A 72,089-nucleotide genomic window follows, 5' to 3' on the forward strand; every position below is an offset into this window, starting at 1 on the left:
CTGTCGTAGCAACGACGCTGAGGAGGTATTACTTTACTTTTACTGCTTTTGGCTTTATTTTCGTTGCATCTGCTAACCTTGATTTACTTTTGCAGGGGCAGCCTATTCCTTCTCCACGCACTCGATCGAGGCCCGAGCCTAGGAGGGAGACTACTAGGTCCGACTCGAGGCGTCGCCGGACTACTTCTGGTGGTCGAGGTGGTCGTTCTGAGGTCGCCGCTGTAGAGGATTCGGCGTCATCACCTGAGGACATTCCGACCGGGCCGACCGTTCGAGGTGGGATGGGTGGTGGGACATACGAGTTCGGCTCGTCGTCGCAGCAGCCTTTGCAGCCCCAGCCTCTTTCTGTCGGGTTTCAGGGTGAGGTTAGATGGCCTGGTCCTGAGCTGCAGTTCGCGCCGCCTAGTGGTTCAGGGGGCGATGATGGACATACTCCACGGAGTAGGACATTTTTCGATACATTCGGCATCCCTCGCGACTTGCGACCTCCAGCGCCATAGTTGTACCTGTGTTTGTTTTATGTTTGACTTTTGTAGGACTTTGTCTATTGTATTTATATGACTTATGTACCAGACACTTGTATATATATATGCATTTTATTATTTATTAACATTTTATTTGCCTGATTTATTATTGTATGACAAATGTGTCGTGCATGTGAGTATGTGAGAAAGTGTAATTTTTGCGCAAAATTTTTCCGTCATTTTTAATATTAATGGAGGGTACCGACTCTCTCCCCCAAAAAAAGAAAGAAGAAAATGAAGGAAAGTGTAAAAATAAATTTTAATATGATAATAATAATAATAATAATAATAATAATAATAATAATAATAATAATAATAATAAGAGTAAAAATAATAATAAAAATAAAAAATAAAAATAATAAAAAACATAATATTGAGGGTATGATAAGAGGAATAGAACAATAAACCAAGTCAAAGTCGAAATCAAATACGTAAAAACACGGTTTCCTACGCGCAATAGGTGACGCTGCAAAGGAAACAACTGGCGCCGCGTAATCCATCCTGTCGCCACGCGACAGGCTCTGTCGCCACGCGACAATTTTGTCGCCTGGCGACAAACGCGCTTTCCTGTTTCCTACAGGAATTGAAGTCTGTCGTGCAGAAAAAGTTATAAATAGCCCCCGAATCATCCGTTTACTGCATAATTTAACCAGCTTATTAAATAGTTAATTAACTAGTAATCATGCCTTTAGCTAAAAGAACCTTTTGTGGGTACATGGATGAATGGTGTCGTCACTTGACTGCTAAAGATAAAAAAGCATTAGATCTTTCTCATATGGGGGGTATGTTTGGAGTCAAGGGGGTGAACCTTGATATTAACTTTATTTATTCTGCCGTAGACTATTGGAATATTGATACTCATTGTTTTAGATTTTTCCATGATGAAATATGTCCTTTACTGGAAGAGTTTGGGGCCATCATAGGTTATTATTCCACCGACCTTGCGGTAATGCCTAGAATCAATGAATATTACTATAAAGATTTCGAACACTTTTTTGATTTGAGAGGGACGGCTTTGAAACACATAGTGCATGGTAACATAGTTAATTTGACGGAATTTGCACATTATTTTTATGATAATCCCAATCCCGATTTCCGTGTCTATAAAAGAAGGGCTTTCCTTTATTGTTTATTTAACCAATTGCTCTTAGTGAGTGGCAAAGATAATGAAGGGCAATCGATAATTATATCTGTTATAGAACAAGTTGAATCTGGGAGAAATCCAATGCCATTAATTGTTGGAGAGACTATGCTGTGGTTAGATGCACTAAGAAAGGATTCAAGGGCACCTTTAAGAGGTTCTCCAATTTTATTACAGGTATAAAATAATATTATTATTAATTTATCAAGAACTAAAGAATATCATTTTTACACTGTAATGTTAATTTAAATACATATTTGCAGATATGGCTCATGGAGAGGTTGAAGCTTATTAATCCTCCCGATAATATCCACACATATGTTCCAAATTGCATTGTCCGCCGAAAGAAACGATTTTTGAAAATCGGTCGCCATGAGTGGAGCAAGGTGTTCGCTGCCGGTGGCTTTACCATAAACTGGATTGTTCCTTGGTGGAGGATTGAGGCGATGATTGGATGTAGTAACCAAGCATATTGTCGTCTCCCGAGCTTGTCGAGACTAACCTTTTACTTTCCTTGTAGAGTCATGAGACAATATGGTCTCGCACAAACCATCCCTACAGGAGATCTTCGCCGTCCTTATGAATTTCCTGTGTCACAAGAGATTGAGCGCTTTGATGGATACTGGAGTGGTAGGCCCTTATGGGAGGTGATTACCCATAAGGAACCACCTTGCTTGTCAAATAAAGTGAAGCAATGGCTTGATGGAAGATTCCAAAAACCTGAAGTTGCAATTGAAAAGACCAATGTGAAGTATCGTCTAGGTGACAAGAAGATCCCTGCTAAGGAACGCCTAGGGGAAAGAATTGAGTTCAAGACTCCTATTATGCCTAGAAAGAAGAGTGCCAAAAAGAATCAAGGAAAAAGAAAAGTCGAATCTACTAAGAAGGAAGCTTGGGTAGAGAAGAAACATGGAGTCCTAGCGGAAGGAGAAACTATCTATACTAAAATAGATGTAGATCTTCTAACGGTTGTCTCCTAGCGAAGGTTATGGATCAAGAGGAAGAGAATGAAGACACAAATTGGAAAAGAATGAAGAAGGAGAAGAAAGATTAAAACATTGCTTTTCTTTTGATTTATTAGACAAAGTTAGTTTGTTTTAGTTAATTTTTCAGCTTTTATTTTATCAATAATGTCCTTTCTTTATTAATCAATAAAATTTCAGCTTTTATTTTAATTAACTTTTAATTAGAGCAATGAAAACAATTTTAACATTTATTTTTCGGAGATTTAAATTCGAGTACGAAAGTCGAATAAATTTCCAGAACATGCGAAACTGGTCTAGACACTCGCAGAAGACTGGCGCTGCTATCTGATGCACTGTCGCTGACGATTGGGCTCAGTCGCCTGGCGACAAAATTGTCGTCTGGCGGCAGAGACTATCGTCTGGCGCTAGTTTTGAAATTTTGCGGACGTGCATTTTTTACTTCGGAGATACAGAATCTGAAGAGATTAAAGCGGCCGCACCCTGTCTGGGTTGCCTACGTATCCTTTGCTTAAGGAATCAGGCCAAACGTAGCTCTCTTGAGTATTTTACTCAAGTACTTATGGGTAGTATTTCTTAAGTTGGTCAAGGTTTGTCATGTTTGAAAATTCATTGCCATCCATATCAGTTAATTTAGCCGCGCCTCCTGACAGGATTGTTTTGACAATATATGGTCCATACCAATTAGGCCGAAATTTGCCTCTCGGATCTAAAACATTTTTCCTTAATGCTTTTAATACCAAGTCCCCAACCTTGATATTTCTGGTTTTGACCTTTTTGTTGAAATGTCTAGCCATGCGGGTTTGATAACATTGAGTATGATGTAGAGCTTCTAATCGTTTTTCATCGAGTAGGATTATTTCTTCATATCGTGCTCTAGTCCACTCAACTTCATCGAGTTTACTTTCTAACGCAATGCGTAAAGAAGGTATTTCTAACTCTACAGGTTGTACGACATCCATTCCATATACCAAGTTGAATGGCGTGTTTCCTGTTGATGTTCGGATTGACGTGCGATAACCCCACAATGCGAAGTGAAGTTTGTCAGGCCAATCTTTATAATTTTCCGTCATTTTCTCAATGATCGTTTTCAAATTCTTATTAGCGGCCTCAACTGCTCCATTTGCTTGAGGTCTATACGGGGAAGAATGGTGATGTTGAATACCATACTTTTGTAGCAATTCTTCACATTCTGCTTGAAAGTGAGTTCCATTATCACTTATCATTTCATGTGGGACTCCGTATCGACAAATTATGTTTCTTTCGATAAAGAGTGCTACATGCTTGGCGGTGAGTTTAGCATATGATTGTGCTTCCACCCACTTTGTGAAGTAATCTATTGCAACCAAGATGTATTCATGGCCTCCTGTTCCGGGAGGTGTAATCTTTCCAATTATATCTATTCCCCATGTAGAGAAAGGCCATGGTGAAGTGTAGGTGTAGAGAAGAGATGGTGGGATATGTTGCAAATTTGCATAAATTTGACATTTTGGGCATCTTTTTACATATTGATGACAATCTTTATTCATGGTAGTCCAGTAATATCCTTCTCGCATTATCTTTTGGACTAGCATTTTGCCGTTAACATGTGTTCCGCATATACCTTCATGGATTATTCTCATAGCCCTTTGAGCATCTTTTTTGTCTACACATAATAGAGCTCGTCCCTTAGGTACCCTTTTGTGTAGTTCATTTCCTATGAGTACAAACTGGGAAGCTAAGAGTCTTAATGCTCTTTTCGCTCTTTTGTCAGCATGAGGAGGATATTCTCTTTTGGTGACATAATTCAGTATATCTACGAACCATGGTTCCTCCTTTGGTTCTTCTTCTTGAATTACTTCGTCGTCTACTATGGCCTGAATGTATGCTGGTTTATGCCTTTTTTCTATGGTTAAAGGCATTTGCTCAATTTCTTTAGGTATTCTAACCATTGAGGCTAGTTTCGCCAAGGCGTCGGCGAATTGGTTTTCCTCTCTAGATAGGTAAGTGTATTCCACTTTTTCCAATTGATCGGTGAGAGTTTCCAGATATGTTTTGTAAGGAGCTAAACTTTCACTCCTAACCTTCCATCTTTTGGAGATTTGATTAATAATTAGGGATGAATCTCTGAATATCCGGAGTTTCTTTACACCTAAGGCTAAAGCAGTTTCGAGGCCTACCACGCATGCTTCATATTCATCTGCGTTGTTGGTGACGTCGAAATCTAATTTGATGGATATAGGGACATGTTCTTCCTTAGGTGATACTAATAAGACTCCTACGCCGCACCCCTTTTGGTTTGAGGCTCCATCAAAATATAGAGTCCATGTATCATCCTCTGTCATCATTAAATTTTCGTCCGGGAATTCATTCTCTTCTAAGGGTGTTGAATCTTCTATTGGGAAATCTGCTAGAAAATCCGAGACCACTGATCCTTTAATTGCTTTTTGAGGCATAAATCTTATGTCGAATTGGGCCAAGTTTACTATCCATCTTGAGATTCGTCCATTAAGTGTAGATCTTTCGAATAGGTATTTTAGGGGATCCATTCGTGAGACTACGTAAACGGTATGCACGAGCATGTAATGTCTCAATTTAGTTGTGGCCCACACCAACGCGAGGCACAGCTTTTCCAATGGGGTGTAGCGTGTTTCATATTCGAGCATTTTTTTACTTAAGTAGTAAATAGCATTTTCTTTGCTTTCTACCTCTTGTGCGAGCATAGCTCCCATTGTTTCTTTTGTGACGGTTAAGTATAGTCTTAAGGGTATTCCGGGGAGTGCTGGGGCTAATACGGGAGGATTCGCAAGATAGGCTTTGATCTTCTCAAAGGCTTTTTGACACTCATCGTCCCATATGATTGGTACATTTTTCTTAAGCTTTTTGAATATTGGTTCGCATATCGTGGTTAACTTGGATATGAACCTAGTTATGTATTGCAACCGGCCAATAAATCCTCGAATTTGCTTTTCGGTTTTGGGCGGTGGCATGGACATGATTGCTTTAATTTTGGTGGGATCTATCTCTATTCCTCTAGAGCTTATGACATAACCCAAGAGTTTCCCTGAGGTAACTCCAAAAGCACATTTAGAGGGGTTTAACCTCATGTTGTATTTTCTTAGTCTTTCAAAGAATTTCTTTAAGGCTGTTGGATGTCCTTGGCGGTCTTTTGACTTTACAATCATGTCATCCACATAGACCTCCACTTCTTTATGCATCATATCATGAAGTAAGGCAGTTGCTGCTCGTTGGTAAGTAGCACCCGCGTTTTTTAACCCGAATGGCATTACCGTATAGCAATAAGTACCCCACGGTGTTATAAACATTGTTTTCTCCATATCTTCTTCGGCCATGAGGATTTGATTGTATCTTGCGTATCCATCCATAAATGAGAGAAGTGCATGGTTTGCTGTGTTATCTACCAAAATATCGATGTGTGGCAAAGGGAAGTCGTCCTTTGGACTTGCCTTATTTAAATCTCGATAGTCGACACACATTCGAACTCTACCATCTTTTTTCGGAACCGGGACAACATTGGCGACCCATTCAGGGTATTTGGATACCCGGATGAAACCTGCAGTTATTTGTTTTTGTACTTCTTCTTTTATTTTAAGGGCCACGTCGGGTTTCATTCGACGTAACTTTTGTTTTACAGGTTTCATTCCTGGAATTAATGGTATAGTGTGTTGAGCTATTTCTCTATTAATGCCGGGCATATCTTCGTATGACCAAGCAAATACATCGATAAATTCTTTAAGTAGATTAATTAAATCGGTTCTTTCTTCTTTGTTTAGCGTCAGTCCGATTTTAACTTCTCTTTTAATGGTTGAATCTTTTGAGATATCAACTGTTTCTGTATTCTCAATTATTGGTGTCTTATTTTCAAGTGTTTCCATTGCTTTAATTATTTCTTTGTCATTTTCATCATTAGTTAAGCAATGCTCGTCATCTTTAGATAAAGAAAAACAAGAGGAATAAGGGGAAGAAGACATATTATTAAACTCAGAAATCATTACATCAAATAAAGAGATGTCCGTGGGGACTTGATTGCTAACTATCCTAGGAGTAGAAAGAGAAGGTGAGGATGCTACAACTAAAGACTTAGAAGACTCGACGAGGGAAGACTCTAACTCAGACTCTGACTCAGACGACTCTTCGAATATTGGTCCTTGCCCTGTAGTTATTGAAATCTTCTTTCCATTTATAGTAACTATCTTCACTGTCTTACGCCATCCACGCTCTTGATCTTCTATTGGAGTGATAAGTTCGGAGGGATCGAAATTTTCGCTTTGGAGAACTGCTTGGATGAGTGAAGAATCATCTTCCGCATATCTTGATTCGTTCTTTTCCCTTCCAAAGAGGAGTCCCATGACATTAAAGTCGAAACAAGGGGGTGCTTTGTCCTTATGTGTTGGGGCTGGGATCTCGTCTAGGAAACAACAATCCAAAAAGATTTCGAATCCAGGCTGCCTTATACCATTTACAACAAAAGGTTCAGGAAATTCGTGACAAGGGTAATCCTCTCCTTCTCTTATAAATTGCCCGTTTAAAGTGAGAGGATATTGATCCATGGGTATTTCCTTTTTTTGTATACGAGCATTTCTTCGTGCTTTTGATTTTTCCTGGGCTCGTTTAAGGTCTTCGAGGGTTGGTTCAAAACCAAGTCCGAAAGTATCCAATTTAGGGAGGCCAGGTAAGCCCATGTGTTTAGCTACTTCTTTCTTCTTTCCTAGAGTCATTCCAGGAAAGTGTCCTTGTTTTCTTAGGATAGCATTTGTTATCATGTTTGAGTGGAGGTCATAATGAAGAGGGGTCCTTTCATCTTCCTCTATTAAGGAGACCTCTTCGCTAAAGCCCCACAAATCTTCATCGTTTTCGTCGTGTTCCACATTAATTAGTGGATTTTCTACTGTTTTAATCCTCATAGATGAAGCATCAATGGTTATTGGAACGCCTTCAACTATAGCCTTTACTTGTTGATGGAGAGACGAAGGGACGGCCTTTAAATCATGAAGCCAAGGGCGTCCTAATAGCAAGTTAAAAGATGCCTTGATATCTACTACTTGAAATGTAGTAGCATGTTCAATTGTGCCTGCAGTTACATTCATAGTGATCGTCCCTAATGCTTGACGACGGGAATTATCATAAGCTCTTATTCCTTGGGTTGACGGGGATAAATCCTCATCTCTTATTCCTAACATTCTTGCGGTTCTAAGTGGGCACACATTAATTGCTGAACCGTTATCCACAAGAGTCATAGGGACATTCATTCTTTTGCATATGACTGTGAGGTTTAGAGCTTTATTGTGTTTTTCACCTTCCGGTGGTAGATCTTTATCCGAAAAAGTGACCAAATTAATTGGACTTGGGAGATCGCTCGTGAGGAAGTTTGCAAGTCCCTCAGGAGTGGTGTCCGAATCTATGCCTACCTTGGCCAGTGCATCCATGACTGCGACTCTATGTTCTCGAGATGTGGCTAAAAGCTTCCATACGTTCATTTCTACTTTAGTCTTTTTTAGCTGTTTGACAATATCGTTGTCTTCTATAATAGGCACGGGAATTTGCTGAATAGAAGGTATGGGTTGTGTTGAAATGGGAGGTTGTATTCTTCCGGACCTAGTGAGGACATCTATGGGTGAATCCTCCTCGTCCCAAATGTCACTTACTGGGTATATTGTTGATAGAGGAGTTTCTTCAATGTCTTTGAGGTACACATCCTCATCGTCACTGTCCCATACTCCATTAATCATGGCATCCTGTGGAAGTCGAACTAACTTTTTCTCATCAATCAAATGTTGAACCAAGTCCTTAAACTTGAAGCATTGCTCTATTGTATGTCCTCCTGACTGATGATATGCACAATAATATTTATCTGTCCTTTTCAGTGATTCAAATGGTCTTGGTTCAAGAGGTTGAACTTTTCCGTTCTCGAAGAGCATTTTGAACATGTTTGTGTATGATGTCCCAATTGGAGTATATTTCCTACTGTTCTTTTTGGGAGTGTCAATTACTTGGAAAGGAAATGGTTTCTTTGGCTTAAGAGGAGGTTTATTTTTAAGCAACTCATTTTTCTCTTTTATGGCCTCGAAGGTTTGTGAGATTAATTCTTTTAATTCCGAAAGTATTAATGTCAATGCCAATACTTCTTGCTTAGTTGCGGGTTCCTGACCGGAGAATTCGAGAGCATCTTCAAAGATTTCTTCGTCAATGGTCTCGATAGGCTCTATGAGGCTAGATGGATCCTCTTGGTTTTCTTCGTCGGAAATAGCCAAAGAATCCGATAGCGGTGCAGTATTAATACTTGGCTTCTTACTTGCAGGAGGTAATGGGAGTTTGTTACTACCAATCAAATCTTGAATGGCTTCCTTTAATCTCCAACAGTTCTCTGTAGGATGACCCCTACCTTGGTGATATTTGCAATGTTCATTTGGGTTCCAGCTAGCCGTTCTCCTTTCGACAGGTGGGTCCCCAAATGGTCCAATAGGAGTTATAAGACCTTTTGCATGTAAACGATCAAATGCGGTGTCATAACTCATACCAATAGGAGTATAATTCTTCCTAAATGGTTTCTTTTGTCCTTGATTATTATTCATTGCCAATACTTCATTAAGAGGAAAAGTGCTAACATTATTTGAGTGGGTAGATTTGGATGAAGAAGGATTGTCGTTCTTCTTATTTTTCCAGCCACTACTTGAGTTGTTATTAGCAGTTTTCTGTTTAGCAAGGTCATCTTCAATGTTAATTCCAATGTCATATACCGCTTTGAAAGTATTTAAGTTGCTTTGATATTTGAGATGCTTAGAATATTTTTCTTGGAGGTTTTTAATGAACATCCTAACGGATTCCTTTTCACTAGGCACTTCAACCATTTTCGCAGTGGTTTCCCTCCATTTATTAAAGAAGGAGGTAAAACCCTCGTTTTCTTTTTGTTTTAGCATTTCTAATTCTCTATGATCGGTTTCAACTTGTATATTGCATTTATATCTTTCAATGAAAGCGCTCACAATAGATTCCCAACTAGAAGTCTTTTCTTTATCAAGTGAAAAATACCACTGTTGACATACAGCTTCTAAGGATAGTGAAAATACAGAATGAAATGCCTTTCTATCTATCCCCTTAATACTTATTACAGTTTCAAAAGCTCTTAAATGAAAATAGGGGTTATCCATGGCCTTGAACTTAGGGATGTCATTGGGATTGAACTTTTGTGGAAGAAGGTCCTTATCCACCGAGACCCCTTGGGAGCTAATCTCTTGAAATCTAAAGTCGCTGGACAATTTGCCCAAGCTTTCCTGGATTAGGTCCATTTGTTTTTGTTTTTCAGGATTACTTATTTGCAGTGATAGGTTTTGCAGCATTTCAGCCAAGTTGGCTACCTGTCCCTTGACTTCATTAAGTTCTTCTTGACTAGCCATTGCCTTCTTAGCTTTCCTTTTCCTACCGACTGGTTTGTCGAAAAGTAAAACTTGAACAAAAGTGTTGTCTTTGATTAAACGCCCTTCCTTTCTTGACCACGCGCTGTAATTGAAACCATATTTGTTTTAATATTTGACTCTAATTGACTTGACTTTATGTTTAAAAGACTTAAGAGAAAAAGTGAAAAAAAAGAAAAGTGGGGTATATATTTTAAGGGAATTTAAAAATGGGAGGATTAATATCCGACTTACCCCCCTAAAAAAAATGACGGAAAACACGCATTCAAGACTCTCTAGACATGGTCATAATGTGACAAACATGTTATGTGTGTGCTTTATGTGTATGTAAGTGACATGTTTTGACTACTAGTGTATGACCATGGGACTTTAAGTGCCTAAACTCAATTAAAGACTTAAACATGGTTTGAACCATTAACAAACTGATTAATCCGATTAGTAGACTGTTAATTAAACTCGTCGTGATGACTCGAGCAAAAGAACTGGACTGTCGCTAAAAACAACAGGACTGTCGCCACAGTTTAGAGTCTGTCGCCAGACGACAAAATTGTCGCCAGGCGACAGACACTAGACTGCAGCGCCACAGTCCAAATTCCTGCGCCATTGCTGGAACATTAATCTGGACTGTTTCCAGCAATTTTACTCTAAATGGACATGCCTAAAGTCGTACTAAGTCGAATTGATTAAATTATTAGCCTTTAATTAATTCAAAATTAATTAATTAATTAGACAAAGTCCTTTTAGTCATTAGTCAGTTTATTTGGTCTTTAACACAAGTCAAACAAACGGTTAGCACATATAATAAATACAAGCAAGGGTGCACAAGTAGTTCACATAGTCACAAGATGAGTTTGCAACCTAACCATGGCTCTAGTTCTCTAAAGTTCGAGGATATGGGTTAAGTCAAAAAGGTCCATGGTTAAGAATCCATATGCATTGCACACAAGCCTACCGGGAGGGTTGGAGCGAATGGACAGGATTCCGCGAGTGCGAGATGAGCTCGGACTCGACTCCTATGGTTTGGTGGATTCACAAACATTACACGTACCCAAATCTGAACTTTGCACATGATCGTGGGATATTCCATTGGGCAGGTGAAGCAGGAACCCCCAGAGGGTTATTTCCATATGTAGAACACATATGGGTTTAGAAAAGTGAGAAAATGACTCAATCAATAAGCAAAATCGAGCCAACAACACTAGAAATGGTCAAAGCAAGAAGACAGACCCCTGGCTCGGTATTGGAAGAACTTGGCGCCAGACTACAGGGACTGTCGCCGCAAAAAAGCTTATGTCGCCAGGCGACAGAACTGTCGCCAGGCGACAGAAACTTTTTACGGGCGACAAGCCCTGTTTTCTAGACGCTAGTTCCTACATGCCTTGGCAAGTTTCTGTGTCCTTCGAATTTTCCAGATTTCGCATCATCTTTTCGATTCTAGTCATGAAAGATATTTCCCAAATTTCCTACGTGTAAAATTCCTATGGATTGACTCATGGGGTACTCCCATGAGGACCTTTTAATGCATATGACAATAATGTTAATCAAATTACGCACATGAAATACTTAGAATTTTTCAAGTCTCATCTGCTCATTCTAAATAGTTGCTAAAATTTAAATAAATTTCAGGAATATAAATAGAAATCCTCCCCAGTGGAGTCGCCAAAAACTGTAGGGAATATTTCAAGCATTATGATAACCCCAAACTTGAACCCCACTGTGATCATACACTAATGTACGGTGGCGTTCCAAAGGGAAAGACAAAGAGCAAAAAAGAGTCGCCAACAAGTTTTAGGAACTTGTAAACCCAAAAGACAATCCAAAAGGACCATCAACTACTCCATAAGGTCTTGAACCAAACAGGGTCCGGGGATGAAGGTACGAATCCAATCTACAAAAGAAAGGACCCGCCCTATAAAATAGGCCTCTACTTTGTTCTACTCGTATTCATGTGCGCTTTTCGAATAACATACAAACATTATATTAAACCTACCCTGTTTATCTATGTTGGTTGAATATTAATGCACAAATAATACTATTATTGGCGATCACTTGAGTTAAAATCACATTAGCCTAAACCAAATTATTAATTATCTTATTAAGCGTGATTTCAAGTACAAATTCCCTTTAACAATCATAAAAGGTGTGATCAAGCAATAACAAAATATAAAATCAAGCAACATAAATAATAAAGCAATAACAACGATGATAATAACATGGTAAGGCATAATAAAGCTTAAATATAATAGCAAGATCCTAGGCATGATACTAACAAGATTAATAACAAATCCTAGCATGTCACTAAACAATAAAGATCAAATCTTTAAACCTAACATGGTACTAACATGATATTAGAAAAGATAAAGGCACCCTAAACATGATACTAGAAAGCATAAAATAACATCCTAACATGATACTAGGAATATAAAACAATAATAATCATGCTTTCTACATTGAAAGAGAGTAATAAGATTACATACTTTGAAGCCTCGTACCTCTTTCTAATAACAAAAATACACTAGTAAACTTCAATGAAAATAAATAAAGAAATCCTAAAGAATAAAATTAAAATCAAATTAAATAAAGTTTAGACTAGATTTGGACCAAACCCTCAGAAAATATCAACCTTTCACGTCTAGGGCGAAGGCAACTTCGAACTTGGCTAAGTGACTCTAAGTCTTGTGAATGCGGAATATTGTGTATTGAAAAAAGGAGAGAAAGAAAAGAATTAAGCAATATTGCTTAGGAAGAATAGAGAGAATTGAGAAAGAGAATAGATGAGAGATGATGAAAGTTGATTGTAGATGATTTCTGAAAACAGGGATTCGGACGCTATTTATAATGAAAATAATCCGGAAAAACATAGAATTCGATAAGGAATAAAACTCCACGCTGTCGCCAGGAATTAACTCTGTCGTGCGGCGACAGACTTGTCGTTTGGCGACAGCCTGTATTAGCGCGTTTTTCTTCACGCGGAATCCGATCTTTAATCAACTTGATCTACGGAATCCGTACAAAAGATAAAATATATTTTTAAGATAATAAAACCATATTTTATTCCAAATAAAAATCTTTTAAAAATAATTAATTAATTATTAAATCTAACAATATTAGAATTAAAAGGAACTTTCTAGAAACTTCTAGAAAACTATGATTAATCCTAATAATTTTAGGAATAATAATTAATATTGGGCCCTCCTCTAGATCATTGGGCCGTATTAAAATAAATAATCGGGCCCAGTTTAGTATTTTGGCCATAACTTCCTCAATATTCATCGGAATCGGGCTTATAATATATCGTTGGAAAGGTCTTTTCGAGCCCCATCCATCTACACCATTATCCTTATCATGGACCAAAATAAACTGAATTGGACGTTTTCAAATAAACAAAGTCATTTTCAAAAACAGAGAGAAAAGAATTTAATTAAAACTAAACCGCAACACTTGACTTTCAAACCACTTTCACCTCATTCGATAATAACACAACGTGCAAGGCATTCATCACTGGGTTTGGTTTTGGGGAGACACAAATGGGTGTCTACACTTAATATCTTATTGCTTTCTAGTATCATCTTAGGGTTAAAGCTTTGATTTTTATTGCTTAGTAACATGCTAGGATTTGTTATTAATCATGTTAATATCATGCCAAGGATCTTGCTAACATTACTATGCTTTGATGAGCTTGATATGATGATGATGATGATTTGTGGAGTTAATATTATCAATATTATTATGTTTCTTGATGTTATTATTATTGCTTGATCACGCCCTCTCTTGCAGGTTTAAAGGGAATTTGTATTTGGAATCACGCTTAATAAGATAATTAATAATTTTGTTTAGGCTAATATGATTTTAATTCAAGTGATCGGGGCCCATAATAGATTTATTTGTGCATTAATAATCAACCAACATAGATTAAACAGGTTTAGGATTATATATTGATTGTATGTTAATCTAAAAGCGCACATAAATATGATAAGAACAAAGTAAAGGCCTATTTAGGGCAATTTCAATCTCTTTTAGGTCATATTTGTACCATCATTCCGACGAAAAACAGGGTGTTTTCGACGGAAAAATCGCCAATTTTCTAGTAGTGATGGTGGCGTCCAATGGGAAGGAAGCTAGAGTAAAAAAGTCGCCAACAAGTTTTAGGAACTTGTAAACTGTTCACGAGGTGAAGGTTACACCCTTTCACTATCTCAGAGATCGCTAACTCCATAGTGGTCTTAAACCATGATTGGATATTCGAGGATGATGGTACGAATCAACCTAAAAGAGATTGAACCCGCCCTAAATAGGCCTTTGCTTTGTTCTCCTCATATTCATATGCGCTTTTCGATCAACATGAAATCATTATATTAAACCTAAGTATATTTAATCTATGTTGGTTGATCATTAATGCACAAATAAATCTATTATTGGCGATCACTTGAATTAAAATCATATTAGCCTAATTGAAATTATTATTTATCTTACTAAGCGTGATTTCAAGTACAAATTCCCTTTAAATATGCAAGAGAGGGCGCGATCAAGTAATTAATAACAATAATATATCAAGCAACATGATAATATTAATACCACAAATCATCATCATTATAACAATCTCATCAATGCATAATAATGTTAGCAAGACCCTAGGCATGATACTAACAAAATTAATAACAAATCCTAGCATGTCACTAAACAATAAAAATCAAAGCTTCATCCTAATATGATACTAGAAAGTAATAAAAGACATCCTAACATGATACTAGGAATTAATAAAATAATCTAAGCATGATTTCTATATCAAAAGAATAGTTAATTAATCAAATTACTTATTTTGATGCCTCGTACCTCTTGCTATTAAAACAAGACACACGTTAGTAATTTCAAGGAATATATTAAGCAATAAATATAATCAAAGAATTGAAATACAGATTTGGGACCAAACCCTCAGAACTATCAACCCTTCATGTCGAGGTTTAAGGCAACTTCGAGCTTGGTTAGGTGCTTCTAAGTCTCGTGAAGGATGTATGATGTGTTTTGTGAAAAGGTGTAGAAAAGGTTTAGAAAATCAAGAGAGAGAAAGAATAAGCTTTATCTTAAAGAGAGAAGAGATGATGATTCTGGGTGAATTGAAAACGGGGAAAATCGTCCCTATTTATAGAGAAAAACGACCAAAAAAGATCAGAAAAAGAGTCGGAATTTGACTCGGAGTAAAACTAATTCCATCGCAGCGTGGCAGGGTTATCGCAACGCGATGGCTCTATCACACAGCGATAGTCATTGTACGATAAAATTCATACAGAATCCGACTTCCAATCAAATTGGGTTAGCCGGAGTCCGTACTTATCTTTATTTAATCCTTTTAAAACACTTGTTTTATCCGACGTAGAATTCTTTATCTTTTCAAAATAGATAATAATTATAATTATCAATCCTAATCCCTTTAGAACTCAAAATAAACTTCTAGATAATTCTAGAAAATTAAGATAAATCCTAATGACTTTAGGAATACAATTATAATTAATGGACCCTCCACATGATCATTGGGTCCGTACATGAAACCGATTTAGGCCCAGTTTAGTATTTTGGATATTACTTCCTCGTTATAACTCGGAATTGGGCTTATAATATCTCGTTGGAAATCTCCTTTCAAGCCCATCCAACTATATAATTATTAGACCCATATCATGGACCAAACTAAACTGGATTGGACGTTTTTCATAAACAGGATACAAAATGAATGATCTTAGAAATAAGAAACGAACTACTTTTATAAAAACATTTTAGAAAACAAGAGAATTCACGAGACTCTTCAACATTTCACCTCGCTCGATATTCAATGACATGAAAAGTACTCATCATTGGGTTTGGTTTTAGGAGAGACATAATCAGGTTTCTATACCAATTTAAACTAAAATATGTATAAAAATACAGGGTATTACATTTATGTTTCAATCAACCTTGGATATCTTGGAACGTGCATTCCCTTATTTGTTTGGGAAGTTTTGCATCCATTTGTGCTTGAACATTTGCAAAAGTCCATTTCATTAGCATGTGTTTTCCCTTTTGTTTCTTTTTCACTTTTATTTTCAAGCTTTGTCTTGTTTTTGCTTTGAGAGTTATGGGTTAAGCTCTTTTAGAAACCCTTACGAGACCTCACTCGTCCTCATTGGTGACTTTGGGGTTTTAAAGGCTTGTTATAACTAAAAACAACTGTGATTCCTACGTTAGTGAGTTAGTGTACATTCCCATCCCCTTTTCTCTCTTTTCTTTGTTAAATAAGCCTTTCATCTTTCCTTACTTGCTTTTGTTTTGCTCGAGGATGAGCAAAAGTTTAGCTTGGGGAAATTTGAAGAGTGCCATTTTTGAGATTTTTTTTTATCTCTTTTATAGCTTTATTTCTATCTTTTCACTTAATTTTGGCCTTTTACTCTCTAGTTTATCTCTTTCTTGTTTATTTTACCTTTTCTTCAATTTCTCGTAGATTTCATCGTCTCTTCTCTTTTATTTGTTCGTCTTTCTTTGTTTGTAGGTATAAGGTGGAGTCTAAGACCCTTCATGATGATTTTTCAGGTTAGAGGATGCTCAAATTGCAAGGTGGAAGCTCTCACATAGCTCACAAGGCAAGGAATGGCTAGCTTCAAGAATTGATGATTGTGCTCGCGTGCAGCGCTCACATGAAAATATGGTGTTGAACCCACCGTAAACTCTATTTCAGGACTTTCATATTTAGTGACGATCAAGAGGAGCGCACCACCTACATCAAAGAGCGTATGGAGGATTTCCCATGTTCTAGTGGCGTGGTTGCGCAACTCTTTCACGCGGGCACGCCACCTGAGATCTCTGTTCCGTACCCAGATCGTCGCGGGCACGCCTGTACGGGTCTATTTTTGGACGTCTTCCTTATTTCTCCTTAGTTAGTTATATATAAATAGATATTCCTTCTATTTTTAATGAATAACTAGAATTAGACTTCAACTTCCATTTTTGTACTAGATTTTAGAAAGAGAAACTTGAGAGAGAAATTGGTAATTTCTACATTTGATCTTCTTCTACTTTGAATGCAAGCACTGTTTCTTTGATTTGATCAAAGTTCGTCAGATTCTTCTTCTTCTTAATTCAATCTCTTTGCATTTGATTTTTGATTAGTTGTTGCAAGTTCAAGTTTATTGATTGATTTTATCTTGATTAATTTGTTTTGCAATGATGATGATGAATTTGATGATTAGTTTAGTTTTACTTGCTCAATTCACCATGATTAATGAGTAGATTCTTTGCTAGGGTGATAGTGAAGCATGTATGAATGATGGATCATTGCTAATTGAATGATTTTGATAGATTGAATGTTGTGATTAAATTGTTTGATAGATTTATGCATGTGTTTAGATTAATAGGAGTAGCTAACCTTGATTTTTAAGCTAGATTGCACTGTAATTCCTAATGACATGACCTCTTGATTCAAGGATTGCATTTATTGATTGAATTTGATTTGTGATTCTTCTTGCTAATCATTCATAGAGGAAACCTAGCTTGACCTCTAGGAGATAACCTTTTGAGTTCTCTTGATTGCAATTACTAAGCTATTTTCCCATTTAGTTGATCGATCCTCCTCAATTAGCATTCCTATCTTGATTCCATGTGGATCCTAATCCCTAGTGCTTTTGATATTGAATTTCTTCATTGAATTAGTTGCTTGAGACCATAGTTTACACAATCAACACCTTCCCATTCTTTGAAGTAGTTTGACCCTAGGCTATAGTAACCTTTCTCTCATTCCTTGTGGTTCAACCCTTGACTTACCCCTATATTTTGTTTAGGATTGGTCGAGTGTTTAAAAATTTTGTTGATAAGGTTTTGAGCATATAACAACGTGTTTAGATCCTTTATCACGGATTCACGATTAATTCTGCTATTTGAATTATTCGAAGGAGTGAGGAAATCCCTCATGCATGATGAAAGTTAGGGATGGCATAATATTTGGTGAGCTAGGGTGCCGCAACGATTAAGGATGTTTCTTTGGCTAGCTGTGAGAGATAGGCTGATGTCTAACTCTAAAAGATTTATTCAAAAACTTACGAATGATCCTAGGTGTGGTGTGTGTGGTGTTGTAAAAGAGAATGTAGATCATATCCTTCAAAGATGTCCGGCTGCTATTGTGTGCCGCAAGTTGGGTTGGAGAGAATTTGAAATTTAGACTTCTCATACATGTACTGAGTGGAATCTTAATAGCATTGCTCCTAGTAAATCATTGGCTGAGGAGAGAAGACAAACCATATTTGCGGTGTGTTGTTGGTGAATATGGCGATGGAGAAATGGGAGAATTTTTTCGAGCAATGTGAATTTACCGTTTGATCAAGTGGGGTTTCTTATTGCTAGAGTCGAAGATATAAACAGGGCAATTGAAAAGTCTAGCAGTGTTTATGATGAGGTGGGGCGAAAAAGAAAGGAATTATATATACATACGATTGGAATTCCCAAGAGTAGGATGGGTTAAACTCAACACAGATGGAGCATCGAAGGGTAACCTGGGGCAAGCTGGGGTAGAGGACTTAATTAGAGGGAGTGGAGGAGAACTCTTCGAGATATTTGCAGCAAATTATGGTATTTGCTCGAACACGAAGGTCGAGCTGCTGGGAGTTCTTCGTGGACTTGCTATAGCCTGGAATTCTGGCCTTCAAAGGGTCCTAGTTTCTATTAATTCGGAGGTGGGTGTTTGTGTAACACCCGAGAAATTCCTTTCTTTAAAGATACATGTTTTGCTCTATTTAAAACTCGAAATAGGAAAATCTAAGACATTACCGCCACCGTAAAAACAGCTAAGGCAACTATCAAAGACACACAGCGGAAGACTCTCTTTAAAAATATTTAAAACGACTCAACTTAAAAAGTCAACCAACGAAAGTAAAGTCAAACCAAAGTAAAACAAAGTCAACCTACAACTTGGAACCATTGTAGGCACTTAACAAAACCGAACCAAATTAAAACCTTTGCGTTAGTCTCATAAACATAATATCATAAAATAATTAAAGCAATAAACATATCATATACTTATGGAAACTAGCATGATTCGCTCTTCACTCATGCCCATTATGAATATGCTTCATCACCTGAAAAGCTTCTCTCTACTTGTTTCCACTACTCTCCATTAAAAATGGATCATCATAGGGCTAGGAGAAGGCCAACAAACACACAAACACGCAATCAGCAAAGCTGAGTATATAAGCGTAGTTAAACACACTAACATGCTTTCACCTATTAACACACAACTTACCACGTTGCACCTGTTTACAAGCACACAATACACAACAAGACTTCTCAACTAAGTAACTAAATAATTTGTTTAGTATTAATTATGCATCGAACTGGTTTCCCCCTAACCTGCCCCAATAAAGGGGTACTAACAAGGGAGCTAACCGTGCTAGTATAAAAGAACCACTCGTAAGTGACGGAATTCCTGCGCATAATAATAAAAGGAAAATACAGCATCGTTTACTCCCACTTGAAGTTATGGTCAAATATAAAGTCGCATAACTCCCCCCCCCCCCCCCCCAACATGTTCATACTCAAGGTATATACGTTCCAAGAGTTTTGGTGCGTAATCTCTTTCACTTTACGTTATTTACATATTATTAGACTTGGTGATGACTTTCAAACCATGATCATTCAATCATAATAATTATTCAAACAATCAAATATACCAATTTAATTCTTGAATAATTATAGACCACACATATTTAATGTTGAACCCTTTTTAAATCTACCTCAGTGTCAAAGACACCTTAAACGCATAATGCGCCACAAAACCTATCCCTCGGTGTTGAAAACACCTTAAGTGCACTAAGGCACCAAAATATAATTTATTCTTCGTGTACATAGACACTTACATAGCTCCTTTTTCATGATTATAACATCAATAAAAATTATATGAACCATAATAAAATTCCCTTTTAATATTCCAAACAAAATTAAACATGTAGTTTAATTAAACATGCTTTCTATTATGCCATATATAAAAGTGTGGTTCATATATAACATGCCAAAATAATTATTTCCGTTCAATAATCCATCTCAAATAAATCATACTTCATAATTCAATCACCAATATCAACCAATTCTATTTCCAATAATAATCTAGCATGATACTCCTTGGGATTAAATAATCAAGCCTAGCATGTTACTACATCATCAAAAATATGCTTAGTACGCGAACGTACCTTGAATACGATCTTAAAATCGCCACGTGTAGGGAATATTTCAAGCATCCCACACTTGAGCCCCACTGTGATCATACACTTAAGTATGGTGGCGTCCAAAGGGAAGAAAGCTAGAACAAAAGAGTTGCTAACAAGTTTTAGGAACTTGTAAACCGTTCACAGGGTGAAGGTTACACCCCTTCACGATCCATGAGATCGTTAACTCCATAGTGGTCTGGAACCATGACTGGATATTCGGGGATGAAGATACAAATCCAACCTAAAAGAAATTGAACCTGCCCTAAAAATAGGCCTCTACTTTATTCTTCTCATATTCATGTGCGCTTTCTGACTAACATACAATCAATATATTAATCCTAAACCTGTTTAATCTATGTTGGTTGAATATTAATGCGCAAACAAAACTATTATTGGCGATCACTTGAATTAAAATCACATTAGCCTAAATAAAATTATTAATTATCTTATTAAGTGTGATTACAAGTACAAATTCCCTTTAAACCTGCAAGAGAGGGCATGATCAAGCAATAACAATAATATATCAAGCAACATAATATTGATACAACAAATCATCATCATCGTATTCTCAATCTCATGAAAGCATAATATTAGCAATATCCTGGGCATGATACTAACAAGATTAATAACAAATCCTAATATGTCACTAAACAATAAAGATCAAAGCTTTATCCCAAACATGATACTAACATGATAGGAGAAATAGAAAGCAACGTAAGCATGATACTAGAAAGCAATAAAAGCATCCTGACATGACACTATGAATTAATATAATCTAAGCATAATTTTTATATCAAAAGTTTAATTAAGCAATTAAATTACTTACTTCGATGCCTTGTACCTCTTTTTATCAAAACAATACACACGTTAGTAACTTTAAGGAAAATATTAAATCAAACAATTAATTTAAATAATTGAAATAGGGATTTGGGACCAAACCCTCAGAAATTATCAACCTTTCACATCTAGGGCGAAGGCAACTTCGAGCTTGGCTAGGTGTGTTTAGAAATTGTGAATGCGGTATTTTTATTTGAAAAGGGAAGGCTTAAAAAGAAGGAGAAAGAATAAGCTTCTAGCTTGAGAGAGAAGAGAAAGATGATTGTTGATGATTTAAAAATGGAGAATATCGACCCTATTTATGGAGAAAATATTCCGGAAACGATAGAAAAGAGTCAGAATTCAAATTGGAATAAAATTGGTTCTGTCGCAGAGCGACAGGGTCCAACACGGCGCAACAGAGCTGTCGCGACGCGTTGAGACAGGTTTTTTGCGGAATTTGTTTTTATCGTATCTTTTGATACAAAAGTTGAAATAAGTCATATAATATGTCGTTGGAAAGGTCTCGATGTCTACTTTTCAACCCAATTAGAATCATATTAAAATAATTTATAGATAAAAATATATGGCCGAAATAGTGGAAGGGTGTTAGTTTTGGATAGAGTTTCGTATTTCTTTCGTATCTTTTTCGTTATAGCTCGGAATTAATATTATAATATATTATTGGAAAGGTAATTTCAAGATCTATCCAACCATATAATATTTGGATAAAAATTATGAGGCACAAAAATAATATCTGATCATCTTTGAACGTCTTTCATTTCGAATAGAATTATGACTTAAAAAAGGAAAGTTTTATCCAATTTCAAACTCTTTGATCTTATCTGTTTAATTGGGCTGGGATTATGGACCAAAATAATCTGGTTTAGGCGTTTTTTTTATGATTTGGACACGAAATAAATGATTTCGGGTTTAAGGACACGAAATGAATGATTTTGAATTAAAACCTTTTTAGGATAGGTTTAAAATATGGCCAAGGTCTAAGGAAACTTTGCGAGACTCTTCAACTCTTTACCGAACTCGTAAATCAGAACGTGAAAGGTATTCATCACTGGGTTTGAATTTTGGAGAGACACAATTATATGTCTACAGTAGTAGTATAGTATGTGATTGTGAATTTGCAATGTTCTAAGTTTGTCACCGAAACTAGTCGTAAGTTAAAACTACATCTAAGACAGTCGTGTTTTAATAAGTATGGATGCATTAAATATTAATATAAATATTTTGATTAAGTTATCGAACTAGTGACTATAATTATACTCCTAGACTACTCCCCCAAGTTATAGCTCACAAGCACACTGCACATTTTTTAGTTGTAATACAATGATTATACTGATGTTTTAGAGAAAATCTCTATTCAAAGTGTCTTGTGCCTATTTCGACTTTAAGGGTCTGTTCTGATTTATTGAACTAAACTGAACTGAACTAATTGGAGCTGAACTTAACTAAACAGAACTGAATATTTTATGAGAGAAGAAAATTAGAAACCGAACTAATTGGAGCTGAACTAAATTGAAATTAAGCTAAAGAGAACATGTCATAAGTGACTTTTATTGATATCTTATAAAGCGCTGTTGTTAGTCTTGATTTCAATTGGGTATTGGCGTATTGACTGAGAACTATATCAACACCAACAAAACTTAAATAATTATTATTGACACAAAACTACATAAATAAGCATCGGATACAACTCTTAATTACTCCATACTAATAGTAATTACTAAGCAAAGTTAACTAACCTTAGATATTTTGTACTTTCAATAAACAAGACAATACTACTATCTTAAGGGTAAACTATAATAGCAACAAATTGAACCAAAAATCTTATTTCCAAAGTGATTTGGCCATTGGAGGAATGAGTGGATAGTAACATATGAACATCAATATCAATCTCAACCCATTAGATATTCCTATTTTCTCCACTCTCTAATTTAATCTTTACATACTCTCCAATTTTTCCAATTCTCAAAATCAAATTCATCTCACACAAAAAATGACAATCCTAAACTATGTGACAGTATATTCAAGCGCAACACCAATATCACAAGACTCACCAACACCATCACCACCCAACACAATACCATCTACTCCGCTAGCGCGGCCGCCTACCAAAATCTTACTCCCGAACAAGAAGCCGGTTAAATGGAGCACCGGCGTTGCGCCGGGTGAATACGGTGGCCCACCCACTACCACCAAGCTCCGGAAGTATTGGGGTGGAGAAAAGGAGGATCCAGTTACATCATCTGACTTAATTTGGAACAGAGATTTTATGCCTCAGATGGAAAAGCTTGTTCAAGATCAATCCGAAGTTGATGATTCTTCTTTATTTCCTTCTCCTCCTGTTGAGGTAATTTACTTGATTATTAGTATTACTTTTGTTGATTGATTTGATTAAATTTAAAGGGGTTTTGGATTAATAAAGGTATGATTCTGAATTGGTGGTAGTGATTTGTTGATCAGCAATAAGGTTTGAGTATTTAGCCATTTACATGTTGTTTGGCAAATGACAATGCTTTTGATTTATGGTTTACGGAGTACTACGGTTTAATTTCTGATATTTTAAAACTCAAAAGTTACAGTGATATCGAACGTGCCCTTAATTACAGTGATATCGAGCATGTCCTTAATTTCTGGTCGGGTTTTGGGGATTTGAGATAAGGTTAGGGAGGCTAGGACTCCGAGTGCTGGCTTTTGAACAAGGGTGATGTTCTTCTAAGCTTTACGAATCGTACTGAAATGGACCATAAGTGTGGTCATTGAGAGTTCGGTCCACAATTTCACGTCTTTTTAAGTCCAATTGGACATTTGGACCATGAATGAATTTACTAATGATAGGATTTCAGGGGGCAAAACCAAAAAACTCAAAAATAATACTTGTATTAGACTATTAGTCTTCTTAATTAACGACAGATAATTAAAAATAAACCCGGATACGTTATGATGAGCCACTTTAGGTTGCCACCCATCTATATTTTTTAAATTTGTGTGGGTAGCAATCGGACCTATTCACCGCCCTAGACATAACCTAGCTAGCACCTCCCTAAGGCTTGATTTAGTATGGTTTGACTAAAATATCACGTGAATGGTTAGACAAATCTATACTTTATACATTAAAAAGCGTTTTAAAAAACGTTTATGTGTCACATGTGCCACGTCACCACTAAATAATCAATGGCATCGTGCCACATCACAATTCAATATTTCATGGCAATGTTAACTAAAAAACGCATGGAAAGTGGTTTGAATCCATAACCTCATGGAATGAATACCACACGTCTTGCCATCTTAACTAGCAATAATTTATGGTCCATTCATCCACATAAATGTATATAAATGTAGAATACGAAAAAACACCCAAACTAAAAACAAATGAAACTCATATTACTCTTTCAATTCTTTTCAATATTTGAACATTATATTTCTAAATCTTAATATTACTAAAATAAAACATTACTGACATCATCAACCCTCAAATTATTGTACGTGTTATTGTCACATTAAAATTTTCCCTCCAATTCTATTTGTGATGTCATCAATTACTAAATATTTTTTTTTAACTTTTATTTTTAATCTAAACTTTTGGCTTTAATAGATATCTAAAAATATAATTAAACAATTTTCTCTTCTAAATTATAGTTTCACATACCTAATTTGTTTGATCGTGGTTTTAATTTATTTATTTTTTCTTTTCTTGAATGCAAGTATTTCTACATCTAATGTTAATCTTCATATACAAGGTAATGCAACTGAAAATAAATTACATGAAAGATTAATTTAACCGTTCATCGCACGGGGATAACCTAGTTATTAATACTAAAAAATCAAACACTTATTTATTTATTTTTAATATTAAAAATAAATTAAAAAAAAATTTAAAAAAAAAACTCTAAGCAACATCCCAAAGCAATGCCTAAGTCAATACACTAGTTTTGGATTTTTTTCACTCTTTATAGAGTGGTACCTTTAAATTTGGGTTTTTCAGCCTTATAAATTATCGTGCATTATCGTACTGCTTAATTAAGTTTTCAAACAACATTTCTCACATTATCGTACTTCATTTGTTAATTAAATTAAAAATAAAGTTCAAAATATTACTAGTTTTTTTTTTCTTTTTTTTTGGTGAACATTACTAGTGGTATTAATTAATGGTCAATTAAACTGACAATTAGAATTTAAGGAGCCATCATTTTCCAATCAAAAATCGGAGCGTCTGTATACGAGCCGTTTAACATCCAACGGCCCACATTCATATAGGAGCGGACTTATAACGTTTGAATCCCTTCTCCAACGGTCGAAAATATTATAAACCTCAACGCAATTTTCTATCTTCATCAAATTTCTCTGAATTCCCATTTCATCTTTTCAAGACTCCACATCAAATTCACATCTCTCTTTCTTTCTCTTACTTCAATTTCTTTGTAAATTTTCGAATTCGAACCCCCGAAAATGAGCGTTTTACAGCAATACCCAGAAACAATGAATTCACAAGATCTTCAAATATGGAACAATGCAGCATTTGATAACGGAGAATCAGAAAATTCTGCAAATGTCAAGTTTTCTTGGTCAGGTTTGAATCCATTATCATCAATCAATCTTTCTCAATCGATTGAATCCGATTTGACTAAAGAGAATAGGACCCCTTCAATGGCGGAATCCCCAGTTTCTTTGAAATCTTTATCTGAGGGTAAGCCTTTGCAAGATAACATAGTAATTAGAAATGCCCAGAACATCCCAATTTGTAAGATGGGTGTTTTAGAAAAGGGGAATCAACTCGAGGAAAAGGATATCGATATCGAGATTGAGGAGATTGAGAAGGAGATTAATCGATTGTCGTCGAGGTTAGAGTTGCTACGTGTCGAAAAAGCGAAACAAAATGCCAAGATGATGGAGAAGAAAGGAAGAATTGTTGCTGCTAAGTTCATGGATCCGCCAAAACAGAGTACTAGAAGCTCTAATGAACAGAGCAAGTTTGAAGATTCGATGAGTTTGAGTGCTAAAATGAAGACACCGAGAAGGGGGTTAAGTATGGGGCCGGCAGAGATTATGAGGAGTGTGAGAAGGGGCATTAGTCTCGGGCCGGCGGAGATTTACTCAGCTACGAAGTTGAAGCAATTTGGAAAGCAAGATGCTATCACTCCTGGTCAGCAGAGTGCAAACAGGAGGAAATCTTGTTATTGGAAGTTACATGATGTTGATGAGTTGAGGGTTACTAAGGAAAGAGGGAAAAGTATGAGTTTAAGTCCAAAATCGCGGTCGAAAACCGCTGTTAAAGCACAAGTGCCAAAGCCTGCTGCAACTACAATTGGTTCTAAGAAGACAGCAAAGAAAGAAGATGCTGTTATTTCTTCAATTCAACCAAAGAAGCTGTTTCCTAAAGATGGTGAGAAATCGGGTCCGGCCAAGAAGCCAATTAAGAGTGGTAGAGTGGTTCCTAGTAGGTATAATCAGGTCTCAAATGGGGGGAATTCGGCTGTGAAAGAACTTAGGAAGAGGTCATTGTCTGAAAATGAGGAGGATTATAAGAGGTCTGATAAGAAACGCGTTTCGTTAACAGAAAAAACTTCAGGAGGAGAGCAATTAGCAACAGAAACTAGAGTGAAAAGGCGGTGGGAAATTCCTAGTGAAGTGGTTATTCAAAAAAATGTTGATCACAAGACTCCTTCGTCTGTGTCGAAAATGGTTGATATGGTTCCGAAAATTAAGAATCTGCGTTACAAAAACGAGAGTCCTAGAGACTCCGGCCCAGCAAAAAGGGTAGCTGAGTTAGTTGGTAGGAAATCCTTCTTCAGTACTGAGGATGGGGTTGATGAGGAAGCTGAAGAATCTGTCTGTCAGGCTTTGAGTTTTGCTGAAGAGCAGGTCGTCCAAGAGTGTCCGAAAATTAGGATTATTCGACATGTTAATGAGAGTCCACGAGATTCAGGTGCTGCGAAAAGAGTGTCTCAATTAGTTGGAAGGAAGTCATTCTTCCACAATGATGAAGATGAGATGCCAGTGTTTAGTTTCGAGAAGGATGATAGTGATGAAAATTGAAACAATGGGGATGGAATAAACTTTTTATCTGATCATTTTGTTTGAATTTAGATGTCATTGTTGATATATATAAGCAGTAAGGAATGCAACTGGGGTACAGCAATCTTGTGCTTACCTTTAATCAGTTCTACTTGTCTACTTCTGTTGTAGTTTTGGCTTATCTTGGGTTATGAGAGTAGAATGATATTGGATTATGTGCTTGGAAGTTGGAAGTAAGCTTGCTTTTGCTGCTTGCAACTCAGTTGTAAAATGAATTGTGTGAATTTTTGGTCAAATAAATATTTTTTGTTGGTGAAGTGGGCATATAGATTGTTGGCTTATGGCACTTGGTTAATTGATTTGTCTAATTTTTCTACATTAGTAAAGTTCTTAAGCTTTTGTTACTTGAAATTATCTGTTTAATCTAGCATTGCTAATGAAAGCTATTATGTATCTATCAACTGGTGAAACTAGATGTCACCAGTCTCGGTACAATTAGGTACATACCTTTTGTTGCCCTGTAGTCACCTTATTTAGTCAGTTTTTCAAATACCGGACTCAAAATCGATCATTATTTGCACCTCTCCACTCCAATTTATTCTACAGCTATGCTAAAACTACGCAAAATGAGATGGATGCTTTATTTTTCATCTACATTTAGTACTGCTGCTGACTTGTATCATGAAAATAATTACATAACTGCTGATTCCTGAACAGGAGTCCTCTGGATTTCTAAGCCTGAATAGAGTCATGAGTCTTGACAGGTATGCTATGCCTCGTAGCAATTCTTCAATCTTTATCTGCTTAGCCAATGTTGATGGGTAAGGAACTAAGGATACTGACTTCTGGTGAATGTGATACAGTTTAGAAGTTGATCTAAGTGCGTCTCTTAAAGCAACTCCAAAACCAGCAGTAGAACAGCCAACTGCAACAGCCAAAGTATGCTTATTGACATTAAATATTACTGTTTACCTTCTTAAAATCACTGCTTATATAGATTGTCACATGACCCCATCACCAGAATATGCAAGTCCCTACTCAAAGATGGAAACTGGCACCCACTAAGCGAGAGCAGGAGAAATGGGATAAAGCAACTAAGGCTGCAACTGGAGGCAGTGTAAGTGTCACTTGTCTGACCTAATTGTTCTGCATAATTGTTCCAGATACCATTGTTTTCTTAATAATTCATAAAGACTTTTTTTAACGTGTGGAGTGCTTAACATCTGACTATGTTGTAGGATGTGATGCTTCGTGAAATAAGGCAGCCTCGGGGGGATCCAGAAGTTCTAGCTGCCCAATCAAGAGAGCAGTATTATAAGGTTGAGTTGTAACAGCTTAGTTTCACTTGCTGACTAGACCTGTCACATTATGGTGCCATATCAGTAAATCTTTTTTTGTTTCTTTGCTTTCATGCTTTTGGTTACATAATGAGTTCCTCACTGAAGCTATCACTTCTGCAGCTGAAGAACAAACTGCAACTGCTAACGGTGGGAATTGGTGGTGTTGGATTGGTTTCATCTTATGTTTCTTACACTCCAGAAATCGCTATAAGGTTAAGTATCATTAAGTTTAAAACTCCGATCTCTTTCCTCTACTGTAGTTACTTTTGTGGTGATAAATGCTGGGATCAGTGGAGCACATACACATTGAAGCCTTTAATAGTTTAATTATCCCCGGGGGTGGGGTGGGGGGGTACACATTAATGCTCAAACAGTATGGAAAGTTAACTGATTGTGACATGAACTTCCATGGTTTGATATGCTATGTGCTAGATTTTATCCTCTTGGTGATTATTTTAAAATCACATTATTCACAAATTCTTTTGCCATACATTGCAGCTGAAAATACTTTCTGTAGAATTGTAATGCTACATTCCTACATTTGCAATATTCTGCTATGTTTTGCAATAGAGGATGTTCCAGCCCTCCTGGGTCAAGTCCAATAGTGATGTATGTGATACTGGCTGCATGGGTTAACTGAAATTTAGATGTGAAGAACCACTGCTGAATATATTTTAATATTATTACTTTCAATTACCACTGCTGAGATTCGGCTCTTAGTTTTATAAGTGTCTTCTGGATTAAATTAGGGCTTCAAAATCCCCTTCAAAAACTCTTGAAGTCCTTTGATATAAGTAAGATGCCTAAAATTTTATTTGGCTAATGAATATCCCTTGATAACTTACAGTTTTGGTGCTGGATTTCTTGGTTCATTGGCCTACATACGGATGCTTGGCAACAGTGTAGACTCCATGGCCTCTTCAGGATCTAGGAGAATGATCAAGTATGTGCTGCTTTTCTTCTTCAATTTGCCAGCTTTTATTTTTCTTCTGTAGCCCTACATTGCTGTGACTTTTCATGCCTCTACATGATGATGTCTTCAGCCAATTTAAGTGCTTCACTTATGATTTTGGATCTCTGTACTTACTTTTGGTGTTCCATTTGAGAATTCAGTAACGGCTATACATCAGTTGTCTGCTTGAAGTAACTTTAGGCTGTAGGCATATTATAAGGGTGAACGAGTCCATTTTTTTTGTTTTTAAGTTTTATTGGGTGCAGAATGACATAATAATAAGAAGATTTGAACTATACCCAAAATTTTTGCCTGAGGGTGCCTGTCCCTCAAATATGGACAAAGAGAATTTCAAGCTACAAGAGTCTTTCTTACCAAAATTTAATAGTTTTGCATAGTTGGGCCTTGATAAGTTGATAACACACATTTCTAGTACATGATGTGTCCAATGTCTGATATTCAGATACCTGATAACTGCATCTCTCTTCAATTCATGCATCAAAGTTTTGAGCCCCTAAAATATCACTTTGCATTCCCTACTATTGGCTGTGATGGTTAGTCCAGTAAGAGGCAGCATTAGAAACTGATCAATTCACACATTTTGTATCATAAAACCATTCCTGTGATGCAAAAGTTGTCCTTTTATCAGTCTGTCAGTTTTATCTTCCTTCTGCTCTCATGTTAACGACTATGAATCTAAATTATCTGGTTTCCATTTGATCATTTGCTTGCAGGGCAGCAGTTGGGCAACCTAGGCTATTGGTTCCAGTTGTGTTAGTCATGATCTATAACCGTTGGAACGGGTAAATAATAGTCCGTACATGCTTGTGATGTGTGATTGTGAATTCAACAGGATTATAAGTTTCTCCAACAATTATTATCCCAATTGGTTGCAGGATTGCGGTTCCTCAATATGGACTTATGCACTTGGACTTGATACCAATGCTAGTAGGGTTCTTCACCTACAAAATTGCTACTTTTGTACAAGCCATTGAGGAAGCGCTGACTATTGTGGGGAAGAACTCAGAGTCAGAGACTTGAGCTATATTCAGTACACTAGATTTGCAATACTAATTTTTCAGGTTATTGATACTTCCACTCTTTTTGATATGCAAACTTTAGATTTGCCTTTTTATACTAGTTCAAAACCAAACACAATAATCTTATTTGATGCTTGATTATTGTTTTACCAAAACACTCCTGTGAATTTTTGTGGCAAATGCTGGTCCTAATTTAATGACTTGCATTTTCCTTGATGGCTTTCAGATTAAAAACAGGGGCTTGGAGGCATTCTCCATTAATCATGAAACATCCACAAGTACGCAACTACAGGCCTACAGCACAGAAAGTATGAGAAATCTAGTTATTACAATAATATTACAATTATTATATTATAATGTAAGGATGTTTGATGTAGTGCAGTAAACCTTGTGTGAAGAATGAATAGATTGGTGACAGAAGCTTACACTCAGAACAACTTCACACACATTCCAATCCCCCCCCCCCCCCCCCAGCGGTCGTGAACAATAGCTCAAGAAATCATCCCAACAATAAAAATTAGGATTATGTATTGAAAAACCCTTCCGGGGCGTTTGATATGAGGGATGAGATAAAGAGGGAGGATAAGGAGTAAACTACACAACTACTCCCTAAACTTTGCACAAAGTTGCAGATCACTCACTAAACTTTCAAAAGTTGCAAATCACTCACTCACTTGAGTTTTGACCTTCAATAACAGGTAAAATGCAAGAACTCCCTAAACTTTCTGACAACTCCCTAAACTTCCTCACATGATTTTTAATTAGCTAGTCATTACAAAAACAACAATAATAATAATAATAATAATAATAATAATAATAATAATTATTATTATTATTATTATTATTATTATTAAAAAAACGATTATTATGTAATAAAATTATACTCCATTCTAACAACAGCTATATATATACTCCAACAACTATAGTTCAATATTTTTGGTTTTTTTTTATATATATTTTTTTGGTTTTTTATTTTATTTTATTTTTGTTGTTTTAGTTAGAATATTTTATAGCCACATACTAATATAAGTAAACAACCGCGCGCTATTAAACAATCTTAATTTCAACATCACAAAAAAATTCTAAACTTTTTTCTAGATCATGTTCGTTTCACAAAATTTGGAACTTTAAGTTTTTTTTTTAATAAACGCACGCAACTGCAAATTCATACGACAATGAGAGTTTTTTTTTGTAAGGAGGCGATAAGGGATTTTTAGTACTAGGTTCTCTACTAAAGTCTGCTAATTATAAATTTTGTTGTGTTTAATGTGTATAATAATTCAAACATTTTTTTTTTGAAGAAAAGACAACCAAACTAATTAATATGTGATATATAATGGCACACAATGAATATGCTCATCTTGTTCGAAGAACAATGATTCCTAATTGTTTGATTTCGTAAATCATTCTTTCTACTCTGATGTTAATTGGATCATCTAATTTTATTTTTTAAAAAAAAAAACGAAAAAACGAACCAAACTAGTGCAAAGGAAAAAATGAAAAAATAATTTTTTTTTTCCAAGTTAAAAATTTAGTTAGTTCCCATTAGCTTACAAATGTATGATTAGATTGTTAAATTAAAAAAATACCAAAGTTTAGGGAGTTTACCTATTAGTATAATAGTTTAGGCAAAGTTTAGGGAGTTAACCTGCTATATCAGGTTACTACCTGAAAAATGACCTCCAACCACCTGAGTAGTGAGTAAATTGCAACTTTTAAGAGTTTAGTGAGTAAAGTGCAACATTTGGCTAAGTTTAGGGAGTAGTTGTATGCTTTACTTGGAGGATAAGATAGGGACTAAATAGATGAGATTACAATTATTTTATTTCTATCCCCTGTTTGGTTGATAGGATAAAGAAAGAGGATAATTGTAGGAAGTTAATATAGTAAAGCAACATATTTTACTATATTGCCCTTTTAGAATCATCATCAATTAAATAATTGTCTTCAACCCACACCGTTCTCTCTCTCTCCAAAGATTCCAAACCTCCATTTTTATAGCACTGTTCCTTCACTCCTCCCCACAATTTAATTGCATAAATTCGTAACAAATTAATATTCCATAATCAAAATTAACATCAATCATACTGAAACCCCATAATTTTCTCTGCCTTTTTTTTCTTCTATCCTTGCCGCTGAGTTGTTGCCGCAGTGCCGCTGTGAGTTTTGGGGGTCGTGAGTTGTTGCCGCTGTTAACCATAGTTGTGGTAGTTTTTGTTGCTGCTCTGAGTTGTTGTTTAAGGTTGATGATGATGGGTAGAATAGTAGTTATATATGGCAAGGATTAATCCCCAATCTTTAGACCTGCCCCCCAGTTACAAGATTCAAGGGATAAGAAGCCATTTAATCCCTATCCCATCCCACCGAAAAACTCAATTCCTTTAAACAAACATGGGACAAAGGTGAGGAGAGATTAGAAATCCTTATCCCTGCCTTCTATCCCTTCTACCAAACACACTCTTAAGATTTGTTCACCATACCAGAAGGTCGTGGGGCAACCCTCGCCCATGGCTGAAGGTCACCGTGATCACCGGAACTCATTCCTTTGGTCATGGCCCAATAGCATAGGAGATGTCCGGATAAGATTACTAGAAAATAGAGGTTGAAAAGAGAGAATGAGTGATGCACAAGTTTGACCCTTAATACCTTCAATTGTCTATTAGTGTAAATTATAAAAAGTTGTTATTATAAAATTATACATTAAGACTAATCTTGTACTCTCAGCGTTTTTTTTATTTGTGCATTTGGTATCATGCACGAGTATTATAAAATTTGCTTTTGCATACTTTATACCATCTTGCATAACTCTTTTATCTTAAAGCACCACATGCGCATAGAGAAAATACAACTTTATCTTTATGGTTAACAAATTGTGTTTATCATGAGGGTATAATTGTCAATTTATATACAAATCTAGGTAGCCTTGTAATTTCAACAATAACAGAAGTTAATAGTGTTAACTTTGTGAAGAGCGGCGTTAATGGAGGAAAAGCATCAATGGAAATTTCGGAAACTTCAATGGAAAAAGCTCAAAATTAGCTTCAATAGAGGAGGATAATACCCTTACCATTAGGGGTTTTTCATGTCCTTAATTTCACCCTTTTTCATAAGGGTTACGGTGGTGTTAGTGGAAGGGGTGGAGATCGTGGAAAGAAGAAGATAATGGAGGAAGAAGGAGAATTCAAATACACTGGAGGAAGAACCTGAATAACGTCCGTTAATTTTACAAATTGAAGAAATTAGACAGCTAGAAGCCACAAAGTCAAAGAAATTATTATTTTAATCAATTTATACAATTTTCAAGACTAGATAAGATGTTTATCATAATTAGGGCAGCCAACACACGCGATGCACGCGGAGTGGCTTGCCCTTTTTTTTTATATTGGGTTGTGTTTAAATTCTTTACGACATTTGGTTTAAACTTTTCGTTTCTCCTTACACAACTTTTTCAGTTGTTTTTAACTTTTCCTCGGGAAACATCTATGAAGTTATTCAACTGTGCAATATTGCAAAAACATCTACAAACTTAATTAAGAATATATTTAATCTAATTAAAAAATCATAGAGTACATATTATATACTCACAGAAGTAATTCAATATTGCATATGCATATAATAATGGAAAAGTTTTCTGTATTGATTATTTGCTAGTATATATTTTGACCTAACCTAGTAATTACTCCACATAAGTTATAAGGGACTAACTATATAAAACTAAAAAAGAGAAACGGTTACACCAAACATGCATAAACATTAACATTCAAGCAATCAGAGAAAATGCCAGCTTGGCAACTTTCTTCCTAAAATGTGGATTTGGTTTTATAGTAGAAAAAGCTTTATGCAGCCACACTTATAGCCATTAAACCCTTGATAATTCCCTCGACTTCTACACGTGGAATTGAAGGACATAAATGTAAGAAATTACATGTGGGGGTAAGAACAAAAACAAACATTTTGAAGGGCATATAGCTCTGTACACTATTCATAAGCCCAATCTCCTACTTTTTATAAGATAGGGATTGGGAATTTAAATTAGAGATCCCTCGAAATTAATTTCCAACATTAAAGTTATAAACTATGGTTTGTTCCACATTCTAAAAGAAGAAAGTGAAGTGTTTACATAGTATTATGAGATCAATTTCGAGGATTGAACGTTTATTCTATTCTTCCTTTATTTTGTTATGTTCTGTTCATATCTCCAAAATATCCAACATAGAATAAAAATGCGGTATCGGTCACGATCGCGGAAATGGTCGCAGTGTCACGATATCGAAAATGATGCGTTGATAACGGACCGTGTTGCGGTCATCGCGGTAGAATTTTTATTTTAGAGTTATCAAAAAAATATATAGTTTTAAATAATTTATTTGAATTTTTAAATAGATTTTTTCTTATTCAATATACTTTGATTAAATTTATCATTGAATAAAAGTAGTATAGTAGTATAGTGCATAGTAAATAAACAGTAACAACTTTCAAGAAAAAAATAAAAGTAAAAAGAAGAGGATGTGTGGTCAAAAAGTCAAATATATTAAATAAAACTAAAGTGGAGAGCATCCACACAGCTGTCCACCTCCTTTTAATTAATAACAGTTGTCCCACTTAAAAATTACATCGTTCTTATCAACCTCAAGCCCTCAGCTTTTCACTTTCTTCTTCTCTCTCTATTTCTCTATTAAGCGCGATTGCTACATGTTCGAAACAGTGGAGTCTGTCACAAAAATCCGATCACCACTCACAGATTCAAGCTTTTTTTGGGCATTTCAACTCTGTATCGGCCAAAAATGCGGAGTTTTGTAAAACTCCATTACAAAGCGGTAAATCTCGTAACGGCAGGCTCTAAATCCGTTATGTCTCGGCCGCTTCGTAACGTAACGGCCGAGTTTTTATCTTATAATATCCAATGACCCTTATTCTTACTCTTTTGGGAGTAGGTTTCTTTGTATCTCAAAAACATATTCTTTTACCTTAATAGCAAGGAGGGGCACAACATTTTCAAGAAATGTATTGTACTCATACATGCCTAGAAACCATTGTTTGTTTGTTTTTCATAGCATTTTATCCAACAAGCCTCACAGAAAAATAATTTAGGAAAAATTGGCCTAAGAGACCATATCCAAATGGCCAAAAAGACTACCTTAGGGGTGGTCTCTAGCTCACAGGTCTCTTTAGCCTAAGAGACCATTTCATAAAAAGTAATCTCTTGTATTAAAAAGAGAGACCACTTATTTAGAATAGATGGTCTCAGATTTTTCAAAAATTAAGACCACCTATTTCAAATAGATGGTCTCAGTTAGACCACCTATTTTAAATAGATGGTCTTAGTTTTTCAAAAACCACTTATTTCAAATATATAGTCTCTTTTTTTTGTTAAAAAAAAAAAATTATTCATATTTTATTTAATATATATAATTTTAATTAAATAATGCACTTATCTATAGTTCCCTCTAGGTTTTCTCCTTGGGAGGGTTTTTTTATTCCCTCTAGGGTTTTTCCCTTGGGAGGGTTTTTCTAGCCTCCATTGCTAGATTTTTCTTCTTTTTTTGATGGTTTTCCTTCAATCTTCTCCTTCTCTCTCTTTCTCTTCATCTCTTTTCTTCTGATCTCAATTGTAAATTTTTGTAGGGGCTTCCATCGGTATTTTTACCGGTGGTAAGCCCCAAAAAACTTTTTAATTGCTTTCAATAAAAGATCACATCTTTATGATGGAGTTTGATCTACTATTAGGTTTAATTTATTTGTTTGTTCGTCTGTCAAAGTTTGAAGATTTAGGGTTTCACAATCTCCAAAAGTGTCTAGAAAGCCATATGAGTTTTTTCACCCAAACAACTATTCATATGTGGATCTCAAGCCGAATTAGTGCTAACTCACAGATTGTATTGCTTCGGATGAAGATTTTTATAAAGGCGATCGTTGATCAAATCTGAAATGTAACTAGTTCTAAGGTGAATTGTATTTGTATTGGAATTTTAGATTTCCTCGGAATTGTTTGTAAGTGCCGTTTGGCTATCTTTCATTAATGAAATCCTTTCTCTTCTTGTCAAAAAAAAAAAATTAAATAATGCACTTGTAACATTTACAACGAAATACAAGTAGTTTATACTTGTAAAAATTTATACATAACTCATACTAAAAATTATACTGCGTACAAAACCCATATTACTTGCAAAATCATCAATATACTTGCAAAAAATTATACGGAGTACTACGGACAAACCCATACTACTGTATAAGAATACTAAAAAGGGGTGTTCTTAACAGATCTTGTGCAACAATCTCGCCAACCGAACCATTCAACAAGCAAAATCATCAATCTTCTTTGATTACACTTTTTACCTTGAAAATTTTTCCAGGACATAAAAAATTAGCAAACAATTATAATAATAAAGCAAATTAAAACTCTTTTGAAAGTATTGGGACGACCTAAATAGAAATAGGGGAGTACAGGATATTATTGCATTAATATAATAGCATAAGATAACTGTAGATTAGTGACACAGATTGCGAAATGCATTAAACTAACTCCTAATAGAAGTCGGTATTCAATTCTTACAGTGAACTATAACTTCTTCGGGGTAAGCCCTCAGAAACTGCTTTACAGCATATCTCAAATCCTCTGCACTGCATGGATCACATACAAGTATTTGAGTTAAGATCAAATTAAAAACCACATACAATTAGAGATTCAATAAGTTTTACACTGTTAAAAGAATCTCAAAAAGAGTGTAGAATAGATCAATAGAAAGTAAACATAGGACACAACACAAATATGAGGTGGTATATTAATTTCATGATCACTAATCTCCCTCAATCATCACATTTTGTACCTCAAATGCACAAGTAATTTTAGTTATAAGCAATATAAATGATCAATGACATTTGTAACAGCATGCACAAAATTATAAAACTATAGAAATTGGATTTACTAGTAACACTCATACTTCACTCCATTATGACTGCATCGTTTTACTTTGCAAAAAAAAAAAAAATGATTTGTGATTTGTCTATAATACAAACATACATGAGAGGGAAAAATCAAACTAGTAATGAAAATTGAACTAATATAGAACTAGCTAATTTCTATTTTTAGTAATGTCAACTAATCTAACTACTTGTTTAACTTATTAATGCTAATAAGGGTACCTCACCTATAATTCTTAAACCTACTAAACTTTGACTAATCCAAATTCAAGCCGGGTTGCTTTGGCAATTAAACGGAAGAAAGCTCACTCAACAAATGTTTCCGTTCAAATCCGACATCCTAATCTGAATAAAGGCAGAAAGTATTTCAAGTAAAACACCCCCACTAATGTAAAACACCCCACTAACTATATAACAACCTGCGAAATCACAAGTATGTATTTATAATTACCAACCCAGGCCAATCAACTCTTTTGAATGACATTTTTAGTGAGGCATTTCGTCGAACAGCGATTATGCATTACCAAATTGTAATCAAATTTAAGCAGAACTCCAAGATCAAATCAAAATCATCCCACAAAAACCAGAAATCAAGATCAATTAAATAAGCAATCAACGAGCTAAAAAAAAAAAAAAAAAGCAATCATCGAAAACAAAATTTAAAACCTTAGGAGAGAGAAAATCTAGAAACCTTTTCCAGAGATATCAAAATTCAGAACAAAGAGAATGGAGGTTCGAGATCCAAGGGGTGGCTGCGGGTGGGTTTTAAGGTGTGCAAAGTGGGGTTTTATGGTGGTTTCAACTTTCAAGGGGGCGGTTGGGGTTGGTTTCAGGGTGTTTTGGGTGGTTACAAGGTGGGTTACGGTGCAATGGATGGTTGAGCGGTGGTAAGGGGAAACGAGAGGTGGCTACAAGGTTGGAAGGTTCTCTAATGGAGGTTGGCGTCGGGCTATGGTGGATTGTGTAGGGATGGCAATGGGTCCTGGACCCGATCCATATTTTAGGGTTTGAGTCCTTAAATGTTAGACTCGATGGGTCTAGGTCTAAGTTCAATTGGTCGGGTTTGGGTCTACATTTTTATAAATAATAATATATATCAGATATAATATTATTAAAAAAAAACCACTTAGTCAGATATACTTTATAAATATACTACGTTATTAGAGGATGAGATGATAGATTTTAGTGAAAGTCGGTACAACCAAGAAATTTAGTTTTAAGAAATTTTTTTCATGCATTGTCTTTACTTTTTATTGAGTATAGTTATAAATTTGTAATATATACTTCCTCCGTTCTTTTTTTATTGCACCATAAGTGATTTTACGCTTGCCAATGCATTACTTTAGCTATTAATATCTTCAATTATACTTTTGTAAAAATTATAAAAATTTGATATTTGAAAAGTGGAGTTCAATACGAATCTAACTAGATCCCACATGACTATATTTTTCCTAATGTGTAAATCACAAATGATGGTCAAAGAAGATTAAGTGAATAGTGTAAAAGTCCTAATGGTGCAATAAAATAAAAATGGAGGAAGTATAAAAGATTATAAAAAAATTAATAAAAATTATAGTTAGACCCATTTTTGACCCGTTTTAGACCCGAGACCCGCTAGACTCGATGGATCTGGGTCTGATTTTTTAGGACACTGTGGGTTTGGGTCGGATCTGGGTCCACCTCCAAAACTTCGGGTCTGGGTGGACCCGACCCATTGTCATCCCTACTGTTGTGTGGGCAAGAGGCCGATAGTAAGGAAGAAGAGAGCTGAGATAATTTTTAAAAAATTGTAGTACAACACGTGTCTAGGAATAACTTTTTAAACAAGTTATCGGTTTTTTGTTCTATTTTGAGCAGATGTATGTCAAAGATCGTTTTATTTTGGAATAACCTAAAGTTCATTTTATTTTTGAAAGACCGTCCAAAGATCGTTTTATTTTTGATAATTTTTCCAAAAATTTAAACAGCTTTCATGGAATCACGCTATGGGTAGGTGTAGCTGCCTCCATAAATAAGTTTGAGGGTGTAGTTTGCAAACAGCTTGCTGTGTTAGAGTTTGAAGTTAGAAGTGTCACAGTGTGAGGCTGCAAACCTACCCATTCATACGGTTCAGTTTCCTTTTCCTTAGTTAGCAATGATTCTAAGAAAATTAACAAGCCGATAGACAACTGTCCATTCATTGCCGATAATAACAATAAAAACGATAAAAAGGTTTCAGTAAGCACAAACTGCTCTTTAGTACAAAAGCAACACATCCATCAAGAAAACTAAAAGCTTATCAAGCAATAGGAGCATCAAACCAAGACGGCAAGTATCTTTGAGCTTGGACACACGACCGAAGAACCAGGATGATATATGTTCAGGAATAGTTGTAATTGACTTGCAACCAGTCTCAGCTAACCAGTGTTCTGCATGCCAGCAGCAATACCCTTCATAGTCAGGATGATTGTGTCCTCGAGACCAGGAGGATACTCACTGGTGGGATTAAGCTTCACAAGCTCAGAAGCTGGGTTTTTCGATTCCATTATGTCCTTGGATAAGTGTGGCCTCTCAGTTACCTGGAAGTTGGGATCACGAATCCGCTTCAGGGTATATGCTTGGCAGACATTTAGAGCTGTGATATAAGGATCACGAAGTCGGAGTCTCTGTTTCAAATAAGGATCTCCTTGCAGCAAGTCCTTATGCCCAGCAACCTGTAAGAAAAAGTGGAGGCTTTTTCAGTTATCTTGCAGTTAGTTATTGTCATCAATATTACCCTTACAATCTCTTTGGTATTCGTGTAAGGTAAATAATTAGGAGTTTAAGTGTAATATTGCAAGAAAACTTGGGGGTACTCTCATCTTACACCCGGGTGTAGGATGGAAAAATTAAGGATAACCTCAAGCCAAAGTCAATGGTAATACAACCCCATACACGTGTGATCGCCTTCATGGATTTCCATTCTCATTCTACCACGTTCACAATATATTTTTCTAACAAAATGACACAAATCTATTACCAATTTACCATCACTGTCTCTTGTCAAAGAAAAAAAATAATAATAATTTACCATCACTGTCTACCAAACTATTTGCAAAGCTTCTAAAGGCTCTCCAACTTAAGCCAGGTAAAGGGCAGGTTGAATTTATCAGATAATTGAACTTCTGATACGTAAGGACCATCTACTAAGTAATGAGCTTTTTTAAAGTCAATAAAAAAATTCTCAAACAAATTTTTGTAATATTTGACACTGGTTTGTGCTTAGAATTGGGAGTCATGACTCAGGAGCTAAAAACATGGAAGACAATTTCAAAATATAGGGGACACAGGGCATTTTAGACATTTACGTTGTACAAAATTTGAGAAGCCAGGTTTGGAACCTGGGAGCTAATACAACCAGAGTGCTGTTTAAATCACTAGACCAGGAGCCCATGAATAGATCAGATATTTTGTTCTAAATTATAGCTGACAAGGATATGAAGTATCGACTTAATGATGTTCCATCCATCCCAAATTTACTTTCACACTTCTAATTTGAGGTATTTATTCATCAGATTTTATCATATTATTTTAAACTAATAAGGAAATAAAACCCCCACACACAATGATAACGTGAGAATATTAATGGTCAACAGTGTCTTGGAGATCTTAAAGAGAAAGTGAGTGAGAAGAAATTTGGATGGAAGGAGTACTCATTGTGATCCACTATGTATAGCTAACCTAGTAAACCTCATTTCATCAGCTTCCCAAAAGCTCAGTACTGAACAATAAAAAATTCACTAGTTTAAGGCAAAAACATTACCTCTAAGAGAAAGTGTTTAGTTTCTTCATAACTTTCCCTCAAGCATTTCCCAAATGACTTTAATTCCTCTGACACCAGAAGATTGTCATATAGAGCAGCAATTCCAGGGTCCCCCTTGGCGAAAACCATTTCAAGCAAGTCAATAGTCACTCTGAAGAAAGGCCACTCGTTGTACATCTCCTTGAGCATCTTCAGATTTCTTATGTCTTTCTGAAGGACATGTTTAAAAGCTGCTCCAAATCCAAGCCACACAGGTAGATGGAATCTGGTTTGTGTCCATGCAAATATCCAAGGAATAGCACGGAGAGATTCAATTCCTCCACTTGGCTTTCTCTTTGCAGGACGGCTTCCAATATTCATGCGCCCATACTCCATCTCTGGTGTGGCCTATAGAGAAAATATATTAAGCAGATTCAGTGGTAGTCCTTCTCTTTTCGTTCACTTCTTTTCGAAGGCACACGGTGGCATGAGGTGACAAAAGTTATGACTACAAGGTATGAAGTCTAAGATTTCTACAGTAGTTTTATTGAAACTTGACAAAGATTTTATGCAAATGAACAGAATGACTTGAGAGATTCTGGAAGCATAAATATAGAATCTTATATATTACTCTAACACGTCTGTATTTTTGCTGCTCCAAAAACCAAATTATCATTTGAGCATGTCAGGAGAAAGATCATAAATAAAAAGACAAGTAAATGACTAATAAATGGAAACATTTTGAAGTGAATGAATAAAGTACTAACAAAAGCACAAAGTTTGTGAGAAGTTAACTTACAAGGCGGAAGTACTCAACAAAGCGAGGCTCATGAAAAACAACAGAGCGATATTCCTCAGTGGCAACAACAGCCATCTCATCCAAAAGTGCACGCCATTCTGGCTTAGGAGAGATTGGTGGATGCATTCCATGCTCAAGTGTAGCAGCTGTGTACCGTTGCAATGTCCTAAAACACAAGTGCTCTTCTCCAAATGATTGTTCAATTACCTCACCTTGAACTGTAACACGGAGTGATCCATGAATAGTATCAGGTGGCTGAGACAATATGGCAAGATGAGTGGGGCCTCCTCCTCTTCCTACAGTTCCACCTCGCCCATGAAACATGGTAAGCTTCACACCAAATTCCTTGGCCACTTTTATAAGCTCTTCCTGAACTTTGTACAGCTGCCATGCAGCAGAGAGACGACCAGCATCCTTACCGGAGTCAGAATATCCAATCATGACTTCTTGCTTCCCGTTAATCCTATTTTTATACCAATCTATGGAGAAGAGACGAGTCAGGGCAGCAGGAGCAGCCTCCAGATCAGCAAGTTTCTCAAACAAAGGTACAACCCGTAATGGCTCCTTAATTCGGCATTCACGCTGTAGAAGCTCAACAGCAAGCACATCAGAAGGAGCGGTGGCCATCGAGATGATGTACGCACCAAAGCTATCTGATGGGAGTTCTGATATTACATGAAATGTGTTCAAAACATCAGCAATTTCTTCAGTCTTGGGGAGATCGGAGCCAAACAAAGGACGCTTTCCCCTAAGTTCAGACAACAGCCACTCCTGCCTTTTCTCCTCTGACCATTCACGGTAGGACCCAACGTCTAGGTGCCTAGTAATGGCATCCATTACATCAGTGTGCCTATCTGATTCCTGCCTTATATCAAGCTTTACAAGAGCAAGCCCAAAAGTCGAAACTTGTCGCATAAAATCAAGAAGACTTCCATCAGCAATGGGCCGATCACCACAATCACAGAGTGATCTGTAGCATAGCTCAAGAGGCTCCAAAAACTAAAAAAAGAAAGAAATTGGTGACTTTAAATAAAGAATTAGGGCATACAGATCAGCTTCAACAGGTAACTACTGTCACAATGAAAAAAAGTCATTCTGATAAAGACTAGCCAGAAAACAAGACTAATGAGTAACATATTTCAAGATCCTAAACACAGGCTGCAGAAAACCACCATAAACAGGATAAAGATAAACAATGAATTACAGTAGGTTGCTGGCATCTTCAGAAGTAATACAAAAGGAGAAGGGAAAACATTCTAGGAGCTTGCTGAAAAGCCAACCTGATCAGCATGCGTGAAAGTTAATTCTTCAGGGACATCAGAGGACTCATTTGACAATAACTGACGAGCGTGTTCACGTGTATTATAGAGCTTATCCCTCACATCAGCAAGAACAACACGATAAGGCTCATTAGGTGGAATTCGCTTCCAGAACTCTGTAAAAAGTAATAGCATAAAAAATAACATCAATGACCAATCTCACCTCTATCACTTCATGCTAAAATTCATAGGCAAAATATGTTATGTGAAGAATAAAGATGAAAACATTTGCTTCAACAGTGAAAATCTAGGCATCTGGTTTGCATCATGTTTTGTATCTTATCAGCCACACTTATACCAAACTATGTTACTCAGACTCTTCATTTTACCTCAAGTACCCGTGTCGGACCCTCGACCCTCGGACATGGGTATGACACATGGACCCTTCATTTTAGTTGAAAATCATAGAATTTTTTCACAAAATAGCCGAGTCGGACACGTACCCGTGTCGGACATGGGTACCCGAGTCCGAGTAACATAGATACCAAATATTACTGTTACTTTTTTACATACAAAAGGAAGAATAAAGCATACCAATATAGTGTTTGGCATCTGTCTTTGAATGTTTATGAATTTCGTGTGCTCGTGCACGAAGTTCATCATTGCATCTCCACATGGAAAGCTGTCAGGAAAAAAGAAAGAACAGATAAGTCCGCTACAACATATGGCTTCTGATTAACACAGCAAAAGATTGTTTTGTACCTCAAACATGAGGTCTTCTATCTGAGAGAAATACATATTAGAAGCCATCATTCTAGCCAATAGGCATACATCTCTGGTAACTTCTGGAGTTACTCTTGGATTTCCTGTAGTCAGTATGGAAAAAGTCTACATCAAAAGGTGTCATCTAGACAGCAACAACCTATGAACTAACAATTCATCGTTGGACTGAGGTCATGGCTAAATCATACACAAACGATAGAAGAAAGATAAAATGTGAAAGAGAAGCTCAATATAAATCAACCGCCACGAGAAGAAAGATCCAAGCTCAATATAAATCTATCCAGAAATTCTTTTGAACATAAGCCCAAATTAAATAGGAGACTATATCAATTATATAAAACCCATAAAGAGAGATCATACCATCTCGATCACCTCCCATCCAAGAAGAGAACTGAATAAGAGGGGCATTATAGGGAACACGCTCATTAATCCCAATGTTCTTCAATGCTGTGTCTACACGTCTTAGAAATTTCGGAACACCTTTCCAAATCGTCTCATGAAAGTAGCTCATTCCTGCCCTCATCTCATCCTGTGGAGTTGGCTGTGTCCTCCTGATTTCATCTGTACGGAATGCAGCTTGTATCTAGGTAAAAAATAAAACATAAATAAATTAATCAGAAGCTAACAAGACGAAAAACCAATCAAGATTATAATAATTTAAGCCTCTTCTATAACCCATGAAAAATGTTTCTGAGAAAGATACACAGTAGCAGAAAATGCCAACATTTATGGTAGCAGCACTTTCCAACTACAAAGTCCAAATTCCATACCTCTCTTTGGAGGGCTTCATCAAGCTCCTGCTTATCATCAGGGGTAATATCTTTGGCATACAATTGGGTCAAACAATCCCTTATCCTGGAAATAAAATGGGTTGTCAGATAGTTTTAAAAATACACAACAGAGTAGAGCAAAACATGCTTGAAAATTGGTAAGACCATGAGAAAAGGGCTTGATTAGGAAATCTGACACTATCATTAAGCAAAATAATGCATAGTCTACTCCATATATTTGAAGAGTAATAGATATAAAAGGTGACCTTGAGACTATGAAATCCGATGAGAGAACTTGTTGGTCACTTAGACCTGATTTCCCCTATTATTAATTTCTAAGTCTTGCTAGCAAGGGACATGACCCTCATGATAATTTCTCTGTATTACTATCGTAGTATAAATTTATAATTAAAGCATCACCACATCACCGTAAACTGGAAACATAAGGGATACACATTCATAAGTCTACCACAAAATTAACTATTCATAGGTCAAGAAAAGCAGAGAGCAGTTAAAAAGCAGACCTTCCATGTTTCTGAAGCAAAGATCTACGGACAGATTGAGTAGGATGAGCCGTAAAGACCAAATCAACTGTCTGGTTTTTCAATGTATCAAAAACTTCTTCTGGGGATTTCTTCATATCCACCACCAACCTCCTCAGCGTTTCTTCAATATCTGATTCAGTAATTGCAGAACTTTCATCTGCCAAATCCCCTTTCTTCAGTTTTTTGATTCTCCTACGATAAGCAATCTGAACTTCCTCAGCTAAATTGGCCAGATTAAGCATGTGTGAAAAAGATTTTGTGACCACAATAGAATCTCCAGCATCCAAACTGGTTATCATGTTTCCTAATTCCTCCAACTTCTTAGTGTCACGAGTCCTTTCATATTCAGCAGCATGCTCATACAGCTCTTGAACCTGATCCATGCACAAATGATCATCAAAAGCTATATCAAATGTATCATTGCATAAAGACAACAATATAAGCGCCGCAATTCATCAACTAATATCAGACATGGAACGCCTAAGCCACGCCCGTGCACCTAGATCATGATAAACTAAAAATGCTCCAAAGTTATTTCTAATCCTTTTTATTCACTCAAAACCAAACAAATTTTCAATATCATCCACTATTCGTTATCCTTGAAACAAAAAACAGTTTTAAACACCATAGTAGTACCACTGTACCAATATACGGAGTATCACATTTAAAACTACATTGTAATGTATAGGCTTATATTATAATATTTCAAAAATATTAATTAAATTATCTTAATAAATTTAAAGATACAGCTTAAACTTTTTACTTGATGCCCCCTAAATTAGATTTCTGGTTCCACCCTTGTCGTTACAAGTCGATTTGTGAAAATAATGTACACATCATGGCAACTTAGCACAAAATAAATTAGAAGTGAACCAATTACTGGTAACAATGCAGCAAATTACGTAAAAATCAAACCGCTATTTGATAAATTAAACGCCTTAATTCCAAACAGTGAAATCAAGTACATCAATTTCTCATCCACTGAAAAGTGAAAACCATTGCACACTCTGAAATATGGATTAAAGCAATTACATAAAAATAATGGCTTAGAATTATTTAACAAACTGAAAACCCAAAATCTAAACCAGAAAACATCAAACACACCAATAATAAGTTAATAACACTATAAAAACAACAAATAATCACTGGGTACTGAAAAAAAAAACCCAATAATTAGCTTTCAATAGTAAATACGATTACTCAGAATCAATAGATTATCACATTATACAGCTAAAAATTCATAATTCTACTAGAAAAATTACAGCTTTCGAAGCTAACAACTAAAAATTCATAATTCTACTGAAAAGAGAAAAGAATGTAATACCGTTTCTCTGATTTCTTCACCATGTAAAGATTGTAAAATATCGAGAAAACGATCCAGCAACAAAGCATCATACTCAACAAGCTTATCATCCTCTGAAACTTTTCTAGGCGCAAGCAATCTCAATTGCGCATCAATTGATGTCAATTTCTCCAATTTCACAGTAGCCATCACACTCTATGAACAAATTAATTATTTTTTAATTTTTTTTTGATAAATTCTTGTAGAATTTAGTGGAAAATTCTGGGTTTTTTATTATAAGAAAAAGGGTAGCTTTAATTTTTCTAGACTAGTAGAAAGATTGAAGCTTGTGAAAATTATTAATGGGGTTCATGGAAAAAGTGGATGAAGAAGATGAGAGTGCTTTACTAGAGGAAAAAAGAATTGTTCCTTATTTTTGAATATATATAACGATATTGATGAGAAAAAGAAGAAAGAGGTTGAAACTCGAAAGTTGAGAATAGAGAGGATTTTGGTAATGATACTAAAACTCTTGTGAAGTTTGTGATAGAGTAGGATTTTGGTGGTGGTCAGGATTTTATAAATGAATTTAATAATAAATCAAATCCAAGAAACCAACAAATTGATGAGTGCCACTCAATTGGTTGCCGGTAAGTTCTAACTAACGTGCTGTTTGGGCTGCGATTGGAACGACCACAAGGTCCATAATTAGTCAAATTGCCTTCCTCAATCATAAATGTCTTGTTTGACAATTACTCCCTCCGTCCCCAAATGATAGTCCCTTATGGGCAAAATTCACAGGAATTAAGAAATTTAATTGAGAAGTACAACTCTATGGGGAAAAGCAGTAGATAATGATTAGCAAATAAATTCTAGAGAGAGAAAGTGTTTTGCTTTGCTGTTTTCCGTGTTTCAGAAGAAACCAAAGGTTTTTTTTTTTTGTTTTTATTCAATACCCACTAACAAAGCACATGCAAAGCTGAATCCATGTGAATTAAATTTGACCAATGACATGAGAGTATTTTATTACAACACCCAATCAAATTAAAGTACACAGATTACTCTCTTATTCAAATTAGACTTGAAACTCAGTACCATACTCGTATAAAAAGAATTTCATTCCCTCCTAAACTAAATTTAAACATTTCACAACAGTAAAAATAAGGGGGAAAAAATCTGAGTATATCCACTATCATCATTGCCTGTATTCAATGGCTTCAGACATGTTTTTTGATTTAAATGCTGATGTTGAAGATGTTGGTAATGAAGATGAGGATGCCATCTTTGAATTTGATCTTAATGCCGCTTACTGGGGTGAAAATGAGGAAGACATGGATGGATTTGATCTCAATCAAACTGAAGAACATCATGACATGAAATCAACACACCAGGGGACTGACTTCAACAATGGCCATCAAGAAGACAATGAGCAACCAACACAGAATCAACATCAACTAAATCAAGAACCAATTGGTCATCAGAAGCACAGGCTCAGCAGTGGGGACAAGTTAAATATCCTTTTGTGGCTCTTAAATAGATCCACAAATGGCAAACTTGATAGGGGAGCTAATAAAGCTGCTGCACAACATTTCAATATCAACAGGAAGTATATCAGCAGAATATGGAACAAGAGAAACAGGATTGAAGGAGCTGATCAAACATACAACTTCACAACAAAATTTCACAATGCTGGAAGAAAAAGGATGCAGATACAAGCTCATACAGTGGAGAGTATTGCAATGGGTGACAGATCATGTCAAAGAGATCTAGCAACTATGCTTGGTGTCTCTAAAAGTACAGTTCAGAGGATGGTAAAGAGGGGAGACATAAGGCCACACTCAAATGCCCTTAAGCCTGCCCTTACACCAGCAAACAAAAAAGAAAGACTCAGATGGTGCTTAAGTAAACTCATAGGGGACTCACCAGGCACAAAAAGAGAGTATCAAAGCATGTATAACACAGTAATGATAGATGAAAAATGGTTTAGCTTGACTAAAAAGAGTCAAAGGGCATACTTGGCTAAAGGGGAGAAGGGTGCTCATAGATTTGCTCAATCAACCAAATTTATCCCAAAATTCATGTTTGAAGGAGCTGTTGCTAAGCCATGGTACAATGCACAAAAGGAGTGCATTTGGGATGGGAAGATTGGTATATTCCCATTCACATATACCGAGCCAGCCCTAAGGAACTCTAAATATAGAAAGAAGGGAGAAATGGTCACAAAGGTGGTGGAAAGAGTGAACAGAGATGAATCAAGGAAGATGCTGATTCAAAATATCATACCAGCCATTATGGCAAAGTGGCCACACACAGGTCATCACAACACAATATATATCCAACAAGACAATGCTAAGGCACATATTCTTCAATCAGATCCAGAGTGGCTGCAACATTGTGAACAACCAGGGTTCACATTCATTCTCATTCAACAGCCACCAAATAGTCCAGAATTGAACATTCTAGATTTGGGGTTTTTCAATAGCATTCAGTCACTTCAAAACAAAAAAATGGCAAGGAATCCAGATCAACTACTAAAGGCAGTCAAAGATGCATACTTTGAATTAAGTGCAAAGACTTTGTTCAAGTGTTGGGTTACATTGTACTTTGTGATGAATGAAGTGTTAAAGGCAAAGGGTTCAAATAAGTTTGAAATCCCACATAATAAGAAAGATAAATTAGACAGAGAAGGTAGACTACAAGATCCAGTTGAAGCACCATTGTGGGCAGTGATTGATGCATGGGAAAGGGTTCATGGAAACAAAGAAGACACAGATGATGAACAAGAGCACCAATAAACCCAAGGCACACAGAACAATGCATCACAACATTCATTTGCAATGGCAAATGACCATGAAGCATCAACATCAAATGCAAATGCAAGGAACATCCAATAATAGGGGACTACTTAATCATCTTTTGAATAACAGATTCAAGTCTATTTTTAATGTTCTTTTTTTATTTAAGTATGTCTGGGAGGGGACTATGTAAATTTCTAAGTGTAATGGGTTTAGTTTAGGCCACTTAAAAAGTGTAATCACATCTTTTGCCATGAAATGAAAGCAGACACATTTTGTTTTAAAATATTGTGCTCAAGTCATCATTGCACAACATTTTAAAAAACTCAGAAGTCCCCAATCTGTCATGGATAATCCAACCAAACGGCCACTTAACTTCAAAAGTTAGCAAAGCAAACAAATCAACTTAATTTGTGTTATTCACTAAGGACAACAGAAGTTAAGGGCATTTAAAGTTGGATATCTGAGCAAAAATAGACTCATCATTGTATTGTCAACAAGGCAATATAAAGGCAGCAAGGCAAATTCAAGGCAACAAGGCAAAATTAAGGGCATACAAGGCAGCAAGGCAAAATCAAGGCAACTAAAGGCAATCAAATCAATGCAGCTAGGCATAAATCAAGGCAACAAGGCAGCAAGGCAAAATCAAGGCAACCAAGGGATTACTAATTCCATAATTCAAAAACTAACTACATTTCAAATTCCAACATCCAAACATTAGACTCCTAACATGTTACTACATTTCAAGGAATAACTAATTCAGCTTTCTAATCTTAGATTGTAAGAAGATAAGGCAAAATGCAACTTGGCTCTTTGATTCATTATCGGAATCATTAGGGGACTTAGTCTTCTTAGAAGGAGAGCAACCACCATCATCATCATTAGAGTCTGAGAAATCGGAATCAACATTATCATAGCTTCTTAGCAAACCCTGTTTTTTGGCTTGCCTTCTGTACCAATTATGAGGCCAGTAGTCAAAATCAGCAGGTGGCATTCCAGGTGGGACAATGCCAAACCTGAGCCTCAGAGTCTCATTGCTGTAGCTGTGCTCACCGTCACACCGACTTCCTAATTCACAATCTCTGTCAGTGCACTCATAGGGCTCAGAGGTATAGTTTGATCTGGTAGGAGCAAATATCCTGTGCATCAATGAACTAGTTTGCTCCTCCAAGGGGATGGGGATTCTGGCATGAGCCTTTGGAGGAGATTTGGGAGGAGACTTGGGAGTAGATTTGGGAGGAGATTTAGGAGTAGACTTGGGAGGAGATTTGGCCGGAGGTTTGGATGGAGATTTAGGAGGAGATTTGGCTGGATATGTGGTGGGCTTATCAACCTCATCCCTACTAGCCCTCTGCTTTCTGTACATGTCATAACTGTAAGTGTGATGAGAGTGTGATTCTTCATCTGAACCAGGGGACTGACTCATGATCTGTGCATCAATTAACAACAATAAACCAAATCAATCCAATAACATATGTATCTCATAAATGCAACAACATTACAACAACTCAAGATGCAGCTCACATATTACAGTTCATCAAACATTTCGCAAATGCAAATGCATGGAAGATATTCAATTTTATTTAGCTCTGTTAGCAGCCATTAATCTGTCATTCCTGTTTCAACCATGACACATTCAAATGACAGTATTCATGACCACTTAGAGTATGATAGTCAGTCAAATTAACTAACAAGGCTCAACATTCAAACCGATATAGTAACAAATGAATTAATTTTATATGGAGTATATACGGAGTACAAATAAATTTTGACAAAGCAATTAAGCTAAACATTGACATAACAAGGTCCAATTTGAATTCACTAAAAAGAGCAGTCATCACACCAAGCAATTAGAATAGTCAATATTAACAATAACCATCATTAATAACTTAGCAAGATCTACAAATTGAACAACAAATAAGCTAAACATTGAGACAAAAAAATACAGTAAGTATAAAAAAAAAATAAAAAAAAAAACATCAAATTGAGTACGAAACCATAACCATCCAGATTACCAAACCCAAAGGCATAAACAATTAATTTTCCACTATGAAAAACCCCCAAGTACCAAATCATACCATACTTGCTAAAAAAAATAAATTAAACGAACAAGTAGTATAGGGATTAATACGCATACCTTGGCCTGAAAATGACGATTTTTTTTAGGGGGCTTTGCTTTGCAGATCCTGTCAAATACCGATCTGCAACTCGATCAACCAAATCGTCACTGGAAACCCATGAATTTAGGAGAGAGAACAAGAAAAAACTAGAGTTCTTTAAGAATTTAGGAGAGATAATACAGAAAAATGAAGAGAGAGAAAGAGGGGACAAGAAAATTAAATGCCAGAAGAGAGAGGAAGAGTGTAGAAATTTAGGAGAAAATGGCACAACAATCAAATTAAATTACGGGGGTAATATGGGAAGGACAGAGGAAAAGGACAAAAAAATGAGGGTATTTTGGTAAAACTGAAACATTAATGCTTCTTGAAAATACCAAAGGGGACTATCAATTTGGGACTGAATTTTGCCCATAAGGGACTATCATTTAGGGACGGAGGGAGTAGTTGTTGGATATCGGTTGTTTAACTTGACTAGTTTTATTGGCTATGACATTGGCACTGTAACTATGCAAAACTATTAATAATTAATCACTAATTATTAATTGTTGAGTATTAAATATTATTTATCACAATTATTAATGATTAATTATTACTTATTAGTTATTAATTATAAATTTTTAATCATTAGTTATTAATCATTGATTATTTATTACTATTTATTAATTATTAATCATTTAGGGCTTGTTTGATTCACCCTACTTTTATTTATCTAAACTTATTTGATCTAGTCTAATCTGATCTGATCTGATTTAATCTAATCTGATTTAAATGTCAGATTTGAACAAACTTTGACGTTAAATATACGATAATCTATACAGAAAAAAAATATATCAAGTAGGGTCTTATTAGATTCGTAATAATGAGTATTTTATTAATATGTGATCTTCTTAATTTTTTTAAGGCAAAATTGGTCTCAACACTCTACACTATGGCTTAGGTGCACTCAGCACCCTTAACTACGCGACATAGCCAAAACACCCTGAAGTATTAGCTTGGGTGCACTTAGCACCATAAATGAAAATTTTCAGCCAAAAGTGATCGTATTCCGGCGAAATTTTTTTTTAATAAATTTTTTTTTATATATTTTCTTATAATTTCTTAGTATTATTATTATTATTATTATTATTACTATTATTATTATTATTATTACTACTACTACTACTACTATGGAAATACCTCGTTTTGCGTGTTGTTATTTTTTTGTGATGAAAATTGCTCGGGTAAGGTTTTGGGGGTCATTTTTAGCCTTAATGGAACCAAATTAAACTCAGAATTCACAAAAAATAACAGAAATACCTCGTTTTGCGTGTCGAGAAATATCTCGATTTGCATGTTGTTATTTTTTTGTGATGAAAATTGTTCGGGTAAGGTTTTGGGGGTCATTTTTATTCTTTAGGGATCCAAATTAAGCTCGGAATTTGCAAAAAAATTACGAAAATACCTCGTTTTGCGTGTCGAGAAATATCTCGATTTGCGTGTTGTTATTTTTAGTGACGGAAATTGTTCTGGTAAAGTTTCGGGAGTCATTTTTACTTTTTATGGGTCCAAATTCAGCTCGGAATTTGAAAAGGAAATACCTCGTTTTACGTGTCAAGATATATCTCGATTTGCATGTCTTAGCTACCGAGATATTTCTCGACACGCAAAACGAGGTATTTTCGTTGTTCTTTTTTGCAAATTCCGAGCTAAATTTGGACTCATTAAGGATAAAAATGACCCTCAAAACCTTACCCGAATAATTTCCGTCACAAAAAATAACAACACGCAAATCGATCTATTTCTCAACACACAAAACGAGGTATTTTTGTTATTTTTTTGCAAATTCCGAGCTTAATTTGGATTCATAAAGGGTAAAATTGACCCCCAAAACATTACCCGAACAATTTCCGTCACAAAAAAATAACAACACGCAAAACGAGGTATTTCCGTAATAATAATGATAATAATTATGAATAATAATAATAAGAAGAAGAAGAAGAAGAAATTATAAAAAAAAAAATTTTAAAAAAACATTTTTTTATTAAAAAAATTCGCCGAAATCCGGCTACTTTTGGCTGGAAATTTTCATTTATGGTGCTAAGTGCACCCAAGCTAATATTTCAGGGTGTTTTGGCTATGCCCCTTAGTTCAGGGTGCTAAGTGCACCCAAGCCATAGTTTAGAGTGTTGAGGCCAATTTTGCCTTTTTTTAATTACGAAATTAAAGATATTTGGCGATAATAAACTACACATAAAACGATGATATGTTCTGAACTTATTTTTTCTGATATGAACTTATTTTTTTAAAAATATGTAAAAAATAAAGTGAACTAAACAAAGCCTTAATACTAATTAATTAATAATTACTCCCTCCGTCTTCTAATACGGAGTACAAAGCCTCTTTTGATTTTTGCGCAGGAATTAACAAAGTTATAAATTCTTTAAAATTAATGATTAGAAGTACATATGTGCATGTGGGGTTAAAAGGAGATATAGAGAAAGAAAAAGTAGTTGGGAATAATTGGAGAAATAGAGAGCGAAAGTGTTGGAAATTGATGTTAAAAGTATAAAAAAGTAAAGGAAAAAGATGACAACTCATCAAAAAGAGGGTAATAATGTCAAAAAATACAACCTTTAAATAGAAAGAGACAATGTATTTTTGTTTACCTAAAATGGGAATGAAGTTTTATTAGAGGACGGATGGAGTATTGATTATTTACTATTGTTAGTTAAAAAGTTAGGACATAAAAGTAATTTTGAAGTTGAAAAGCCAAAAAGTCAATTTCAAAAAGCTCCTTTTACTAGTTTTTGCCTTTTAACAGAAAATTTGCTTTCCAGCTAAAGAATAAGTTAATTACCAAATATATAAAATGGATGTTTGGCCAGAAAAAAAAGAAGCCAAAAGCTAATAACCAAACAAGCTCAAAGTACATGATTTATCTCATTACCTTAGCGTCATGATTCAAGTGTTTTGCACACTGAATTGTGCATGCGGTGCTCTCTTACCTTTTGGCTATAAGGACATAAGATTTGTGCGAATATAGACCTCGTGAGCACAAACATATTCCCTCTAGTTATTTTTTTAACTGCAAAACTTCTTTAAATGGAAATACCCTACGCTATTTCAACATTACTTATATATAGATTATTTATCCATTATTACTTCTTCATTTAATTACCCAAATTAGGAATATTTATCAATTGCAGCCATTTAAAATTTGTATTTTGCAAATTGCAGCCATTTAAAAAAATTGCATTGCAACTCAAAAGTACTAATAAATGGTAAATTGCAAATCAATTTAATTATTTTATCGATTTACGAGTCTAAAAATTTTCCTTTAAAGTTTTAGGGGCTATTTAAGGATCCAAAATGAGCTCGGAATTGACAACTAATTAATGTAAGAGCCTCATTTTCACAGCAAAAATAGTTGCATACAAATCGATACATATTTTATATGCAAAACGAGGCACTTAAGTTATTTTTTTTGCAAATTCTGAGCTCAATTTGGGTCCATAAGAACTAAAATAACCCTTAAAACCTTAGTGGAATATTTTTCGACACGTAAATAAATGAAAAAAAAAAATTTGGTTGCAATTTACAATTTATTAGTACTTTTGGACTGTAATTTATAATTTTTTTTTTTAAAAAAATGACTGCAATTTACAAAATAAAAATTTTAAATTGCTGCAATTGGCAAATTTTCTCCCAAATAAACCTCACCTACACAATATTTTAACAAATTCAACTCAAACACATAAAAGAGTAATGAATATATACCAACCATTCTCTTACCTTTTGTAATCATGTTTTATTGGTCATGTGATACCTCAAAAACTATCATTTTTTTTTTCCCACTTTTGTCTTAAAAAAAAATATAAGTTTGAGTGAAACGAAGAGGAAACTTGATGTCAAACTTTTCAAATACGTAAATTTCTCCTTAAAGTCAATTGGTGGTTTGTACACCTGGGTGTATCATGCGCATGGTACATCCAGATTAAAGTGGAAAGAACATAGCAAATAATTATAAATTACATCATGAATTTATAAATGAACATATCATTGAAATATAAAGAACACAGTCTTTTATGAGATACTTATTATCAAAAAGGTAAAACATAATTATGAATTGAGTTTCACCAATAATTTAATGTTAAATCATTTCAAAATATTACATTTGAATCAGAAAATATTCAGATATCTGTAGGGAATATTTCAAGCATCCCACAATTAAGCCCCACTGTGATCATGCACGTAAGCATGGTGGCGTCTAAAGGGAAGGAAGGTAGAGCAAAAGAGGCCAACAAGTTTTAGGAACTTGTAAACCATTTACGATCACATAGATCGCTAACTCCAGAGTGGTCCTGAACCATAACTGGATGTTCGGGGATGAAGGTACAAATTCAACCTAAAAGAGATTGAACCTGCCCTAAATAGGTCTCTACTTTTTTCTTCTCATATTTATGTGCGCTTTTCGATCAACATACAATCAATATATCAATCCTAAACCTGTTTAATCTATGTTGGTTGATTATTAATGCACAAACAAATCTATTATTGGTGATCACTTGAATTAAAACCATATTAACCTAAATAAAATTATTAATTATCTTATTAAGCGTGATTTCAAATACAAATTCCCTTTAAACCTGCAAGAGAGGGCGTGATCAAGCAATAATAATAATATCAAGCAACATAATAATATTGACACAACAAATCATCATCATAATAATCTCATCAAAGCATAATAATGTTAGCAAGATCCTAGGCATGATACTAACATCATTAATAACAAATCCTAGCATGTCACTAAACAATAAAGATTAAAGCTTTAGCCCTAACATGGTGCTAACATGATATAAGAAATAGGAGACACCCTAAACATGATACTAGAAAGCATTTTAGAACATCCTAACATGATACTAGGAATTAATAAAATATAAACATGCTTTCTAAAGGAATAGAGCAATTGAATTACTCACTTTGTTGTCTCGTATCTCTTTCTATCAAAATAATACACACGTTAGTAAACTTCAATAAAATATTAAATCAAACAATCTAATCAAAGAATTAAAATAGAGATTTGGGACCAAACCCTCAGAACTATCAACCTTTCACGTCTAGGGAGAAGGCAACTTCGACCTTGGTTAGGTGCTTCTAATAAGTCTCGTGAAGGACGTATGGTGTATATTTATGAAAAAGTGTAGAAAAGGCTTAGAAAATCAAGAGAGATAGAAAAAGAATAAGCTTTAGCTTAGAGAGAGAAGAGATGATTGTGAGTGATCAAGCTTGTTGATGACTGAAAAAAAGGGTGATATGACCTCTATTTATAAGGAAAAAAGAGTATTGAAGAATCAAAAAAAGATCCGAATTTGAATAGGAATAAAACTCCTTCGATGGACAACAGTTTTTGCAGTTTTTGTTTTTATTATAACTTTTGATCCAAAAATCGGAATAAGATAAATAGTATGTCGTTGGAAAGCTCTTAAAGTCTACTTTTCAACCCATTTGGAATCAGATTAAAATATTTTGTACAAAAAAAGATATGGATGAAATAGTGGGATGATGTCAGTTTTGGATAGAGTTTCGTATCTGGATAAAAATTATGAGTCACGAAAATAATATCTAACCGTCTTTGAACGTCTTTCAATTCAAATAGAATTAGGACTTTCAAAAAGAGGAGTTTTATCTTCTCAAAAAGGATAATTAAGATCTTATAGAAAATTATAGAAGCTTCTAATTAATCCTAATAGTTTTAAAAATATAATTAATATTAATTGACCCTCCACATGATCATTGGGTCCGTATACAAAACTCATTTTAGGCCTAGTTTAGTATTTTTGCTATAACTTCCTCGTTATGACTAGGAATTGGGCTTATAATATATCGTTGGAAAGCTCTTTTTAAGCCCTATCCAACTACACAATTATGGAACCCAAATTATGGACCATACTAAACTAGATTGGATGTTTTTCATAGATAGGATACAAAATGAATGATTTTCGAAATACAAAATGAAATATTTTTATTTAAAAACATTTTAGAAAATAGGGGAATTCACGAGACTCTTCAACATTTCACCTTACTCGATATCAATGACGTGAAAGGTACTCATCACTGGGTTTGGTTTTTGGGGAGACACAATCAGGTGTCTACAATATCAAAAATTTCTCTATCTAAAATTAATTTTACACAAATATAATTCAAAATCTCTTTCTTAAATGTCAAAAATTCGAAATTCAAAATATAAGAACATATTATATAAGTAAAAAGAACATAATTTGTCTCATTATACCCAAAGAACATACTTTGCATTATTATAACCAAAGAACATGATTAATATATATTACCTTAAAGAACATTGTTTGTATTGTAAAGAACATATAGTTTAGACTCAAAGAATATATAGATCAGACTTAAAAAACATATTTCATTGCAATTAAAAAAATGATAAAAAGGAAGAACATCATCTTAAACCTTAGAAAATAACACCAAAACATAAAAATTGATAACAAAAAATATTTGAAAATACCTTTTCTCTCAACAACGAATTTGTCAATTATATCGATCTTTCAATTAAATGATTCATCAAAATGATAAAATCAAATCTGAAATAACATTAAATCACTTTGAAATTCAAAATTTACCATAGTCTCTCTCTCTCTATAAACCCAATTTCTTTCTCTTCACAAAAAAAAAAAAAAGAAATTTTGTTTATCAAAAGTAATATGGAATGTAAATAATGAATCAAGGAATAACAACTCAATCTTTTAAATCAAGAGAAGAATCACTTTGAATTATTTTTTTATTCGCTCGTGTACTTTGTATTTGTATACAATGTTCTTTCCGCATTTTTATAACTCATGTATTTTGATCGGGTGTACCATGCTCATGGTCATGGTACACCTGGGTGTATGATGAAATTTTCACCTTATCGCTTATTAAAAATTAAAAATATTTTACATAATAACTACAATTGGGAATCTTCCAAAGATAAATAAAAATCAATAATCGGAATAATTCCAATATAGTTTGGAGAGGAGATGGATATACGCTAGAAAAATTATTGAATTACCTACTAAAAGTAAATATGTTAGCTAAAATAAAAATGAATATTATTATGAAATTAATGAAAAAGCCCTCATGAGGGAGAATATTGCACATTAAGAAGAAATTGAGTAGAATTGCACATTAAGATTAAAAATGAACTAGTTTTGTGCCCGTGTGATACCCGAGTTGTTATTGAATTTTAAAATAAAACTTTTTATCTAAAATATATGCTTCCTCCATTTTTATTTATTTATTTTTTTATAGTGGCAATATTTTAACTTTAACACAATTCATATGTTTCTCTTTGACAATTTATACTTAAGTAAAAATATAGTCATGTGGGATCTTGTTAGATTCGTCTCGATTTATATAATTTTAATACCTAATGTTTATAATTTTTACATATTGGTAATTAAAGATATTAACAATTGAAAACATGCACCGTCAAGTGTGAAAAGAGTAACGTTGCAACTAAAAAAAAAGCTAGAGGAAGTAAGTTACTTGAATTCTACTCATGATTAATAATCACTTGACAATCATACTTGTATTTGTCCGTTTATGGGTATTTTATGGTTTAATAATCACTTGACAATCATACTTGTCTGTTTTATGGGTATTTTAGGGATTGATAATCATTTGACAATTAAAAAAAATTAGAAGTAATAATGTACAACAAAAATAACGGATGTCTAAAGCTGTGATCTCTTTACATTTTCTCTGAACATCTAAGGAAAGGCTAGTTGCATGTTCAAACTTAAGAGAACAGTTAAATATAATAAATGTCTCTTTGATAATTTGATTTTTTTCCCCTTTGTACATCTCTAGATCCATCATTTGTATAGAAATATTGGTATTTTATTGAAAATAAAATTTTAAACTAAAAAGTTTTATTGAAAATAAAACTTTTAAATAACTTTTTTATCCTACCAAATCATCCAAATTTTATTAAACACTAAAATAACTCTTTTATCCTACTGAATTTATCCAACTTTTTTTTAACTCGGCCTATTCTACAAAACACATATTCAAATAAATCCTACCTGTCATATTAATAATTAATTATCGCCTACATGGCTCGACACTTGGTGAAAAGTTGGAATGCCAAATATCACTATCTCGTGGTCTAGATTAAAGTTTAGCTTTATATATATATATATATATATATATATATATATATATATATATATATATATATATATATATATATATATATATATATATATATATATATATATATATATATATATATATATATTAGTTACTAGTTTTGTGCCCGGATGGTTGATAAAATTTTATTAGGATAAACTTTTTGTCTTGAATGTTAAATACGATCATAAATGTATCACTTATATTTATATAATAGTGTATTTTGTAGTTTTGTTTATAAATAAATATTTTATTATTTTTATTAAACTTAAATTATTTTTACATATTAAAACTTATTTTTACTAATTATCTATTATTTTTGTAAATAACTAAGGGCCTGTTTTTTTGAGCTTCTGGGCAGAGCAGGAGTCATCAAAGCAGAGAGATTTCAGCAGAGCAGAGCAGATTGAAACAGAGTAGAGCCGAGCCGAGTAGAGCAGATTATTATTATTATTATTATTATTATTATTATTAAATATTAATTATTATTTATTATTATTAAATATTAATTATTATTATAATAATTCAATATTAAGTATTGTTTTTAAGCAAAATAGAGCAGAGCAGAGAAGATTGAAGCAGAGGAGAGGAGAGCAGAGCAGATTTCAGTAGAGCAGAGTAGCTCTAAAGAACGGGGCCTAAATATATTATAAATGAATCTTATTTTAAAGTACTTTTTAAAACGAATATTATGATGGAATTAGAACCGAGTTATAGGATATTTATTAAAGGATATGATTAATTTTGTATATATATGATATATCTGAAGTAAATCGATAATAAAACTCTATACAACATTTTTATCTAAAAAAAATCTATCCAAGTAGCATCATTTGTGTCACAATAACACCTATTTGTCGCTTATGTGGCTTGACACTTGGCGAAAAACTAAAATGCCAAGTGTCTTTGTCTTGTGCCCTAACTGAGAGACCGACTTTAATACTACCTCCAGTTCTTGTTACTCGCAACTTTTGCCATTTTTGGATGGTTCACATTACTTGCAACTTTTGTTTTTATTTCCTTTAATGGTAAGTTTTTAGGGTTAAATTTACCATTTTACCCTTACTTTTTTTAATCAACCTTATTAAACTACAAATCTAATTATATTAAATTAAACCGCAACCTTAATTAAATTACTCCTATCCCCAATTTTTTTCTCTCTCCTCCTCCAACCCCATTCTCAAGGTGGGTTCATCGGTGTTCCGAGAGTGGGTTTGTCGGTGTTCCAAGTGTGGGTCCGTTGGTAGTTTCAGATCGTCGGTGGTTGTAATCGTCGGTGTTTGCTGTGTTCTAGAATGTCGGGGGTTCGTTAGTGTTCCAGATAGTCGGGGTTCGTTAATTAGCTAAGGTCGGCGGGTTGCTGCGGAGGGTTTTGGTGGGTTGTGGCTTAGATCGGTGGGTTTGGTGGGTACGTGGTTTGGTGGGTTGCTACAATGGGTTTGGTGTGGTCATGGCTGAGATCGGTGAGTTAGGTGGGGTCGTGGTTTGGTGGTTGCTGGGTTAGTAGGTTAGTGGGTTTGGCGGTGCTAGGTTCGGTGGTAGCTGGGTTCGTCGATGCTTGGGTCGCTGGGTTCGAGGGTCGTCGGTGTTGGGTTCGTGGGTTCGGTGATAGGTGGTGGTGGTGGCCTGGTGGGTGGTTTATGTACAACTAGGTGGTGCCGGTGGTGGTAGGTTATTTATTTTAAATCTGGTTGAGTTTGTTTTTTTTAGTTGGATTAGTACTTGAATATATATTCTTATCTTTCAATAAACATGCTTAGGATCTTTTGCCTAGGAGTCCGCAATGCCTCTGTAAGTTGCAAGTAACAAGAATCGGAGGTTGTAATATTATTATTATTATGGAATTAGAACCGAGTTATAGGATATTTATTAAAAGATATGATTAATTTTGTATATATGGAATATCAAAAGTATATCGATAATAAAACTCTACACAACATTTTTATCTAAAAAAATATATCCAAGTAGCATCATATGTGTCACAATAATACCTATTTGTCACCTATGTGGCTCGACACTTGGCGAAAATTTGAAATGCCTAGTGACGTTGTCTCATCCCCTGGTTGCGAGACCGGCTTTATATATTAGTACTAGTTTTATGCCGGGCGATGCCAGGATTGTCCTAAACTTTTTAGGTTAAATACGATCGTATAACCCCTTTTGATATTGTAAATATTTAGACATATGACATCGTATCACTTACATTTATATAATAGTGTACTTTTTTAGTTTTATTTGTAAATAGATATAATGTTATTATTAACTTGATATTTTTTTTATTGCACTAAAATTATTTCTAATGAACTGAAAGTATTTTTATCAAAGTAAAATTATTTTTTCTTATTAAAACTTATTTTTATTGATTTTCTATTTTTTGTTTAAATATATTATAAGTGGATCTTATTTTAAAGAACTTTTTAAAATGGATTTTATAATGGAAATAGAACCGAGTTATTATAGGATATTTATTAAAAGTTATAAATAATTTTGTATATATGAAATATTAGAAGTATATCAATAATAAAACTATATGTAACATTTTTATCTTAAAAAATCAATCCAAAAAGCGCTTACCTAGCATCATGTGTCACAATAATACCTTTTTATCTCTTATATGGCGCGACACTTGGTGAAAAATTGGAATGCCGAGTGTCGCTGTCTCGTGGCCTGGCTGCAAGACCGGCTTTATATATTGAGTATTTCTCGTCCTCTATAAGTTGAGTCCAAATATGGACTCAACTAAGGGGTAAAATAGGAAATTCACTTATTGATTAAAAAGGTATAGAGAGAGAAGGCTTTGGTCCCTACAATTTGTACCTTATTCAAATTTATAAAAAAAAAAAAAACTGAAAAGGGTTGAAGCTATTGTTTTAAAGGAGGAGAGGAAAAAAATTTTATATCACATTTTAGAAAGAGAGTAGAGCAAATTAAAACCCTAGAGAGAAAGAGAGAGAGAGAGAGAGAGAGAGAGAGAGAGAGAGAGAGAGAGAGGACGTTTTCAGAAGCAGTTTGAGGCAAATTCGCATCCTGTAGTTGTAATCTAAAGACCCGTAACAGTTGCGACTCAAGTACTGGTGGTGTTTGCCGGATTTTGGTCGACGACGATGTTGGAAGGAGCCGCTGGAATATCGCACTTGACGAGGGATGTAAGTTTCAACCCTTATTTTTTTAATTTTTTAACAAAATTTGTGTGGTAATCATTTGTGGGAATGTCGAAAAAAATTTGTAAAATCTCAAATTTACGTGTTTTAGGGTTTTAATCACTTAATTATTTGTCAAATTAAGGGTTTTTACTTGGCATTTGATTTCAAATTTCACCTTAATATCCTTTGCACCTTCAAAATTAAAAAATTCGTCATCGAATTCTGCGTATCGTGTGTGTGAATTGAAGTTTTATGATAGTATATGATGGAGGAAGAACAATGTATGCTTCTTCTGTTGTAAATATGGGTAATTTATGTTAAATTCAGTGTATTTCTGGGTAACAAACATAGAATTTGTGTGGTGGGTGCTTGCAATTTGACTGAATATTTGAATTGCTATGAAGATTTCTTATCCTGTACTAAGTTGATGTCCTCATTTGCTATGATGCCCTGTTATGAGCGTGGTTGGTTTGAATGTACTAATTTTTTAATTAATTTTGTTGTTGTGTGAATTCCTCTTGTTATCTTGGTTTAAATTGGGTAAATTCTATGTCAAATTAGTATAATTAATTGATGCGAAATTGTGAATGCAAGTTGAAGTGGTGTTTTCATGTATGATTGTGTTGAATGTTGTTGCGTGTACATTGATGTTTTTTCATCTCTTTGAAGTTGGTGTAGAAATAGGATTAGTGAGAATTAGGTGATGAATGTGAAGATTGGTATTCTAAGACTGTTTTTGGCGATACCATTATGTTGCATGTTGGTGATACCATAATGTTGCATGTTGGTACCTTCTTATTAATTCCATTAATAAGTTGATACCATCGAATTGGTTGGTGGTATTTGATGTATGGGGTGTTGTAGACACCCAAATGTGTCTCCCCAAAACCAAACCCAGTGATGAATACCTTTTGCATCGAATGATAATCGAACGAGGTGAAAGTGTGAAAGGTCAAGTGTTGCGGTTAGTTTTATTAAAAATTCTTTCTTTCTGTTTTTGAAAAACAACTCTATTTTATGAAAAAAGCCAATCCAGTTTAGTTTGGTCCACGACAGGGGTCCAATAATAGTGTAGTTGGATGGGGCTTGCAAAGAGCTTTCCAACGATGTATTATAAGCCCAATTCCGATGAATAATGAGGAAGTTATGGCCAAAATACTAAACTGAGCCCGGTGTGATCTTTACATGCGGTCCGATGATCTAGGGGAGGGCCTAATGTTAATTATTATTCCTAAAGTTATTGGAATTAATGATAGTTTTCTAGAATTCTCTAGAAGGTTCTTTTAAGTCCTAATAAAATTAGAATTAATAATTATATTTTGATAAGTTTTATTTGGAATAAAATATTATTTTATGAAAAATATGATTTCAGTTTTCATACGGACTTTACGAGACGATTTTAATTGATAAGCGGACTCTGTGTTTGAAAGTGCGTAGGAATCCAGGCTGTCGCCAAACGACAATCCTGTCGCTACGCGACAAGGTTGGTTTTGCGGTGACAGAGTGGAGTTTTATTCCTTATCAAATTCTACCTATTCCGGACTGTTTTCTTATAAATAGGGTCCTGAACCTCCGTTTTTAATCATCTACAATCATCAATTATCAACAATCATCAATTATCAACAATTAATCTATTCTCTCTAAGCTCTCATCTCTCTAGCTTTTCACAAACACAATTCCGCAGACACAAGATCTAGAAACACCTAGCCAAATTCGAAGTTTCCTTCGCCCTAGACGTAAGAGGTTATAATTTCTGAGGGTTTGGTCCCTAATCTCTATTGAAATTATTTAATTTAATTGTTTTGTTTAATACTTTTCCTTGAAGTTACTAACACGTGTATTTTGTTATTAGAAAGAGATACGAGGCATCAAAGTATGTAGTCTTATTGCTCTATTCTTGTAGAAAGCATATTTCAATTTGTTTAATTCCTAGTATCATGTTAGGATGTTATTATTGCTTTCTAGTATCATGTTTAGGGTGCTTCCTATGCTTTCTAATATCATATCAATATCACGTTAGTATCATGGTAGGGCTAAAGCTTTGATCTTTAATGCTTAGTGACATGCTAGGGTTTGTTATTAATCTTGTTAGTATCATGCCTAGGATCTTGCTATTAATATTATGCTTTAACATGATTATTTCAATTATGATTGTTATTATGATTAATTATTATGATGATTATTATGTTGCTTGATATATATATTCATTGTTATTGCTTGATCACACCCTCTCTTGCATGTTTAAAGAGAATTTATACTTGTAATCACTCTTAATAAGATAATTAATAATCTTGTTTAGGGTTAATATGATTATAATTCAAGTGATCGCCAATAATAGCCTTGCTTGTGCATTAAAATTCAACCAACGTAGATAAACAGGTTTAGGGTTAACCTATTGATTGCATGTTAGTTAGAAAGTGCACATGAATACGAGAAGAATGAAGTAGGGGCCTATTTAGGGCAGGTTCAATCTCTTTTAGGTTGGATTTGTACCTTCATCCCCGAACCTTATTTGGTTCAAGACCTTTTGGAGTTGACGATCTCATGGATCGTTAAGGGGTGTAACCTTCACCCTGTGAACGGTTTACAAGTTCCTAAAACTTGTTGGAGACTCTTTTGCTCTAGCTTCCTTCCCTTTGGACGCCACCATGCTTAAGTGTATGATCACATTGGGGCTCAAGCTTGGGGGTAATGCTTGAAATATTCCCTACAGGTGTCTACTTGTTTGGGTATATAGGAACTTGTGAAGTGGTGTTGGTGTGTGTCCAATTAATTATTGATATGTTTTCCTTTTTTTGCGTGTGTTGTTCAAATGTTTTAGTCATGGTGTCGGAGCAGTTTAATGATTCTTCAGTAGGCTGCAGAAGTAATTGGGGAGTATGTGAAGAACGATTTAAAAAAATACCTATTAAAGAGTTTAAGCACATTTGTTTTCTAATAATGATTTGCTTTTTATATTTATTGATTGTTTTTGTTTTTTACCGTTCGCAGTGTACCCTTAAACAGATAATGAGAACTAGGAATGCTCCAGCTGGTTCATATAGAAAACAACAGGACAACAACAAAAAGAAAATGAAAGCACCAGTTGTTGAGGATGTTGATGATGGAGAAGATAATAACTATGACTGACTAATCAGTGGAGTCGATGATTCTAACGATGCTGACTATGTGGTGGAAGAAGAAGACTATGCCGAAGGTGATATAAATGTTGGTGATTACGAGGTGGAGTCAGAGTACCTTGTGACTCACCACACTGATAAGAAGCCTAAAATAGTTCCCCCACCACCAAAATCGACCAGATCCCCACAGACACAGTCGAGGATTGTGAGAAGAGAACATCGTCCTCTAGTAATTGAACAGGAAGTTAATGAGGTACAGAAACAGTTTAATCTGAAGGAGTTTGTTCTTTATCTTTCATTAGACTTTGTTAGATGAGTTTATTCTTGTGGAATGGTAGATGATGTTAAGTTTAGTTTGTTTATTTATTGTAGTTTGTTGTTGGACAATTGGGAATAACGTTGGGTGAGCAAGTTAAAAAAAGAGATGTGATAGTTGCCACACAGTTGAGGAATTGCAGTTGGAAGGTATAGTTTGTCGATAAAAGTTTTGTTGTGGTTTGTATTTTCTTCATGTGTATTTGTTGACTTTTAAGGTATATTTTGTCATTTTATTTCAGCCAGCGAACTTCAACTGTCGGGTTGGTGCATTTTTTGAAGTTGTGAAGGCGATGAACATAGATGAGAACAAAATACAGTTCTTGGAGGAAAGTGGGTTGAGAGGGTTGTTGAAGCTGCCTTTAACAAAGATGGATCGTAGGTTGTGTTACTGGCTTATGGCAAGGATCGATTCTGAGAAGAAGGTGTTAACTGGAGGAGATGGAAATGAGCTACCTTTATGCCCTGAACAATGGAGGTGCATATTTGGGTTTCCTCGGGGTCCAAACCACGTGCCTGTTAAAGTTCAGAATGCAGCCATGCAAGCAAGGGTTGATCGTATTGTTCATCAGTATGGGGAGATTACAAAAGACTGTGTTTGTCATATTAAGATTCAGCAAGCAGTTGATGAGCTTCCTTTGATGCCGATTATAACTGACCATGACAAGGATGAGTTTGTGAAGGCCTTCTTGCTAGTGATGTTGGGATTGCTGATATGTCCCACTACGAATGGTCAGAGCTTAGCAACCGCATTATTTCCCGCTGTTTCAATAGGGGCTGCTGTAGCGGATTTTTATTGGTGTTCATGTGCACACAGTTGGTTGATGACTTGTGTCAGAGATTTTAGGATGAGGCTTCATAGCAAAGGGTATTCAGCTGCTGGTGGTGGCGGTGGTGGATGTGTCCTATTCCTTCAGGACTCATGTCTTACTTAACCTTTTTGATCTGATTTTCCTTTATGCAATTATTAAGCCAATCCGTCTTGTTTTTCTATGCAGATTGGTGTGTTTTTCCTTTATGAAAATTTTAAGTGCATGTTTGTTGTGTAGATCTTTTACTTGGACCACCTTGCATTGCCTCCTTTGAGTTGGGGGCATATGCCAAGATCGGTGGTGTGGAGTGAGAAGAAATTGACAGCTGCTATTCAAGCTGATTTGCTCCCGTCACTAAATTATGGGAAATAGAAGGTGAATGTGTATTATGTTTTATACAATATTTTTGATTCTTTTTATTCTGAAGGTGATCCAATGTATTAAATGTTCATATTGTAACATGTAGACGGTTGATGTTGCCTACGGGGAACGACATCCTTTGATTGGAAAGGACTCATTCCAATCGTTAGAAGTTAGGATTGCAAATGAGGTAAAGTATAAGGGGTTTTGTCGTATTTTGTGGTTATGAAAATATAAAACTCATTCTCTTTTTTTTTTTCTCTTCGTGTACGGTAGGTTATGGAAATGATGAAGCCTATGTTTGAGAATATGGAGAAGATGCTGAAAGCCCGCAACAACATACCTAGTTTGAGGAATGCACCAAAGGAAAGGTCCCTTGTTCACAAGTCCCCTATTCCGAGTCATGGTAATGTCAGTATTGGTAGCTCTTCAATCAAGGAACACGAGTGAGTCACATAACGTGAATAGGAAATCTCTGTCTGATACTTTTAGGAAGTTAGATGATGTTATCGATGTTGGGTATACAACAATGAGGGTTGCAGATGTGATTCAAGGAGTCACCTCTAAGGTCTGTTCTGATTTCTGTGGCGTTCATGGGAAAGAGTTAAGTTCAAAGGGTTGAAGGCGTAGTTGAAGAAGCTAAGGCGTTGTTGAGGGCAATGGTGAAAGCGGGGAAGATGGGCTTGGGAAGGGATTGCCTAATGATGGTGCAGGGTTGTAGCCACCATATGATGGTGCAGGGTTGCAGCTACCACATGAACCTGAGACAACACATATATCAGAGGAAGATGAAGATGGAGAAAAAAACCGCAACCAGAGTGACAGTAAGCGGACTCTAAAGCCGTCTTCTAAGGTGCTTTCAGGAGACTTCGTCGAAAATCGTAGGGGTCGGGTGTCTAAGATTAAGACACCTGATTCGAATCTTGTGAAGTGGATTAATCTGTGGACTCATGGGAGTGGCAGGTGAGTGCAAGCTTAACTTATACATCCATACTACTTTCGATGATTACCTCATTAAGTTTCTATAATATGTTTGAGTATGTGATACCAACTTACTTAAACTTGTGATTAGGTCGTGTATGTTATGCAGGTTTGATTACTAAATACTCTCCATAATAAAATAAAAACATTAAATGTTCAATCATTTCTATTTAGAAATGAATTACTAAATACTTAAAGAAGTCATGTAAAGTGAATTAAGTAATTCCTATCTGTAGATTTAGACATTCAGATCTCATATACCATTCTTTGTCCTACAATAAATCATCCAAAGTTAATCACAATTTTTTATACTATCCAGTCAGATACTATACCAATTTATTATAGTTTAGACTAAGTTGGTATTCAAATAATATACCATCTGATACAGTCTAGACTAAGATGGTATTCACTACTATACCATCTTGATACAATCTACACTGAGATGGTATTCACTAATATACCATCCTGATACAGTCTAGACAAAGATGGTATTCAAATACCATACCATCCTTATACACTATAGACTAAGATGGTATTCACTACTATACCATCGAGGCCCTACTAGTTGGTTTATATCATGAGTAATAAGAGTCTTTTTTATGATTTTAGTGGTCCTGTTCTGTTGGAATGTGAAGGAGAATATGCTAATAAGGAATGTTGCCATAATATTCTGCATTGTCGCCGAAGGGTTGGTACGTAGTATTTGTCTGTGGCGTCTAGGTTGTATACTAAGGAATGGGGTATCAAGTATGAGGGACACAACAAAAGGATCATGCTGCATCCTGCCTTTGTGGTACGTTAATTTGCCTTATGTTTGAATAGTTTTGGTTCTTGTAATTGTACAGTTCTCATAATGTATTGTTTTATTGTTATTGCATTTTACAGATTAAGCTAGTTACAGACATGGATGAGGCTCCCGCTCTTGCCAAAAAACATGGGCACCCTTTTCGTGGTGTGGCTTGTAACCAAATTTCTGTGGTGAGCTAATTTTGTATTTCGTGTGCTAATTTGAAAGTCGTGTTGTTGTAATTAATCTTGGTGAGCTAATTCCCTATTTTGTGTTGTGAATTACAGATATTTGTCCCTGTTCTAATAGATGAACATTGGTGGTGTGCTGCCTTCTTCTTCAAAGAACAGAAGATATGGCTCATAGACTCGATGTACTCTGACCCTGCTAAACAACACGAAGCATTCATACCAAAATTGGTAAAAACTCGTTTTGTGGTGTTCATACCAAAATTGGTGAAAATAGAATTTTGGTAAACGATTGATTACTGAATTATGTATTCAAATGAATGTTTACAGATTAGTGCAATGGAGGTGTTTATAAACACCCATGACAATAGTTGGGTACTGGGTACCTTTGGAGGGTGGCCTGTTGAAAGCGTTGAAGTTGTTCACCAACTAGATATGTGAGTCCACAACTATTGTCATAACTTACCTTGTTGTGTGTACACAACTTATGTTTTCACTAATCTTATTGGTCCTCTTTGTATAGTGTTAGTTGTGGGGTTATCATGCTAGCTTGCATTAAGGCAAGTACGGATCGTTTTCAGACAAAGTATCAAATGATCAGTACATTGTATTGTATTCACCTTATGTTTGGATTATTAGTTGACAAATTATGATATTTTATATCATATCCTTTGATTCACAGGAAGGAGGAGTTGATTCACAAGACATGGAATTTGGTCGAGCACAGCTACTTATTGAGGATTTGCGTTCAGTTTGCAATGAAAGACGGGATGATCTAGATGGCTTAGTTGTGTTGTAGGTGGCTTTGGTGTGCTTGTATGGGGTTGAATTATTTTTTGGGGTAAACAATTATTTTGAATTACTTTGGGATAAACAGTTATCATTAGGGGCAGGGAAACAGTGGAAACATTAAGGTCATGGTTTAGACATTGATTTTGGTATACCATACACTGTTGTTGGTATACCAAGTTGACTATATGCTATTTTGCAATGTACATTTATTTAAGCTAAGCATGCTTAACATATTTAATATTGAATACATTGAATTATGTTTTAACATGTCAAATGAAAGGAATGGTATACCATTATGTACCTTATTGGTATACCATTATGCCTGTTAGCTACAGTTATGAAAAATTACTTAATGGTTTATATGCGAGCTCATGTTTGATATAGTTATGAAAAAATAACATATGAAATTTATGGAAAAGTCCTGAAAAATAAATAAAAATATAAAAAAATACGTGACAAAATTAATTAGGATATACCAAGAACACTATAATGGTATACCAACAACAGTATAATAGTATACCAACAACAATATAGGGTTTAAATAAGATAAAATGATGTGTTTGTATAAAGTAAAAACTCATGAAATGGTGTTTGGAAATTTATTGAACTCAACCTTAGTTGGTGCCTCCATCGACTCAATCACAAGGGTTAAAAATGGAAATTCACGTATTTAATTAAAAATAGAATAAAGAAAAGCTGAAAAGGCTTGGACACTTAGTCTTTAACTAGTTGTCTCAACAACAATTTTTTCTAGTTCATGTGTCTAATGAAGTTAAAATAATCCCGATTTTGGTTTGTTTTGATTAGTATAATTCTAATGAGTAGAACTAAAAGAATTATGATTACGATATATATGATCCATAGTTTTTGTTATTTCATAATCATCCCAATGCCTTGTTACAAAGGAGGTAAAAAGGAGGTAATGTAATAGTTCATTGTAACAATGCGCATTAATTCAGCATGCAAATTAATTACAAAGCGTAATAATTACATTGATAGTTATTAGATGAGACATTCGTGTAACTAGGAACTCAATCATCAAGTCCATGTTATAGTGCTTTTTATAGTGCATTCCAAAAAACTATACCATGACAGTCCATACTGGTATGTATTTCTAGTGCCATCTAATTAACTGATGGTATATATACCACACCCCAGGTTAATTTTGTAATTAAAGTAAGTCGTTGGCAATGCATTTAATGATCCTACTTTTCTGTATAAACCCCTCTCAAACTAAAATAGTTGTTCAATCCTTTCTAATCTTAAATGGCTAATACCTCACCAAATATTTGTTTGAAACTAAAATTAACACAACTCTCACCATGTGCACGTATTCCATACCACCCTCCTTATGTTATGTATGTGAAGGCCCTTCGTAGTTGTGAGGTAGAGTTGAATGTAAGCAGACCTTCTACTACGCTAGTTATGATGATACAGAGACGGGGAATATGATAGACGTAGATGAAATGCGGGTTGCCTTGCTTTTGTCTGCGTTGTACTCTGACCCCTTTCCAAGTAGGTGCATGCTCACACCACTACCAGGTGATAAAATACTCCCCATCCACCTACCTTTGTTATGTGATTCTTACGGTTTGCATAGGGGTTTGTGGGGTTATCTGGAGTGGGAATTATGTAAGTTGTCACTTAATTTAGATCAACAAGTCATAATATTGGAAAACTTACTACCTTTGTTAGATCCTAAACCAAAATACCATTTTGATGACATTGGTATATATGCCATACCAACTAAAACCTGTCCTATCTTTTTTGGTTCTTTTACCGATTCTATTGATGTTATGGAGCTGGCAACTTTATCTGTTTTGTTGCATGTACAAGTGTTTTATTCATATTTCACAAAACAAAAACTGCGTTTTCACGTACTGAAAGTGAAGGCAGCTCCCACATCACCATCATACAATTCACCTTCT

General features: G+C 35.0%; 4 protein-coding genes and 1 long non-coding RNA gene across 7 annotated transcripts; 3 read left to right on the forward strand and 2 right to left on the reverse strand.

The window, feature by feature from the left end:
• Window positions 1-22,948: 22,948 nt before the first annotated feature.
• LOC145589571 (protein CONSERVED ONLY IN THE GREEN LINEAGE 160, chloroplastic-like) lies at window positions 22,949-30,895 on the forward strand. Of its 3 annotated transcripts, XM_081646191.1 has the most exons (10): window positions 22,952-23,461; window positions 27,844-27,890; window positions 27,990-28,065; window positions 28,148-28,243; window positions 28,365-28,445; window positions 28,587-28,678; window positions 29,314-29,409; window positions 30,153-30,221; window positions 30,315-30,500; window positions 30,685-30,895. In XM_081646191.1, the coding sequence occupies exons 1-9, from the start codon at window positions 23,108-23,110 to the stop codon at window positions 30,457-30,459; spliced, it is 1,056 nt and encodes a 351-aa protein (XP_081502317.1). In that variant the 5' UTR covers window positions 22,952-23,107; the 3' UTR covers window positions 30,460-30,500; window positions 30,685-30,895. The 3 variants fall into 3 exon arrangements, with proteins under 3 accessions (XP_081502318.1, XP_081502319.1, XP_081502317.1); XM_081646192.1 differs by lacking the exon at window positions 30,153-30,221 and having other exon boundaries at window positions 22,949-23,461; XM_081646193.1 differs by lacking the exon at window positions 30,685-30,895 and having other exon boundaries at window positions 22,950-23,461; window positions 30,153-30,231; window positions 30,315-30,504.
• LOC145589570 (uncharacterized) lies at window positions 25,123-27,836 on the forward strand. The gene has a single exon (XM_081646190.1). It carries the CDS (start codon window positions 25,561-25,563, stop codon window positions 27,145-27,147), a length of 1,587 nt encoding a protein of 528 aa, XP_081502316.1. The 5' UTR covers window positions 25,123-25,560; the 3' UTR covers window positions 27,148-27,836.
• A 5,640-nt stretch (window positions 30,896-36,535) lies between the features above and the next one.
• LOC145587788 (uncharacterized) lies at window positions 36,536-38,435 on the reverse strand. The gene is made up of 3 exons (XR_014101436.1): window positions 38,071-38,435; window positions 37,012-37,079; window positions 36,536-36,794 (listed from the first exon to the last, which is right to left on the reverse strand). It is a non-coding gene; the product is annotated as an uncharacterized LOC145587788 (long non-coding RNA).
• A 1,105-nt stretch (window positions 38,436-39,540) lies between these two features.
• Window positions 39,541-47,133, reverse strand: LOC145589572 (phosphoenolpyruvate carboxylase 1-like). Its single transcript, XM_081646194.1, has 10 exons — window positions 46,620-47,133; window positions 45,275-45,669; window positions 44,751-44,835; window positions 44,341-44,563; window positions 43,960-44,063; window positions 43,792-43,879; window positions 43,219-43,373; window positions 41,939-42,937; window positions 41,161-41,547; window positions 39,541-40,072 (listed from the first exon to the last, which is right to left on the reverse strand). Exons 1-10 carry the CDS (start codon window positions 46,785-46,787, stop codon window positions 39,776-39,778), a joined length of 2,901 nt encoding a protein of 966 aa, XP_081502320.1. The 5' UTR covers window positions 46,788-47,133; the 3' UTR covers window positions 39,541-39,775.
• Window positions 47,134-47,788: 655 nt separating this feature from the next.
• LOC145588827 (uncharacterized) lies at window positions 47,789-49,372 on the forward strand. Its single transcript, XM_081645425.1, has one exon. It carries the CDS (start codon window positions 47,789-47,791, stop codon window positions 49,370-49,372), a length of 1,584 nt encoding a protein of 527 aa, XP_081501551.1.
• Window positions 49,373-72,089: the final 22,717 nt, after the last annotated feature.

This window comes from Chenopodium album, chromosome 17 (assembly GCF_948465745.1).
Source record: "Chenopodium album chromosome 17, dcCheAlbu1.1, whole genome shotgun sequence".
Lineage (NCBI taxonomy): Eukaryota > Viridiplantae > Streptophyta > Magnoliopsida > Caryophyllales > Amaranthaceae > Chenopodium > Chenopodium album.

Coding starts and splice junctions, on each gene's coding strand:
- LOC145588827 (XM_081645425.1), top strand. CDS start 47,789: ATGGCTTCAGACATGTTTTTTGATTTAAATGCTGATGTTGAAGATGTT.
- LOC145589571 (XM_081646191.1), top strand. CDS start 23,108: ATGACAATCCTAAACTATGTGACAGTATATTCAAGCGCAACACCAATA. Junction 28,446..28,586: donor CAAGAGAGCAGTATTATAAG/GTTGAGTTGTAA, acceptor TCACTTCTGCAG/CTGAAGAACAAACTGCAACT. Junction 30,222..30,314: donor ATCTATAACCGTTGGAACGG/GTAAATAATAGT, acceptor AATTGGTTGCAG/GATTGCGGTTCCTCAATATG.
- LOC145589570 (XM_081646190.1), top strand. CDS start 25,561: ATGAGCGTTTTACAGCAATACCCAGAAACAATGAATTCACAAGATCTT.
- LOC145589572 (XM_081646194.1), bottom strand. CDS start 46,787: ATGGCTACTGTGAAATTGGAGAAATTGACATCAATTGATGCGCAATTG. Junction 44,836..45,274: donor TTGCTTCAGAAACATGGAAG/GTCTGCTTTTTA, acceptor TTTTATTTCCAG/GATAAGGGATTGTTTGACCC. Junction 43,880..43,959: donor TAGAAGACCTCATGTTTGAG/GTACAAAACAAT, acceptor TTTTCCTGACAG/CTTTCCATGTGGAGATGCAA.